This window comes from Triticum urartu, chromosome 1A (assembly GCF_056163025.1).
Source record: "Triticum urartu cultivar PI428250 chromosome 1A, HENAU_Tu73, whole genome shotgun sequence".
Taxonomy (NCBI): Eukaryota; Viridiplantae; Streptophyta; class Magnoliopsida; order Poales; family Poaceae; genus Triticum; species Triticum urartu.
Window position 1 is genome coordinate 520,078,176 of NC_141873.1, and position 72,089 is coordinate 520,150,264.

Below are 72,089 nucleotides of genomic sequence, written 5' to 3' on the forward strand. Positions count from 1 at the left end.
CCGGGGTTGATACGGCAACCTTGCTGCTCGGAACGGTCATCACCTGGAGCGAAACACAAGAACAACGCGAAACAACCAGAAAGAACGAGCATAAGCCAACAAACTCAACAAAAGGATCAAGGTAAGGCAGGAAAATGATGGAAATTGGCATTCAGCGGTAGTACCGTGACCTGCCCGCGGTAGTACCCCCCCCCCCCCCCCGAGCGGTAGTACCGCTCTAGGTCAAGTGGTAGGACCGCTCCAAGAGGAGTGGTAGTACTGCTTGAGGCGGAGAAACAGCAGTTTCATATAGCATGAGGCGGTGAAACATCGGGTTCTTACTACCGCAGTCAGATCCGGCACTACCGGCCTACCAAATTCAAAAATAATCCTACCAAACCCTAATCTAGATAGTCTAGTTGCCTTCTCCAACCAACTCAAGCCTAGATTTCGCCAAAAATCTAGAGATGCAACCACCATTGCCCCTAAGAAACAAGAACTAAAAGGAGACAAAACGAAAGAAAGAACGGGGTCAAACCGGCATCCATGGCAAGAGGACGAGGTGGGGATCGACTCCACCAAAGGAAATGGAGAGGGACGCCCCGAAGACAGAGATCCGCCAGAGCCCTCCCGTGGCGAGAGGAGGCTGGAGAGAGGAAGGGACAAGAGGGGCGAAGTGAATGGGTATGGGGGAGAAGAAACCTCCCCCTGCCCCGACTTAACCCCCTGGTCCCGTCCCTCAGCGGTAGTACCGCGCTAGGGGGCGGTAGTACCGCTTATAAGCGGTAGTACCGCGCACCACCAGCGGTAGTACCGCCCAGCACGCCATGGCAACTAAACAGACACGGCTTTAGCTCGACGAAACGACAAGAACGGCAAGAGAAGAAGAAACACACCAGCGAGAGACCAAGACACACCTCTTCAAAAGAGGGCGGTGGCCGAGGCCACCTATGTTTGAGTCAAAAGGTATGGCACCACGAAGATTTTAACCTTGGGCCCATGACCAAAACTCGTCTTTTAAGCACAAGTGCCATCAACAATGGCTAAAGTGAAAGACTTGATCAATTTATGCATAATGGGGGGAGGGAGAGTTCATTGAGAGAACAACACTCCCCCTATGTCCATGCCTACACTTAAACTAGACAACAAGTTGAGCGTGATAGGGTGTGCACGGTTCAAGCAACATTTCTCGAATCAATGATATTTAGTTCATGCCTTAACTCGGGAAATCTTGCTTCATCGAAGGGCTTCGTGAAAATATCTGTAAGGTTGTCATGAGTGTTGACATAGTTGAGCTCGATCTCTCCTCGCCTAATGTGATCCCGGATGAAGTGATACCGAATCTCAATATGCTTCGTCTTGAAGTGTTGCACTGGGTTGAGAGAAATCTTGATGGCACTTTCATTGTCACACCAAAGAGGCACTTTGTCACAAGTGACACCGTAATCCTTTAAAGTTTGCCTCATCCATAGAAGTTGTGCACAACAACTACCGGCGGCAACATACTCCGCCTCAGTGGACGAGAGAGACACACAACTTTGCTTTTTGGAAGACCAACTTACCAAAGAGCAACCAAGGAATTGGCACCCTCCGGAAGTGGACTTCCTATCCACTGTGTCTCCCGCCCAATCGGAATCCGAGTACCCTACAAGGTTGAAGTTTGATCCTCTTGGGTACCATAAGCCAAAGTTTGGGGTATGAGCCAAATATCGAAAGATTCGTTTGACCACCACAAAGTGACTTTCCTTAGGTGCGGCTTGAAACCGTGCACAAATTCCCACACTCAACATGATGTCCGGTCTAGATGCACAAAGGTAAAGCAAGGAACCAATCATGGAACGATATACCTTTTGATCCACCACTTTACCATTGGGATCTAAGTCAAGTTGGCACTTGGTGGGCATTGGAGTGGAGGCCGGCTTGACGTCACTTAGGTTGAATATCTTGAGCATGTCTTGGGTGTATTTGGATTGATTGATGAAGGTTCCTTCTCTTCTTTGCTTCACTTCGAACCCTAGAAAGAACTTCAACTCTCCCATGGAGGACATCTCGAACTTTGAGGTCATGAGAGCGGCAAATTCCTCATTGAAAGCTTTGTTAGGAGAACCAAAGATAATATCATAAACATACAATTGGCACACAAACAACTCCCCTTTGACGTTCTTAGTAAAAAGAGTGGGGTCGATTAGCCCAACTTCAAAACCACGGTCTTGTAACAACTCGGTAAGGTGGTCATACCACGCACATGGGGCTTGTTTAAGGCCATAGAGTGCCTTATCGAGTTGATACACATGATTGGGAAAGTAGGGATCCTCGAACCCGGGGGGTTGCTTGACGTAAACCAATCCATTAATGGGACCATTAATAAAAGCACTCGTCACATCCATTTGTTGTAACTTAAAGTTATGATGAGAAGCATATGCAATCAACATGCGAATGGATTCAAGACGAGCACCGGGAGCAAAGGTTTCACCGTAGTTGATACCCTCGACTTGGGAGTAGCCTTGTGCTACCAAACGAGCCTTGTTGCGAATGATAATCCCATGGGCATCTTGCTTGTTCTTGAATATCCACTTGGTTCCAATGACATTGTGGTTCCCCGTTGGCCTTGGCACCAATCTCCACACTTTGTTGCGCTCGAAGTTGTTGAGTTCTTCGTGCATGGCATTGAGCCAATCCGGATCTTCTAGCGCCTCATAGACCTTGTGGGGTTCCACACAAGAGACAAACGCGTGATGCTCACAATAATTTGCTAACTGTCTACGAGTGCTTACCCCCTTTCTTAAGCTTCCAAGCACATTCGTCATGAGATGATCCTTGGTGGAGATCTTGGAAGCAACCTTGGCGGCACGACGTTCTAATTCCTCCTTGGTGGTGAGTTGAGGAGCGGTTACTTGATCATCTTGAGCGCTGTCATGAGCTTGTTCTTGATCTTGAACTTGCTCGGGGGAGAGAACTTGACCTTGGGCATCACTTGGTGTGTCAACACCGTCTTGAGTATGATCTTGCCCTTGGTCTTGTTCATGAGGTTGAGGGCCTTCACTTTGTTCTTTGGAAGCGTGTGGGCCTTGGGTTGGTGGTGGCTCCACTAGAGTGGAGCATTGTCCTTCTCCTTCGGCCACAAGGGGTTCCTCAATGGGTAGGATGAAACCAACACCCATTCTTCTTATGGCTTGAGGAGGAATTTCATCACCTACATCACAAGTGCCACTTTGCTCCACATGGGAGCCGTTATTCTCATCAAACTCCACGTTACACGTCTCCTCAATAAGCCCCGTGGATTTATTGAGGACACGGTAAGCATGAGATTTTGTAGCATAACCAACAAATATGCCCTCATAAGCTCTAGCCTGAAATTTAGACAACCGAACACCTTTCTTGAGAATGAAACACTTACACCCGAATACCCGAAAGTACTTGAGGTTGGGCTTGTTACCGGTGAGTATCTCATATGGAGTCTTGTTCAAGCCCTTGCGGAGGTAGAGCCGATTGGATGCATGACACGCGGTGTTGATGGCTTCAGCCCAAAAGTTGTACGGAGACTTGAACTCCGCCATCATGGTCCTTGCCGCATCCATCAACGTCCGGTTCTTCCTCTCCGCAACACCGTTTTGTTGAGGGGTGTATGGTGCGGAATATTGATGCTTGATTCCCTCATCACTAAGAAATTCATCCAAGGTGTAGTTCTTGAACTCGGTGCCGTTGTCACTTCTTATTGTCAAGATCTTTGTGTTGTGTTGACGTTGTGCTTCATTTGCAAAGTTGATGACGGTTTGTTGGGTCTCGCTCTTCCTCTTGAAGAAATACACCCACGTGTACCTTGAGTAGTCATCTACAATCACCAAGCAATACTTCCTACCTCCAAGACTATCGAAGGATGGGGGCCCAAAAAGATCCATGTGAAGGAGCTCCAAGGGCCTCTTTGAATAAATGATAGTCGTGGGAGGGTGAGCCTTCTCATGTAGCTTTCCTTCGATACAGGCACTGCAAGCACGATCTTTAACAAAACTAACATTCGTTAGTCCACGGACATGGTCCCCCTTGAGGAGACTTTGCAAAGATCTCATATTGACATGGGCTAAACGGCGATGCCAAAGCCATCCCACATCAACTTTAGCTATTAGGCATGTCACGGTCTTAGTGGGTCGCTCCGAAAAGTTAATCACATATAGACCGTTCTCAACATGCCCAACAAAAGCTACTTTAAGAGTCTTGCTCCACAAGAGGGCCACGGTATCGATATCAAAGAAAGTGGCAAAGCCCATGATTGCAAGTTGACGAACGGAAAGTAAATTGTATGCAAGGGACTCAACAAGCATGACCTTCTCGATCGTGAGATCATGAGAGATGACCACCTTGCCAAGTCCCAATACCTTAGAGGATGAGGCGTCACCCCACTCGACATTGGTGAGCATAGATGGGACTTTGTGCATGTCCACCACCAAGTCCTTGCTTCCGGTCATATGATTTGTAGCTCCGCTATCGAGCAACCATGATCCACCACCGGAAGCAAACACCTACAAGAGATCAATGCTTGGTTTTAGGTACCCATTTTGTAATGGGTCCTTTGATGTTAGTAACAAGGGTCTTAGGAACCCAAATAGACCATTCAATGTACTCATGAAGAGAACCAACAAATTTGGCATAAACATGCCCATCACTAGCACGGCATAACACATAAGAAGGATTAAAATCACCGGCTTTGTTGGGAGGGGTGACATTGCCCTTCTTGACATTGTTCTTCTTCTTCTCCTTGGGGGCACTCTCTCCCTCCCTCACAAAGGTTTGCATGAGGGGAGGAGGTCGTTTGGTCTTGTCATTCTTCTTCTTGTTCTTGGAGTCGGGCACGTACCCAACCCCTTCCTTGGACACACCTCCCTTTTGGTTGATCAAGAGATCGTTGAGGTTCTTCTTACCTTGTATGCAAGTCGCAAGACCTCTCTCAAGTTGCTCCTTCAACTTAGTATTTTCCTCAACAAGATGTATATGCTCACAACACGGGTTAGTAGCATTTGCATTATCAATTAAAACCATATGAGGAAAAGTTGCTTTCTCCTTAGTTATCTTCACTTGGAGTTGATCATGAGACTCCTTGAGACTAGCGTGAATACCCTTCAAGGCCTTGTGGGCCTTGTCAAGTATGTCAAACTCCTCTTTGAGTCTAGCAAGATCAACCCCGAGTTTGGCCTTCTCGGAATTTAGCACACGAGAAACAATGAGGGCATGATCATAATCTTTCTTTAACTTAGCATGATCAACGTTGCGTGACTCCTCAAGAGCCAAACGAAGACCACGCTCTTCCTCAAGAGCATTGGAAAGATCCGAAATCTCATCGGCATAGTCACGACTATGCCCTTCCATCTTAGAGATGGTGTCTTCGTGAGCCTCGATCATGTCATTGGCCTCACCAAGTTGTTCCAAGAGAGCAACAAAGTGCTTCTTGGATTTTCCCTTGAGTTTGCCCATAAAGGCCTCAAACTCGTTAGCCTCCACATTAGCTCCCTCAAGTTCATTAATGCTATCCGTTTGGGAAGGATGATTAATGATGGTAGTTTTGATATTGGAGGTTACCTTGTTGGTGGCTTTAGCCATGAGGCCCTTGGCGATGATGCTCTCGTTGGGTGAGTCGAAGAGAGACACCCGTGACGTTGTTGCAATGGCAACGGAGGCCATGGCAACCGACTCATCATCGTCATCATCCTCATTGTACTCTTCTTGCACAACCAAAGCCTTGGGAGGAGTCTTCTTGGTGAAGTTGTTCTTGTTGGGGAACGACTTGGCCTTGTCCTTTCGGATGAGTTTGCCACCATTGTCTTCCCTCTTCTCATACGGGCATTCCGCAACGAAATGACTCACGTTGCCGCAATTGTAGTAAGTCCTTACATGTTGCTTGCCCCTTGTGCCACTCAAATTGTTTTTGCTAAAATTGGGCCTCGAGTTTTTCTTGCTCCAAAATTGCCTTGAAGCAAGTGCCATGTGTTCATGATATGCATACTTCGTATCTTCGGGGTTGCTCTCCTCTTCTTCCTCTTCTTCTTCTTCCATGGTGAGCTTGGCCTTCAATGCAAGGTTAGGCTTCTTTGCCCGTTGAGAACGGAGCACCGCATTGTCGGCAGTCTTGTCCAAAATGTTCATGGCCACAAACTCATCCAACACTTCGCTTGAGGTCAAAGTGTGGAATTCCGGTCTTTGATGAATGACGGAGGACATGGCCTTGTGGTAGGGCATCATTGCCTTGAGGAATTTGCGCTTGATCCAATTGTCATCCGTGTCCTTGCTCCCGTGATCTCATAGTGAGACCGCGAGTTTGGTTACTCTCCGATAAAGCTCACGAGGTTCTTCATCTTCCTTCATTGCAAACTCATCGGCCTCATCTTGTACCACTTCATAGTTGGAGCGTTGAATGCTTGCGCTTCCCCGGTAGAGAGACACGACACAATGCCATGCATCTTTGGCCAAGGCGAAGGGACGAAGATGAGGTAGGTCTTTGGGTGGAATTGCATCTTGAATGATGAAGAGAGCATTCTCATTGAATTGATTGTCCACGGCTTCTCGAGGAGTGAAGTTGCTTGGATCATGTGGATAGAAACCTTCTTCAATGATTCTCCAAAGGTTAGTGTTCACATGATTTAAATGACGTTTAAAGCGGTAAACCCAAGAATCAAAATCCATATTTTTCACAATCTTAGGGGGAGGACCGGCATGATTCAAATGAGTGGTAGGAACCGGTCCACCATAAACAAGTGGTGGTTCCACATGGGCAAAGATGCCGGTGCCATTCTTGCCACTAGAAGAAGGAGCCTTTTCACTACTAGCTTCCCCCTTGTCGGGGATAGCATTCGACACCTTGTTGGCAGGATCACCCACTTTCAACGGTGCGGTGGAAAGTTTAAGCCCCTCAAGAAATTTAGTAAACATGCTTTCAACTTCGGTCGTCATGGAGGTTTTCAATGTCCCCAAGGCCACATTGAACTCCTCACGAGAGACCGAAGTTCCCCCATCTCTCGTAGACGAGATCGGATTCACACCGGAGTGTTCCTCCACACCGTCTACGGTATCAACCATACTCTTTGGACGGTAAAGTCCTGAATAAAGAGACGAGGCTCTGATACCAATTGAAAGGATCGATATGGTTGACTAGAGGGGGGTGAATAGGCAACTACCAATTTTTAGCTTTTCTTTACCAAATTAAACTTTGCATCAAAGTAGGTTGTCTAGATGTGCAACTAGGTGAGCAACCTATATGATGCAATAACAACAAGCATACAAGCAAGCAAGGGTAGAAACACTAAAGATCTTGCACAAGTAAAGGTAAGAGATAACCAAGAGTGGATCTGGTGAAGACGAGGATGTGTTGCCGAAGTTCCTTCCTTTTGAGGGGAAGTACGTCTCTGTTGGAGCGGTGTGGAGGCACAATGCTCCCGAAGAAGCCACTAGGGCCACCGTATTCTCCTCACGCCCTCACACAATGCGAGATGCCGTGATTCCACTATTGGTGACCTTGAAGGCGGCGACCGAACCTTTATAAACAAGGTTGGGGCAATCTCCACAACTTAATCGGAGGCTCCCAACAAGACCACGAAGCTTCACCACAATGGAATATGGCTCCGAGGTGACCTCAACCGTCTAGGGTGCTCAAACACCCAAGAGTAACAAGATCCGCTAGGGATGAGTGGGGGAATCGAAAATCCCTTGGTGGAAGTGTAGATCGGAGCCTTCTCAACCACTCCCGAGCAAATCAACAAATTTGATTGGCTAGAGAGATAGATCGGGCGGAAATGAAGCTTGGAGTATTTAATGGAGCTTGAGCAATAAATGGAGCTTCGGGGAGGAAGAGGTAGGTGAGAAGGAAGAAGGGGACTCCCTTTTATAGTGGGGGCAACAATCCCGTTGCCCCCCCCCCACCAACCAGCCCCGCACAGGGCGGTACTACTGCTGAGAGGGGGCGGTACTACCGCCAGGACAGCGGTACTGCCGCCCCAGCCAGCGGTACTGCCGCGCTGAGGAGACTAGTAGGGAACAGATCCAACTACGGTACTACCGCGGTGGTAGGGCGGTACTACCGCTCCAGGAACGGTACTACCGCCACTACAACCGTGACTAGTGCCGCAAAACCCGACACGAGAAAAAGACCTCTCGAATCGAGGCGGTAGGAGCCAGACTGCCCAACGGTACTACGGCAGTGGGGTCAAGGGTGGTAGTACCGTTGTGGAGCGGTACTGCCGCTTGTGACCCTTCGGCCGTAGTACCGCAGGCAGTGCGGTACTACCGCTGGAGAGAGAGAGAGAGAGGGAGAAGGGATCTCTCAAAGAAGCTAAGGACCAGGCGGAGGTGCCAGGCCCCTAGCGGTACTACTGCTGTGGAGCCACGGCGGTACTACCGCTGTGAAGCGGTACTGCCGCTTGTGGCTTCTCAGCGGTACTACCGCTGGGTGCGCGGTACTGCCGCTTAGACCCAGACAGAACAAGGAAGAGAGGAGAGATCTCTTCAATGGACAGGAAAAGCTCGGAGGGTGAGAAGCTGATGTGTACGTGATGATTCCACCCATGCAAAACCCTAGCGGACCCTCTCTTGATAGTACGGTGCCCTCTACGCAACTAGTCCACCGAGAAAGAAACGAAAGAGCTACACCGTCTTGAAATACACTCCGAGGGGAAGAAAGCATCTCATGCCAGGGGAGAATCTGTGAATAATTCAAAGCACAGGATTAGTCCGCAAACATGTTGTCCTCAATCACCAAAACTACTTTGAGAGAGATATGCCGTAAGAAGACAGTCGGGAAGTTATCGTGCTAAGGCCCATAGGACCAGCGTAGCAGAACAACAACCGCCGCCGATGAAGATTAGCGTAGATAAAAGGATCCAACCTGAAGACGCACCTATTATGTATTTGACGATGCCATCTAAACCAAGGACCAGACCATGGTCATGTCCCATCTTTTCCTCCACGGACATTGGTGTAGAAGTAGTTTTGCAATTCTTCAGACTGGCTCGACGAAGCAAATATGGTGCATAGTTATTATGACTCAACAACAAGCCCCTAAATTGTAAGCTGCTTCGAGGCCGAGAACTACTCGTGTTGGCCAAAATCCGTGACTAGAAAGACGACCGAGAGAGATTGAACAAGACAACTAACAACCCAGTGAACTTTTTTGTAGGAAACATGTGATGCTGACCCAACGATGACAATGTTATCAACATAGACCAACATGAAAGTAATAATACCTCCGCGAGAGAATACAAAAATGAGGTGTCTTCCTTGAAAGATGAGAAACTGAGCCGGTGAAGTTTATCACCGAGGCAAGCATAACAAGATAGAGGAGACTGCTTAAGTCCATAGAGAGTGTGTTGCGACTTGCACACGTAATCATGACGACGAGAATCTTCCGGTATAGTTAGGGTTAAATATTTAGCACATCCTAAGTTGACCCTCACTTATCCAATAGCACAACCTTGGCCCTTTAAACTTTTATATAGAATTTGGTAAAACAATATTGAGACAAAAGAAATATATAGCACATCCTAAGTTTACTCTAACTTATTCTATAGCATTACTCATTGCTTATAAATATATAGAAGGTTTACGTACAACATTAGTACATATTATACATGGGCATCTTGAATGTTATACGGTATGTCCCTTTCATGCATCTCAACTAGAAGACATAATGCTTGATTACTTATTTAGTTCTTATTAATGTCATGTGGATTCATTCTGTCGGACTATGTCATTATTACATAGTCATGACCAATGATGAAAATGACAACTCAACTTGAGCCTTAGATAACTTAAGCCTAGCATGATATGTTTGGTTTCTTCTCATCATATTTTTCCACTTTTTAACCTTATATTTTAGTGACAATGTACAAAACAAATTGATGATACATATGGTAAACATATTATAAGAAAGTGTGGTTCCATTCATCCACCGCAATCATTGAAGTTACCAAGATATCTTTCTAACTCTTCTGGAGAAGCAATGTAAACGACCATCTCAAATTGGGTATAAGCTTGAAATCTAGCTTTTTATTCGAATTGCATTTTTGTATCGTGTGCTTGTTTGTGTCTTAGCAGTTTCTTGTCCACTAGTCCAGGCATCACGGTCACTTTAGAGGTCGATGAAGGCGAGACCACAGAGAATTCGTCGACGTAACTAAGAAAGCAATAAAGAATAGTTACATAAGATTTGTTTTTATATTTCCAATATATATGATGCCTTGCATTGCTATGTTGAATCTCAATGATATTGCCTTTCTCATGTGTGTCAATTCATGGCAGCAAAAACCAATAAATATCGTGAACAGTTAACATGTAAGGGGGTCATCATAATATTATCAACACATCTTTATTACACCGATGAAAAACAATTTGGAGTAACTTGCATACACTCCAAGATACATAAATGACTACATTCATCTCTGACCCAAACATGAAAGCCAGCTAATTTGAGCAAATTAAACCCGCACAAACTTGAAGGACAAGCAGGGCGTACATGCTGTGCACATACATATATAAAGCATAAATTAATATAGGCAATAATTAGCTTACGAAGTTTGAACATTATTTACCAAGGTTGCATAGCAAGTTTGTTGTTTAGTTAAGGATAGACCTCGATGATGGACCTAATTCCTAGCATAGGTATGATACTGTAGCCACTGAATCCGGCTTCCAAGAAGATCTTCTCCCACTCATGCTCTTCTCGTTCACCTCCCTCAAAAACCATGAGGAAGAGATCGTACAATGCTTGTGCCTCCTCCTTTTTAGTACTATTACCCTTCGACTTTTCAGAACCAACCACCATGTTTATGATTATCACCTTCCCTCCAGCTTCTCTGGAAGGGATTGCCTCTTTGCACCTTCGTAGTATCTTGACGCACTCGTCGTCACGCCAATCGTGCATCACTGACTACAATACGAAAATATCGATATGATGTAGGATATTTAATCAAAGTGCATGTAGGCTTGTGCGTTCAATATTTCAACTTAATCAAGCATTTAAGTGTTTGCGTGTACCCTCGATAATATAGTGTATATGTGCATGTCATCCTCATATGCAAAGGGCATGTCTAAGCTCGATCTATGGGTTTGTATGACCATATTTGACGTTTTTGAGTCAATAAAGCTTCTATTAGTGCCTCAAAAAATAAAGCTCCTATTAACATGAAAAAAGTACCTCTACACAAAATGATTATTATGACCTTTTTTTTGCAGGAAAAATGATTATTATGACTAATACCAGTATAGCTCAAGGAAAAAAAAACACGGTACAACAAAATAACACCGGCCTCAAAACTAGGTACTGACTCACAATGCAAGTATGGAACACATGCGGACTAAAAAAAAGTATGGAACACATGTGAAATTACCTTGAGCAGAACAGCGTCGGCCGGGGGAATGTGCTCGAACATATCGCCCTCGATGAATCGCACCTCTCCGCCGGCGGGGGCCTCCGCGACGACGTGTGGGAGATCCAGGACGCTGCACTCAACGTGCGGGAAAGCTGCCGCGATGGCCTTTGCGATGGTGCCGGTGCCGCCGCCGACGTCGACCATCGAGCGCACCCCGGAGAAGACGTCGCGCGCGCGGCCCTCCCTCAGGAGCACCTCCACGACGAAGCGGCTGTCGTCGGTCATGCCGTCGCCTATCGTCCTGCTCAGAGCAGCCTCCCGCGCGGCCATATCCCACATGTCCTCGCCGTGGTGCATCTCGAAGAAGGAGCGCGGCTGCTCGTCGTCCATGAACCACGCGCTCATGCCGGAGAACGGCGCGGTGAGGTTCGGGTCGACCATGAGGGACACTAGACGGGACAGTCCGGACGACGCCTCACCGTCGCCGGCGAGGAGGCGGGAGGCTGAGGTGAGCCCGTAGACGACGATGGCGCAGCCCGCGGAGTCGTCCGGCTGCTGGTGTTGGACGGAGAAGACGCCCGAGACGGTGAGCACGCGCATGAGGCGGCGCAGGCGCGGGAGCCTGGAGGGAGGGAGGGCGATAATGGTGGCCAGCTCGCCGAGCGTGGCGCCGCCGCCGTTGCCGTGGATGGCGCCGGGAATGCCGAGCTCTATGGCGCATTTGAGCGCCATGGACTTGACGAAGCCGTAGGCGTGGATGCAGAGCTCGGCGTGGCCTTGGAGCATGTCCTCGGTGCTGATGAGCTTGTAGTCGCCGGTGAGCGCCATGGAGTACTACGTGCCGCCCTGCAGGGTGGTTGTTCTTAGCTTGTTTTTCGTACTTGTTGGTAGCTAGATCTCCGGTACTGCTCGCTAAATAGTCTCTCGAGTCACTCACCACTCATGCAGCTGAATCCTTCTCCGATTTTAATATTCATCACGAGAAAGTGCAGTTACATTTTAAGATTGACGAAATTTAGCCCTTCGTCATACTCCCTCCGTGTACCGCATTGAAATCTCTAAAATAAGACTTATATTTAAAAATAGGGAAAGTAAAACATAATTGAAGATTGAACGTAGCGTGGTGTGGTAGGAGTGACATGGTGACATCTTTATTGAACATGCTCCAGCTAACTCATTCAAAAGTCCGAACTGATGGAGAAAGACGGGTAATATATTTCAACACCCTTCCTCACATCTAGACTTATTTAGCCCTTAGACTTGAGATTTATTTAGGCCACATAATCATTTTTTAATACTGCGTTGGCAGGGTCTTCACCTCCTGGCTCGGATATCATATTAAATATGCTCCAGCCAACTCATCCAAAAGTCCGAACTGATGGAGAAAAGCGGGCAATATATTTCAACAATCTTCTCTCCTCAAGAATTATCATTTGGCCAGATAGTTCTTTCACTCTGTGTAAGCAGGCTGGTAGAGCGGTGGATGGCAGCATTGACGGTTGACACCAAGGTTACATTCTCTTCGGGTGAAAATCCATAATCTAGCTCTGTGGCTAGAAGATTGTGCATGTTGTTTTCCCGTCAGATGTTGGCTCCAAGTTCGGCTTTGTGGATGATAGCCCCAGGTTTGACTTTGTGAATGTTCTTGTCAGAGGGATGATTCCTTCTTGAAGATGTTGTCTTAGAGTCTTGCGTCCTTTGTTAGGCCACGTGTTGCTCCATGGGTGAATTGCAGTCACAAAGTTTGCGGTAGGATTTGGTGATACTACCGCAAAAAATGTGCAATGTAGATGGCCTTGGGTTTTTCTTTATTTTTATTCTGTATGCCGATTTGTTCAGTTTTGATCCTTGGCTTTACTTATTGTTAATTTTATAATTTATTGTGTTCAAGATGTTCGTTTTCCTTTTTTCCTCGTCGATCATCAATTAATTTTTTTTAATAAAATAGATAAACTGGAGCACACAAGGACAACGAACATCTCCAATTCCATCAACTAAGCCATTGCCTCTAGTTTTATCTTTTGCATATCGACTTCCATTCAAGCTTACAATGAAAAAACTATGAAAGACCACATTTGCATAAATTGCACTAGCCTTCTAAGTTTTGAAAGGGCTCCTGAGCCACCCTTGAAAGATGGGGATCACAAGAAAGTGCAATGGGAGAACCACTGAAGAAACCAAACTGGAGATCATACTTGCCGCCATTGCTGCCATGATGTGTTAGGTTGAAGCACCGGATGACTACCTACTACTCCCTCCGTTTTAAAATAGATAACCCAACTTTATACTAACTTTAGCAAAGTTAGTACAAAGTTGAATCATCTATTTTGGAATGGAGGAAGTAGATCTAGAGCCAGCGTTCGACGTGGCAAAAACACCACATGCACATCAAGGCAGGGATTGAGTCATGAGTCCTTGTTCCATTTCATATGGCCCCATCACTCTGATGCCGCCACCATGGACTGATGAGCAAACTCCAAGGTATTTTTACGAAACAAAACAAAATCGTTCTAACTCAAAATAGTGTGAATTTTGAGCTGATTAAATGGGTAAATCTCAAAATATGCGGTGGGTTAACCAACAACACAGAAGATAAACTAGAGGGAAATTCTCGAAATATGTGAGACCCTGATAAACTAGGAAGAAGGGAGAAATCTCACCAAAAATATGTCTTCAAAAGGTAAATCCGAAATAGATTTGGTTGTTGACTGGCTTTGACCTGCTAAATTTGTCGCCATCACGTTTCCCACATGGTTTCTAAAAGAAATGGAAACATCGGCAAAGTGTGCCAAGACATAAAAATGTTTCCAAACATTAAAGAACAAAATAGACGAGCTCACCGCTGCAACCTGCAAACAATTTAATCACATCAACAAATTAGGCTTCGGCCTCGTGCTCCGCGTGATGGGTCCTATATATGGTTATGTCAACGTAAGCATCGTACCCCCGCAAAAAAAACACGTAAGCATCGTACCTAGAGAGATTAGGAATGACTCTCTTTCGAGATGTTTGGCCAATATAATACACACACATCGACGCCATCTAGGATACCGAGGACCATGACGTAGAGCCAAGAGTATATAACTGAATAAAAAAAGTATCCACATTCTCTTTCTTTTCTGAGGCCTGAGTCATATCCTTTTCACCATGATCTCATTGTCCAACCCCTAATCAGTGTATGACGAACATTGTAAATAGTTTCACTTCTTTCGGTGGCACGTTGTGTGATCGATCTTCCACAACACCAGCTTGCATAGTTTTTTCTTTGTTAGCTCATTGTGAGAAATGGAGTTGCGTTGTCACCGACTCATGTGGTTGATTGCTTGGCGAGCTTCATGTAGATTCTCATGGCCTCTGCGGTGTGGGCTTAGTCGTCAGTCGTTTCTGATGAAGTTGGAGTCGCTTGCTCGAGGGGTATGATGACGGTGACACAAATGTACAACCTCGACGAGATCATCTTCACAGTGGGTGGGTGTGATGTATCTTGTGTGTGCCTGATCCATGGTTTGTGATGATTTTTTTCCATTTTTTCGTTAACTAACATGACAACTCTTTTCTTCTTAATTAAGGGAATGAATCCCAAGGACTCTGGTAAAAAAAACTCTTTCCAATACCTTGACATGCCAATGTTTGCATTTGGCACATAAAATTTGTGGAGCTGTATGAAATATCCAAGTCGCACTAGCTAAATTAATGCAATATGGTTGTTTAATTACACTACACAATGAACCAATGGTTCATTACGAAAGGGCCCAAGGAAAACATGTTTTCCTTTTCTCTTTCTTTTGAAAACACAAACAGATTCATATTTTATTCAATCAAAAAGGCGAAAGTATACCTTTAAAAAAGCACGCGTACCTTTATGTTTTCAGTAATTGCCATGCACGAGTATCTTAAAGGCACGTTCATAATGGATGAAAAAAATAATGAGGAGTATGCGGCCGTGATGGTTGGTCATATGGTACGTTTGTATCCCTCACACACCGCTTGAGGATTGCCATGATGTGACGATGTTACCAGAACAGAGAATTGTCATGTTGCAATAGAGAAAGCTTGACATATTTTTAGGATTTACCATGTTGTGCATGAAGAAAATTGTCATGCTATAAATGTTAGAACATGAAAAATGTTGCATTATAGAAGAATTCCCTGATATAAGGGAGAATTGTCCACATGTTTAGAAATTGTCATGCTACAACATAGAAGTTTGCCACATGATCACGGATTGCCATGCTGGAATTGTTAGGTTGTAGCATAGAGAATTATGATGCTATAGACGATAAACATGTTCAGGAATTAGCATGCTAGCATACGAGGATTGACATGCATAGAAAAAGAATTGACAGTGTGAATTGTCATGCTACAAGCAAGAAAAAAATGGCATGCTATGCAGAGAAGTTGTCACACATGTTTTCAGTAATTGCCACACTACATCAGGGGGAATGTTGCTACACACGCGACTTTCCATGCTCTAGACAAAACTGACACTGGTTTAAAATTACCATCTATATACACATGAAAAAGTTGGCACCCGAATCAGATCGAGAAGAAGTAAGGAAAGAGACTGGACTTCACAGTGCAGTCCCATTCGCTCAAAAAAAAAAAGAGTGAAATGAAGATTGCCATGTTGTCGCGATATTGAGATTTGTGCGCAAGATTGAACGCACAAGAGAGCATTCATGCCCGGAACCGTTTGTGAACGTTCGTTCGTTATCATTTGCAGAAAAAGATATACATGGTTTACGTAAAAGAAGTACATTATAGATAGGTGTCAAATTAGAACATGTCTCTTGTAACGATCTCGTTTGTCCTTAGATAAAATCACCATATCCAGGATTATCACCTGACCCAACATTTCTAGGAGGGATGACATCGAACCTTCCACAGTATTAATACCTCCACAGTCTACATCGCCCCAATCATAGATAGGAAAATGTATCCATCAACCTTTTGTCAAAGTCTGAATTTAAATGCACACACACACACACACATCGACACAAAAGTACGTAATCACCAAACATTTCACGGGTAGACCTCGATGATCGACCGGAACCCTAGAACCGGTATAATCTTGTAGCCGCTAAACCCAGCTTCTAGGAAGATCTTGCTCCACTCTTGCTCATCTCGCTCAACACCATTGATAAACATAATGTACAGATCGAGCAACGCATGCACCTCCCCGTGCTTCTTGTCTGCTCCGACCACTATATCGATGATTATCACCTTCCCTCCCGCCTCTCTTGGAGGAATGGCCTTTCTGCAAGTCTTCAGTATTTTGACGCACTTCTCGTCGTCCCAGTCATGAAGAACCGACTGAAGACAAACATGGAGATACCGCGTATGCAACTTTAATGTTGAACATAGACAAAATGCTAATTAGTGGAGGAAGAGGATGTACGAACCTTGAGGAAGACGGCGTCTGCCGGTGGAACGCTCTCGAACATGTCGCCGGCAACGTACTTGACGCAGGTGCCGGCGGGCGCCTTGCTGACGACGTGCTCGAGCTCCAGCACGCTGCACTGCAGGTGCGGGAACGCCTCCGAGATGACTTGGGCCGCCGCGCCGAGGCCACCGCCCACGTCGACCAGGGAGCTTATCCCCCGGAAAACGTCGCCGCTCTCCCTGACGGCGATGTCCACGATGAAGCGGCTGTCCGAGACCATGGCGCTGTTGATCAGCGCGTCCAGCGCCGCGTCGTGCCCGGACATCTCCCACAGCGCCTCGCCGTGCGCCTGCTCGAAGAGGCAGGGGTCCGGCAGCGCGTGCTGGAACCACGCGCCGATCCCGAGGAAGGGGGCGACGAGGACGGGGCTGAGCACGAAGGCCATGATGGAACCCGAGCTCTGCGAGCCGATGAGGAGGCGGGACACCGGCGTGAGAGCGTACAAGGGCTCGGCAGCGACGGCGCCGTTGCAGGTGCCGTTGTTCACGGGGGCAGCCGGGACGACGACGTCCTCCTGCTGGACGACGCTGAAGACGCCCGAGACCGTGAGCGTGCGCATGAGGCGGCGCAGGCAGAGGACCTTGGACGGGTGCACCGCGACCCTGGCGACTATCTGGGGGAGGGTGGCGGCGCCGCCGTGGTGGTGGATGGCGTCGGCGAGGCGGAGGTCCAGGGCCGACTTGAGCGCCATGGACTTGATGTAGGAGAATGTGGTTGCCCAGAGCTCGTGCTCGGCGTCCAGCACGGCCTGGTCGTCGGTGCTCTGGCCGGTGAGCGCCATGATCGATGCAGTGTGCGTGTGCTGCTTCTGTTTGCGTTGGCAGATATATGTACAGGGAAAACCAGACGTTGCCCCCTCGATATACTATACTCACTGCTTACATATACTATTGCTATCCAGAAACTCGAAATCTAAGAGAAGGAATCTGAGATACTCTTGACTGTCAACTGAATCTGACTTACTAAATTTACTGAAGAAAAAGGTGTGCCCAGATGATCGCCATCACGCTTCTCACGTGGTTTCTAAAAAAGGGCAAGCATGAAAATAACTGATGAGATTTGGTGATACCAACAGAATACTTTTTGGCACTCGTGCTCCACGAGGTTGGTTTTGTATCAATATCCCCAGGTGTTTGCACATCACACACATCAAAATAGCATCTAGGACCATGACAGTGCGCACAGAAGAGTCATATCAAATGATTGGATAATACTACCAAACGGGAGTCATTTCCCTTTCGCCATGACGTGTCATCGCCCAAAGCCAACCAACGTATACTTGAACAAATTTCCCTTTCACCATGATGTCTCATGGCCCAAAGCCAACCAACACCTTAATTATCCTCAAGCATTTGGTTAGGTCGTTGTAGCTCCCTGTTTAATGTTTACCTCTGTGATGCAATAGTTTTTGAGATATACGGTGTCAACAGTTCATATACAACTTTCACTAGTTACATTCTACTCCCTCTGTCCCATAATATAAGAGCGTTTTTGACACTACACTATAAAAGCGTTTTTGACATTAGTGTAGAACGCTCTTAGTGTAGAGCGCTCTTATATTATGAGGCGGAAGATCCGTGTATCATTATATTAAGAAGAAATGAGACAAGAACCCATACAGCACCCACTCACACGTACATGCTACTCACACCACACTATTGCTCTTAGATTCCATCCACGCCTGTTTATCATTAAAAAATTTCTTTCTTTTTAAAAGAGATAGATTTATGTTCAATTCAATCATAATAGCATGTTCGTTCATCATACCTGCTCGCAACTGTTGAATTGTCGCATCAGATTTGACAATAGCGTTTTTATTGTTTCTGATGTTTGTTGTACTACCATGATTGAAGATGAATTGATCAGGTGTTTCTCATAAAAAAAAGTTGGCTTGGGCACCGTGTCATCATGTCAAGCACCTGAATAAGCAAGACCGACACTGCAAGTCCATTGATTCTGAACTTCCTATGTTCTCCAACACAAGATCAGAAACATCTCCAGGAGGAAGAAAACACTGAGATCCAAGATTAGTAGTGCTGCCTTTTGTCTTCAGTACTCCAGGTGATTGGCTCCGCTACCAAACATACTGACACAAAATATATCGCAGTCAAGTCGGTGTCACTACACTTCAGGACATCTTCAAAACTGAACGCTGGTCACACTGCGAATGCCATGATTGCTTCAAGATTGCTGCATGAACAATTTACGTGTAAACTTCCCCAGCAACTTATGTGATGCAGAGAGGAATTAGACAATGGTTGTGTGTTGGCCGAATCTAGAAAGTAGAGTTATTCAGGATAATTAATAGCAAATGTTTAAAACACAGAAGCCTGCAGATGCAATTTAGAAATGAGTCAACACGCATATGACATATTACCTTTTGGACAAAATGTTAAATGACACTGATTAGCTGAATCAACAGAGCACTACTAAATTATTCATGAACTGTAGAATTTCTTTAGTCAGCAATCAGACATGCAATCAGTATCATACACCGAATCACCGAAGTACAGATGCTGAATAATAAGAGTGGACACTGAAACATAGACATAACATCTCAATATCATTCATTATCTCCATTAAGAAAATATACACCCAACTGTCGATGGTAATTTATACATAAAAACACGACCGGAGCAGACTCCATATAACCTGCTACACATATATGTCTTGCAGTGACAGAGGTAACTCACTGGTCACAACTACTCACACCTCGCAAAATGCAATAAGCTGGCTGTAAGCATATCGGTCACACCAAAGCACATGCATACAACAAGACAGCACAAACGCTGTTCATGCCGTTTTTTGAATATATAATATGATTACTCCACATAATTTTGCGTGGAGCGTTCAGGGGTAGAGCTCAATAACAGATCTAACCCCCAGCACCGATATAATTTTGTACTCGCTGAACCCGGCTTGCATGAATACATTTTTCCACTCGAACTCCTCTCGCTCGATCCCCTCGAGAAACATGATAAACAGATCAAAGAAAACCTGTGTCTCTCTTGTAACAATTTCATTTGGCCCAGATCCAACCACCATATCTACGATTATCACCTTCCCACCGGCCTCTCTGGGAGGGATAGCTTCCTTGCATTTTTTTAGTATCTTGACACAATCTTCGTCGCCCCAATCATGAAAAACCCACTAAGATGCACATCAACAAAAAATAGGATTAGACCTTATAATCTTCGGAATTATGAGTTTCTTCAAACAAATAGTTAGCTTACGTTTGTGGTTCAATTGGTACGCATTTGTAGCTAAATGCAAATTGTATGACATCCTACTGCAAAATTAGGATGTGTGCAAAGGGAAGAGAAAAATCTAAAGGGTGTACCTTCAGGAAAAGAGCATCCGCTGGTGGAATGTACTTGAACATATCGCCAGAAATAAATGACACATGGTCATCAGTAGGAGCTTCTTCAACCACGTGAGGGAGATCCAACACTGTGCATTTCATTTGCGGGAATGCCTTCGCAATTGCACTGGCAGCTCCACCATGGCCCCCAGCGACATCAATAAGCGAGTTTATACCAAGAAATACATCACCACACTCCCTCAAGATGATATCCATGAGAAAGTTACTATCAGAAACCATTGCATTGTTGATTGACTGGTTGTAAGAATCATTCTTGTCAGCCATCTCCCAGAAGGTAAGGCCATGAGCCTTTTTGAACAAGGATGTAGAGTGCTCATCTAGGAACCATGAGTTCATGCCAAAAAAGGGGGCAAGGACAGTTGAATCAAGCATCAAAGACAGAATGGGAAATAAATTCGATTTAACTTCATCGCTAACGAGGAGGCAAGTGGTTGGGGTAAGCACATAAACAGCCTCCTTGTCTGCCGTGGTGGATTCATGGACAGCAAAGATGCCTGATACGGTGAGCACCCGCATGAGCCGTCGTAAGCGGGGAAGCTTAGATGGATGGAGCCCGATCTTTGCGGCCAACTCAGAAGGTGTCATAGCCCCACCATGGTGTTGGATGGTGTTAGGGATTTGCAGTTCCATTGCACATTTTAGTGCCATGGACTTGACAAATCCCAATGCATGGTGCCAAAGGTCAACTTGAGCCTGGAGCAAATCCTGAGAGCTATTCTTGCTTTGAATGGGTGACATTTTTGTTGAACTTGCTTTCTTTGGTTATGGGTGGGATTGTACACATGTGTGCTGGTCTATATATGAACAAACTCATCAACATACTAAGGCAAGTTGCTAAGGCACAAGGTAGGGCCATGGGTAATAAGTTATTTAAGAATGATGAGAAATTTATATCCCAGGATTTGGTGAAGGTATTTGAGAAAAACTTACAGCAGCAATATACATATTGCTACATGGCAGGTAAAAATCAATGTGAATAGTAGCTATCAGTTTATTGCCTAGCTATTGGCATAATATTTTGTGAAATGCTTTTTTTTCATATATTAAGTTTCACTCATTTTCTTTCAAACATTTCACTTGAGTTCCACTTCTTTTAAATTAAAATATCAGGCCCTACTCTCGAATTTGTTCTGTTAGAGACCGGAAGTGGAAGACATGTTTTTGCCACACCTAATGAAAAGGTTGTACATATTTTTGCTTTGTAAATATCTATACTTGAACAGAACAAATAACCACCTATCAGTAAATTTTATTCATCGGGGCATACTAGCTACCAATTACACACCTTCAGAAAATATAGCAATTCCGCAAGCATGGTTTCCATTTGTGATATAACCCGCTATCTTATCACATGGTCAAGACACGCTTCTCACACCCCAAATATAGAACATTTTCTAGCTGGGACATCACGCTTTCTACTTTTTTAGAGAAAAGGCTAAATGCTATGCTTTATATAGAAAAGCAGGAGTTTCAGTGGGAAAACCAACGTCACGGTACAAGATCTGAAAAAACTAAACAAAGAGGCAGCAACCAGACTGCCGAAGCAGCCTACACAGCAGGCACTACCCAGCCACCCCACTGATAACCACCCTGATGGCCTCCCTACGGTTTGCAGGACAGAGAAGCATCCACTGCGATGAAAGAGCGAACATTTGGAGATGTTATGCACCGGAGAAGAGGGAACACGCTGTTCAAAGACAACATCGTTTCGCCCAGTCCAAATCAACCAAGCAAGAGCCCCAAGCATTGCTTCAAGTGGAAATGAGATTTCCAAATATCGAGCATCCGCAAGTCGCGCACCCCGGCCCTGAGTACATGATCATCACATAAAGTGATTTCGCACTATACTTGCCACTCGTCGTTAGGAGCCAGTGAGCCTCATCACTGACATCCGAGCCTCCGAGAGCTCAACTTCTTGCAACCACCGGTAGAGCTCCTCCCATTCTTCTATCCCACACTCACTACCAGCAATGTCACGCTGTTCTTGCCTACTGGTCCAGGACGACCTTACAGTTCGTTCTTTGTAAATGAGTGTCATTGACACTTGACAGTGTTGCTTGGACATACGGACAGAGGTGTCCGAATCTGGCTAATATTTGGCTGGCGATTCGGCTAATTTTAACTTCGATCCATGGAATGAGCTAGAGAACAAACGATTTCGCCTGAACCTTTGTGAACTAAAATTGTAACACATTCAGAGAGTAGGGCTAGGGTGACCAAACGCCCACTCAGGAGCGCCGCCCAAACAAATTGAAGTCAAGAGCAGTAGAAGATGGAACAAATCGATCAAACAAGCGCTTACTGGGAAATGCGGGACGGGGTGGCAGCTCCGCCGCCGCGGCGGACGCACGGGCGCGAACGGTGGTGCGTCCGCGAGCAGCCTCGGCCCCTGGGTCGTCACGCTACGCTGCCTGGTGGCGCGCCGCGACCTCGGCAGCTTGCGTCCACCCGTTAGCCTGGTGGTGCGACGAGACCTCGGCGGCCCGACCGCCGGCGCGAGGTAGCCGCCGCCGCCCTTCGTTGCGAGCAGTGGCGAATGGCACAATGGTGGGCTCTATCCCACGTGTGACCGGAGCCGGGGCCATGAAATTTGTTGTGGGGAAGCCCGATAGCGGGTGGCAGTGGGCCAGTGGCATTGAAAGCATGGAACGGCCTATACTTTTTCTTTTCTTTTTGGGAGAAACTTTAAATCTATTCATCATAAATTCTAAAAACATATATATTCATCATATGTCATGGCAGTACAAAGAACAACAGAACTAATAAAAATTACAACCGGTTTAAAAAAACACAACTAGGTCCATGGACTATCTAGCGACGACTACAAAAACTCACGGTTTTGAATTTGTATTCTCAAAATCTCAAGGTACAAGATATAAATATAATGTGTAGATCCTTGATTAATGATAAAAGTTGAATCTATATTCCAGAATATATTTTTTGCGAGAAAGACATTTTATTGGAATATGCTCAACAATCTATGCAATAAATATGTGTGCATGTTTAGTTCAAATATTTATATGTGTCAAATAAAATGTCCATGCAGCTTTAAAAACAATACACGTTGCAAATGTTTCATGTCAATTTTTTTATCTTAGAACATATTTGACTGTCAATATGAAAATTCTCACAAATGTAAATACAAAGTTTAGTTGACTTGCGGAACATATTTGTAAACTCATTCCACGATCCATGAAATGGTTTTTATGCATTTACTAAAATGTTCACGCAACTCGCTGAAGATAGTTTGTATTTTAAAAACTAAGATAATATACTTTATTGTTATTTATTTTATTTTTTACACAAGTATTACAAGCAGAAAATTTGCATATACCCGTGAAAACATACTATTACCAAATAAATTTGTAAATAGCATCAAAAGATCATGAATTAAAGCACATGAACGCTAAAAGGAAGAAATAGGATAAGTTTTTAAAGCAACATCATAAAAGAAGGAGATAAAAAAGTTGTAGGAAAGAAAAATGGAAGAAAATTAAGCAAGAAAGAAAACAAAACTGAAATAGAAAAGTGAAAAAAAGAAGAGAATTTTTAAAAAAATAAGAAAGGTCGTTACAAAATATAATAAATTGTCGCGGCAGCTCTATCCTCAACCAGCAAATCTGGTCTTGCAATAGGAAGAATCAAACAGTTCACCAACTGTTAGAAACATGATTCCAATAAGGTGATGCTGCAGCACAATCTGCGAACAGCGTTATCCTCGACTAGCAAATCTTGTCCAATAACAAGGAAATACACCGAATCACAAGAAAGTTGATGAAATATGAGTATATTATTCCTTGTGCAATAACAGAGAAAAACAATTTACTCATGCCGTTTCTTGTCGAGAATAAAAAACTAGAATGCAAAATTTATCCGGCATTAAGAAAAAATCAGGAAAAAATTATACAAAGAATTCAGTTGGGTACTTGGGTGGCAATAGGAACAATACCCATCTATGATAAGTGGTAGAAAACGAAATGGTTCGTATGAACTAACGGTTTTCCTTCCTGGGTAAAACAATTCAGTTGGGTCTTGGGTGGCAACATTTGGAGAAAGGGAAAAAAAGTGTTTCGGTCCTCTCATCGTCCTCCAGAGGACGACTTGCGGATGAATAGGGTTACCGAGCAGCTGAAGAAGCAACGCTGACACTGCTAGTCCCTTGGTTCTTATGATCTCCAGCACAAGATCAGAATTATGTCCAGGAGCAAGTGTTTTGGGGACACAGATATGCTAGTCTTTATCTCCACTGATCCCGGAGACCGGCGCGAATGCCAAATCTTTTCGACACAAAAATATATCCAGCTTAACAGAAGTATATCCAACTTAGTGCAAGTACTCTTCAGAAGTCAGAACTCAAGGATGGTCACAATGTGGCACTTCACAAAACAGTCTACGTGTATCTACTTCCAAAAGAGTCATGTATGTGTGAGGCAGAGAGCAACGGAAAAAATGGCTGTGCGTTTGGTCCCATTTAAACTGAAATTCAGGAATGAATCACCTGAATAATTGATAACAACAATTTGAACACAACAGCATGGGGGGTGCAGTTTACTAATGCATGTATGGCAGATTCATATTTCAGCTCAATCATAGTCGCATGAGTGATCATCCATGGAAGGAAGTACGTGGGGTCACACGGGACTGTCAAGCGTGCATAATACGCAGTAATCTAAAGCTGTAAACAACTTACGCATGCATACGCTGATTCACGAAGGTACTGGCGCTGAAAAACATGGACATAGCATATTAGCATCTTAATATCAGCATTTGTTATCTCAATCCTCACAGTGGTCTATACATAAACACCACTGGAACAAATTCATTCATCACAGTGGTCTCACATCACAAAAATACGTACACTATTCACCACACTAGGCCAAAGGCATGCAACCAGAAAGCACACGTGCCATGCCAGTTTATTAAAATACAACACCGATTACCACGTAATTTTCATGGGAGTGTTCAAGGGTAGAGCTCAATAACAGATCTAACTCCCAGCACTGATATAATTTTGTAGTCGCTGAACCCAGCTTCCATGAATATCTTTTTCCACTCATGTTCCTCTCGCTCAATCCCCTCAATACACATAATAAAGAGATCAAACAAAACCTGCGTCTCTCTTGTTACATTCTCATATTTGGCCCAGATCCAACCACCATATCTACGATTATCACCTTTCCACCAGCTTCTCTGGGAGGTATAGCTTCCTTGCAATTTTTCAGTATCTTGACACAATCTTCATCACCCCAATCATGGAAAACCCACTAAGATGTACATCAGCAAAAAATGTTATGATTAGCCCCTGTAATATTGAAAATTGTTGAGTTTTTCCATAAAAAGTTAATTAGCTTACTTTATTTGTTTAATTTGTACCTACAAGCGGCTAAATACACACTTTATGGCATCCTTTTGTAAACTGGGTATATGTGGGAAGGGAATAAGAAAAATCTGGAGTGTGTACCTTCAGGAAGAGAGCATCCGCTGGTGGAATGTACTTAAACATATCGCCAGAAATAAATGACACATGGTCACTGGTAGGAGCTTCTTCAACCACATGAGGGAGATCCAACACGGTGCACTTCATTTGTGGAAACGCCTTAGCAATTGCCCTGGCAGATCCGCCGTGTCCTCCGGCGACATCAATAAGTGAGTTTATGCAGAGAAATACACCAGCATACTCCCTCAAGATGATATCCATGAGAAAGTTACTATCAGAAACCATCACGTCGTTGATTAGCTGGTTGTAAGTATCGTCCTGCTCAGCCATCTCCCAAAAGTTAAGGCCGTGAGCCTTCTTGAACATGGACGTGGAATGCTCATCCAGGAACCATGAGTGCATGCCAAAAAAGGGTGCAGTGAAAGTTGAATCAAGTAACAAAGATAGAAAGGGAGATAAGTTTGATCTAACTTCATCGCAGCTGGCAAGTAGGCATGCGGTTGGAGTAAGCCCGTAAGAAACCTCATTGTCTGGTGAGGCTACTTCAGGAACAAGAAAGATGCCTGACACGGTGAGTACACGCATGAGTCGCCGTAAGTGGGGAAGCCTAGACGGATGGAGCCCGATCTTTGAGGCCAACTCTGAAGGGGTCATAGAACCACCATGGTGTTGGATGATGTCAGGGATTCGCAGTTCTGTTGCACATCTGAGTGCCACGGACTTGACAAATCCCAATGCGTGGTGCCAAAGATCAACTTGAGCCTGGAGCAGCCCCTGGGAGCTATGCTTGTCATGGGTGGGAGACATTTTTTTTAGCTTGTTTTTCTGTGGTTTTGTGTTGAATGTAGCTACGTTGGCTGGTCTATTTATATGCAAACAACTAAGCCTGAAGGAACAAGGTAGGGGCATGTAATTACATATTAAGGATTGTAAGATGTTTATGTGCCATGATTGTGTCAAGGCATTTGAGAGAAGGTACTTGGCTGTATATTGATTATTAACAATATACAATTTTTACATGGCAGAGAAATTAATGTTAACTAGCAAGGGAACTCGCACATTTGTGCGGCTAGACTTCATACATATTGTTCTACACGTCGTTTCTGATTTTGCCAGTCTCCCTTGTGCAGCTTTAGCATCATTATTTATGATACTAATATTGAATATGGGATCAATATATTAATGAGAGGTGCTTCTATACACCCCCTTAAAACTTTAAAAAGGGTACTATCCATCCACATCAATGGTTCAAATGTAAGTAATGTACGTTCGTTATTACTTCTGAAGCAAGGAACGGTGTAACAAGTATGTTTCCTTTGTTTTCATTTTTAATAGATTTTGGTGAAGCTGACTGTGATGATTTTGAGGATCCATACACAAATTTTGATGAAGCTCATGATGTGAACAACAATTTGGATAGTAACCGAAGATAGTGAATATGAGTATATGACTTCTGGAAGTGAACTAGAGGCATACATGTTCTACAACAAATATGCGAAGGGCCATGGTTTCAGTGTTAGAAAGGAGAAGGTTAAGCTTTCACGAACAATGCGGTTTAGGCGTTTTGTGTGCTCTAGAGCAGGGAAACAGCAAGAACAATTCCTCACTATGGAGGGCCGCACTCGGAAACTACGACCTGAAAGTCGTTGCAGATGTAAGGCGCAACCTACCGTCAAACTTGACAGAGTTCGTGGAGTTCGGTATTTTGATAACTTTTGTGGATGAACACTGTCATGTTTTAGCTAGCCAGATGAGGTTCCTTCCATGCGGTCTCACAGAAGAATAAAGGAATTTCAGAAAGCCGAAATCTTTGCATTGGGAGCAGTTGGCATGTGGAAGCATCTCGTTATGAAATCTTTCACATGTAGGGCTGGTTGGTATGGCAATGTTGGCTTCATACCCAATGATGTTTATAATTTATGTTCTAGGAACAAGAGGCCACGGATTGCAAAGGGTGATATGATGACAACTTTGGGTATCATGAATAGCAGGAAAGACAAAAACACTGATTTCTTTTATGAATACCAACTGGATGAGGAAGGACGTTAGAAGAGCATGTTCTGGTGTGATTGACAGTCCAGTATGTACTTCCAAGATTTTGGTGATGCTGTGGTGTTTGACAGTACATACATGATGAATAGATACCACATAGCATTCATCCTATTGTTGGCTAAAAATTCTGTCAATTTTTATATTAATTGTAAATTTGTAAAAACACCATTTCACTGACTCCTATTGTCCGTGATTTAGTCCTTTTTAGCATAACTAAAACAACTTATACTGGACATGGTTTGTTTCATCCCATCTTTACTATTGCAGCTACCATACTATTTAATTTCATTAGTACTATTCGCTACTTGCACAATCATCACAATCAAATCGATCTAAATATTTGCATGTTTTGCATAGGTCCCAGCTATTTCGCCCATTCACACTTGTCATCATATACTATTTGATTCTTCAAATCTATTATTTCATTGTCAGATCCAGTTGTAGTACACTCTACCGTGAATTTCCACGAAACAGGTTTTCGCCCCCCTCTATAAATAAAGGCACAAACAACCAAATCGATACAAACTTATGAGAGAACCCTCATACAAGCAGTTCGAAAGAAAAAACAAAACGACATCGAGCGAGTGGAACAAGGGCCACCAACCCAACACCAAGCATAAAAAATAGGAGAGGCCACCCCTAACAAACTACATCCAACACTACAGAAGAGGACCAGAGTCGTGCCGCCATGAGAAACCACCGGACACCGAGGAAACGAACGCACCGAGCCATCTTCGGAAAGGTCCGACTCACCATTGAGACAAACCCCTCGCTCTGGGCCATGGAGCGTCGCTCTTGCCAAGAGACATCAAGGATCGAGAACGGAGACCACAGGGACACGTCTTGAGATAGGAGATCACCGGATCCACCCCTCGCCAGAAATAAAGACGCACTACGCTGGGGAAAAGGCAAACTCGACGCATATACCATCTGCAACCAGGAGGGGTCGGGGATCCGCCACGACACCCTCAAGAGGGGTGATGACACCGGGCTCCACCATCGTCTAGCCCGAAAGATGGACTAGGTTTTCACCCTGGACCCCTGGCACCGTGAGGGGGCCATAGCAACGCCGCCAAGAGGGAAGCAACACCGTAGATATCGTTGTTGCCGACGCCCAGAGCACATAGCATTTTCTCGGACCCACACAAGTGATACCCTAACTCACGAGGGGGGGGGGCGTAGCCATTCGTGCTAGGCCTCTAGATCCATATCAGGGGGTCACCACCGCCGAAGCCACGATGACATCATGATCACCCGCCCCCTCACTAAACTCATAGTCAATATGAGGCACCACCACCGTTGAAACGCTGCTCGCCGGAGAGCCAACCACACAACCTCTCCATCCGGGGCCACCACCCTGGCTTCCAGGAGAGACATGTCACTACTGCCAGACCAACGGACCACCATAAGGCCCACACCTTGGCACGGATCACACAGGAGCGGAACCACCATGCCATAGCACTAGCACGGTCAGTGCGACATCAACGATGCCGACCCATGCGCAAAGGGAGTCCTGCACAAACGGTCCTCGACGCATGACCGGGGCAACAGACCTGCTCGGGCCATATCCAACCTATATCCGGCTGTCGAATTTGATCTATTAGAGTACAGGAGACATTAATTGGCTACACCTACTGGGTAGTTGGTATAAAGTTTCCCGTTGTAAAGACCTATATACCTGAATAAAGGATTTTACATCACTTGTTTAACTACCTGTGGCCTGCTGGACGATAGTACAGTCCGCACTTTGTACTGGGACATCGACACTGCAGGTTTGGGTGTCAGTTTCATACTTTCGTTTCTTTCCGAAGGCACCAAAGACTTTTGCGTCATTTGATTATGAGAAAAAGGGTTATAGTACAAGAGATTGTGACAAGTCCGTTCGAAATGTATACACCAACACAAGAGACTGCGTAGGTTTACCAGAAAAGAAAGGGGCACTACGTACGTGAACCCCCCGTCCCACCAGCAATGCTAGGCTGGCGTCTTGCAAGTTGTCAAACCAGATTGCCCTGCACAGAGAACATTGCACCATTGGTGGCTGATTGTTCTGGCTGTTGGAAGCATAATAGGCTATGTGGCTCATGTTGCAATCCTCCGTGAGCAAGTCTATCCGACGTCCAACGCCTCATTGGCGCAAAAAAAAAACGTTTTGTCGTAGAAAAAACAAGCTGCGTAGGTCGTCCGCGATGAAAACTGACCATTAGTTGTTAGCTTCCAGCTGAATTGATCATCAACCAAGGGTTGAGCTGGACTTGTGAGAATCTGCCCCAAAGCTCACACGGTTGCATGATTGCTGGCACTAATAGCTGGCCCTTGATGTCCCATATCCATCTGCCATTCGTTAACTTAACACTTTTTCTCGCTGATCTTTTAGGGCCTGCTTGCCAACAAAGGACAACAAATCTGGTGCAATGTGCTTTATCGCACAACCATCCAACCAACTGTCAATCCAGAAGGGAATATTTTTCCCATTACGAAGCACATACCTTGTTGCTGCACAAAAGAGATCCTACGGCTGGCACAACACTTCAAGACGAAAGTCACTCCACGGGCGGTCATCGCTCTTGAGAATTAACCTGCCTCCCCTAGTCAGGACTCTGGAGTGAAGCTTTCCGTGTTGGAATGAGGCTGGCCACCTTGTCCACAAGCGACTGCAGGCCGCACTTTTGGAGGAGATGAAGGCTAAGCGGTAGCCCAAGGTATCAGTGAAGGAAACCGGCAATCAAGCATGGAAGGGTATTAGCAAAATCTTTGAGGGACTGCTAAAAGCGGACCGGGATGATTGAGCTCTTACAAAGGCTGGTCCTAAGGCCCGAAGTTTCGCCAAACAGAGAGAGGAGCTCGTAGACAGTAGTGCACTATGTCATTGAAGGTTTGATGAAAAGCATGGCATCATCTGCAAAAAGCAAAGGGGGTTCCTCTCCAAGGTTGTGAATTTTAAATCCACCACCTTGTCTTTTTGAAGTTGTGGTTCCACAATCTTTTGTGAGATTGTCTTTCTCTCCCTCTCCCCCTCTCCCTATTCTTCTCCACTCTTTCTCTCTCCCTCACTCTCTTGCAGCCCTAAGTATCGTCGTTGGTATCCCAGATAGAGAAGAACTTGTTGTACCCCATACTTGAATTCCTAGCTCTTGCAGCCCCATATTTGTTGCTGCTGTCCAATGTAGTGAAACCTTGATGTACGAGCTCATATAACTGCTTAGAGAAGAACTTGGTGTATCCCACATTTGATAATATAAGAAGATTTTAGTGGCTTCGGCTTATGGTTTTTCCAAAATATGGTGTCCAATGTGTTCATGCCACTACTGCAGATTGGGGTGGTTCTCTTGACGTAAGATATTGTTTTGGATGTTGTCCTATGTGAGGCTTGAGGCTTTCTCAAGACGTTCGCACCACACAGATAACTCTAACGTTTTCACATTAGAACTACATATACATATGTTACTGTAACATGAAAGACAAGCTTTTAATTGACCCCCATCATTGATTTCACCAGGAGCGCAGCTCGATATCATCGGTTGAAAGCTTTAAAAGACTGACAGGTAATTCAGTTTTACAAAAACAAAAGTTTATAGCAAAGAGCCTAGTGTTTACCAAAATCAATAAAATGTAACCGATGTTATTTTGAGAAGACATGATTGCGACTAGTGGGTGATTTAGTGCTCCCCCTTCCCTCCCGGTCGCTCCCGCGAGCGACGCGGAGGGGAAACCCTAGCCGCTGGCCGCAGGCCCCCCCTCCTCCTCGACTCCTCCCTCACCGCCGCCGGCTCACGCTGACGGGCGAAACCCGGTCAGCCTCGGCGGCGGCGGGGCCTTCCTTCCCCTGCTCGCTAGGGCCGACGCGGGTCGGGGTCAGCGGGCGGCGGCGTGGCGCTGGCCGAGGGCGTGACGGCGCGGCGGCGGGCGGCGGTGGCGGGGCCGGTGCCTGGCGGCGGCGAGATGGGCTCGGTGGTGTTTTGTTCCGCGCGATTGTGCCTGGCGTGGTGGCGGCGGCCACTGGTGGAGCGCGTCGGCCCCCTTCGGCGGGTGGTTGATGCATATGCGGGGAGCGCCCCTCCTGGCCGCGTGGGCGGCGGATCGGCGGCGAGCGTGGCTGGCTCCTGGGGCTTCCCCGTTTGCCCTTGGTGCAGATCTGGCGATGGTGCTTCCTCTCGGGGGGATGGATTGGGGGAAACCCCTTGGCTGTTCGCTGCAGCCACGATGCCGGCGGCGCTCCGGCGTCGTTCCCCTTCTTGAAGGCGGCTTCGCAATCCCCCCCCCCCTCGCCCTCCCTTCCTCGTCCCGGGTGAAAGCCCCAAATCTTCGGATTGGGTGGTGATGGCGCTCCGGCGTCGTTTTTCTTCTTGAAGACACCACCTTGGAGCGGCGGAGTGGTGGTCGAGGCTTTGGCACGGGAGTGTTGGAAATATGCCCTAGAGGCAATAATAAAATGGTTATTATTATATTTCTTTGTTCATGATAATTGTATATTGTTCATGCTATAATTGTGTTATCCGGAAATCGTAATACATGTGTGAATACATAGACCACAACACGTCCCTAGTGAGCCTCTAGTTGACTAGCTCGTTGATCAAAAGATAGTCATGGTTTCCTGACTATGGACATTGGATGTCATTGATAACGGGATCACATCATTAGGAGAATGATGTGATGGACAAGACCCAATCCTAAGCATAGCTCAAAGATCGTGTAGTGCATTTGTTGTAGCTTTTCTGAATGTCAAGTATCATTTCCTTAGACCATGAGATTGTGCAACTCCCGGATACCGTAGGAGTGCCTTGGGTGTGCCAAACGTCACAACATAACTGGGTGACTATAAAGGTACATTAAGGATCGCATCCCCCCTTGGGCCCATGCGCCTAGGGTTGGGGGGAAACCCTAAAGGGGGCGCCCCCCTTGGCCGCCGCCTCCCCCCCTCTAGATCTCATCTAGAGGGGGCCGGCCCCCTTCCTCCTTCCCCTATAAATAGAGGGGCAAGGGGAGGGCTGCACACAACATCGAAGGCGCAGCCCCTCCCCTCCCCAACACCTCTCCTCCTCCGTAAGAGCTTGGCGAAGCCCTGCCGGAGTACTGCAGCTTCACCACCACCACGCCATCGTGCTGCTGTTGGAGCCCTCTTCCTCAACCTCTCCCTCCTCCTTGCTGGATCAAGGCGCGGGAGACGTCCTCGCTTCGTACGTGTGTTGAGCGCGGAGGTGCCATCCGTTCGGCGCTAGGATCTTCGGTGATTTGGATCACGACGAGTACGACTCCATCAACCCCGTTCTCTTGAACGCTTTCGCTCGTGATCTACAAGGGTATGTAGATGCACTCCTCTCTCCCTCGTTGCTAGATGACTCCATAGATAGATCTTGGTGTTGCGTAGAATTTTTTTTAAAATTCTGCTACGTTCCCCAACAGTGGTATCAGAGCTAGGTCTATGCGTAGTTACTATGCACGAGTAGAACACAAAGCAGTTGTGGGTGTCGATATTGTCAATTATCTTGCCGTTACTAGTCTTATCTTGATTCGGCGGCATTGTGGGATGAAGCGGCCCGGACCAACCTTACACGTACGCTTACGTGAGACCGGTTCCACCGACTGACATGCACTGGTTGCATAAGGTGGCTGGCGGGTGTGTGTCTCTCCCACTTTAGTCGGATCGGATTCGATGAACAAGGTCCTTATGAAGGGTAAATAGAAATTGGCAATTCACGTTGTGGTTTTGGCATAGGTAAGAAACGTTCTTGCTAGAAACCTATAGCAGCCACGTAAAAACTTGCAACAACAATTAGATGACGTCTAACTTGTTTTTGCAGCAAGTGTTTTGTGATGTGATATGGCCAAAGGATGTGATGAATGATATATGTGATGTATGAGATGATCATGTTCTTGTAATAGGAATCTCGACTTGCATGTCGATGAGTATGACAACCGGTAGGAGCCATAGGAGTTGTCTTTATTTATTTATTTATGACCTGCGTGTCAACATAAACGTCATGTAATTACTTTGCTTTATCGCTAAAGCGTTAGCCATAGTAGTAGAAGTAATAGATGACGAGACAACTTCAAGAAGACACAGTGATGGAGATCATGATGATAGAGATCATGGTGTCATGCCGGTGACAACAATGATCATGGAGCCCCGAAGATGGAGATCAAAAGGAGCAAACTATATTGGCCATATCATGTCACTATTTGATTGCATGTGATGTTTATCATGTTTTACATCTTATTTGCTTAGAACGACGGTAGCTTAAATAAGATGATCCCTCGTAATAATTTCAAGAAAGTGTTCCCCCTAACTGTGCACCGTTGCGAAGGTTTGTTGTTTCAAGCACCACGTGATGATCGGGTGTGATAGATTCTAACGTTCGAATACAACGGGTGTAAGCCAGATTTACACACGCAATACACTTAGGTTGACTTGACGAGCCTAGCATGTACAGACATGGCCTCGGAACACGGAAGACCGAAAGGTCGAGCATGAGTCGTATAGAAGATACGATCAACATGAAGATGTTCACCGATGTTGGCTAGTCCGTCTCACGTGATGATCGGACACGGCCTAGTTAACTCGGATCATGTTTCACTTAGATGACTAGAGGGATGTCTATCTGAGTGGGAGTTCATTGAGTAATTTGATTAGATGAACTTAATTATCATGAACTTAGTCTGAAATCTTTACAATATGTCTTGTAGATCAAATGGCCCACGTTGTCCTCAACTTCAACGCGTTCCTAGAGAAAACCAAGCTGAAAGATGATGGCAGCAACTATACGGACTGGGTCCGGAACCTGAGGATCATCCTCATAGCTGCCAAGAAAGATTATGTCCTAGAAGCACCGCTAGGTGACGCATCTGTCCCAGAGAACCAAGACGTTATGAACGCTTGGCAGTCACGTGCCGATGATTACTCCCTCGTTCAGTGCGGCATGCTTTACAGCTTAGAACCGGGGCTCCAAAAGCGTTTTGAGAGACACGGAGCATATGAGATGTTCGAAGAGTTGAAAATGGTTTTTCAAGATCATGCCCGGGTCGAGAGATATGAAGTCTCCGACAAGTTCTTCAGCTGTAAGATGGAGGAAAATAGTTTTGTCAGTGAGCACATACTCAAAATGTCTGGGTTGCATAACCGCTTGACTCAGCCGGGAGTTAATCTCCCGGATGACGCGGTCATTGACAGAATCCTTCAGTCACTTCCACCGAGCTACAAGAGCTTTGTGATGAACTTCAATATGCAGGGGATGGAAAAGACCATTCCTGAGGTATATTCAATGCTGAAATCAGCAGAGGTAGAAGTCAAAAAGGAAGATCAAGTGTTGATGGTGAATAAAACCACTAAGTTCAAGAAAGGCAAGGGTAAGAAGAACTTCAAGAAGGACGGCAAGGGAGTTGCCGCGCCCGGTAAGCAAGCTGCCGGGAAGAAGCCAAAGAATGGACCCAAGCCCGAGACTGAGTGTTTTTATTGCAAGGGAAGTGGTCACTGGAAGCGGAACTGCCCCAAATACTTAGCGGACAAGAAGGCCGGCAACACAAAATGTATATGTGATATACATGTAATTGATGTGTACCTTACCAGTACTCGTAGTAGCTCCTGGGTATTTGATACCGGTGCGGTTGCTCACATTTGTAACTCAAAGAAGGAGCTGCGGAATAAGCGGAGACTGGCGAAGGACGAGGTTACGATGCGCGTCGGGAATGGTTCCAAGGTCGATGTGATCGCCGTCGGCACGTTACCTCTACATTTACCTACGGGATTAGTTTTAAACCTCAATAATTGTTATTTAGTGCCAGCTTTGAGCATGAACATTGTATCAGGATCTCGTTTAATTCGAGATGGCTACTCATTTAAATCCGAGAATAATGGTTGTTCTATTTATATGAGAGATATGTTTTATGGTCATGCTCCGATGGTGAATGGTTTATTCTTAATGAATCTCGAGCGTAATGCTACACATATTCATAGTGTGAATACCAAAAGATGTAAGGTTGATAATGATAGTCCCACATACTTGTGGCACTGCCGCCTTGGTTACATAGGTGTCAAACGCATGAAGAAGCTCCATGCAGATGGACTTTTAGAGTCTCTTGATTACGAATCATTTGACACGTGCGAACCATGCCTCATGGGTAAAATGACCAAGACTCCGTTCTCAGGAACAATGGAGCGAGCAACCAACTTATTGGAAATCATACATACTGATGTGTGTGGTCCAATGAGTGTTGAGGCTCGCGGTGGCTATCGTTATGTTCTCACCCTCACTGATGACTTGAGTAGATATGGGTATGTCTACTTAATGAAACACAAGTCTGAGACCTTTGAAAAGTTCAAGGAATTTCAGAGTGAGGTTGAGAATCAACGTGACAGGAAAATCAACTTCTTACGATCAGATCGTGGGGGAGAATACTTGAGTCACGAATTTGGCACGCACTTAAGAAAATGTGGAATAGTTTCACAACTCACGCCGCCTGGAACACCTCAGCGTAATGGTGTGTCCGAACGTCGTAATCACACTCTATTGGATATGGTGCGATCTATGATGTCTCTTACCGATTTACTGCTGTCATTTTGGTGCTATGCTTTAGAGACTGCCGCATTCACTTTAAATAGGGCTCCGTCAAAATCTGTTGAGACGACACTGTATGAATTATGATTTGGGAAGAAACCTAAGCTGTCATTTCTAAAGGTTTGGGGATGCGATGCTTATGTCAAGAAACTTCAACCTAAAAAGCTCGAACCCAAGTCGGAAAAATGCGTCTTCATAGGATACCCTAAAGAAACTGTTGGGTATACCTTCTACCTCAGATCCGAAGGCAAGATCTTTGTTGCCAAGAATGGGTCCTTTCTAGAGAAAGAGTTTCTCTCGAATGAAATAAGTGGGAGGAAGGTAGAACTTGATGAAGTATTACCTCTTGAACCGATAAGTGGCGCAGCTCAAGAAAATGTTCCTGAGGTGCCTGCACCGACTAGAGAGGAAGTTGATGATGATGATCATGAAACTTCAGATCAAGTTGCTACTGAACTTCGTAGGTCCACAAGGACACGTTCCGCACCAGAGTGGTACGGCAACCCTGTCTTGGAAATCATGTTGTTAGACAACGGTGAACCTTCGAACTATGAAGAAGCGATGGCGGGCCCGGATTCCGACAAATGGCTGGAAGCCATGAAATCCGAGATAGGATCCATGTATGGAAACGAAGTATGGACTTTGACTGACTTGCCCGTTGATCGACGAGCCATAGAAAATAAATGGATCTTTAAGAAGAAGACATACGCGGATGGTAATGTGACCATCTATAAAGCTCGGCTTGTCGCTAAGGGTTATCGACAAGTTCAAGGGGTTGACTACGATGAGACTTTCTCACCCGTAGCGAAGCTAAAGTCCGTCCGAATCATGTTAGCAATTGCCGCATTCTATGATTATGAGATATGGCAAATGGACGTCAAAACGGCATTCCTTAATGGTTTCCTTAAGGAAGAATTGTATATGATGCATCCGGAAGGTTTTGTCGATCCTAAGAATGCTGACAAGGTGTGCAAGCTCCAACGCTTGATTTATGGGCTGGTGCAAGCATCTCGGAGTTGGAACATTCGTTTTGATGAGATGATCAAAGCGTTTGGGTTTATGCAGACTTATGGAGAAGCCTGCATTTACAAGAAAGTGAGTGGGAGCTCTGTAGCATTTTTCATATTGTATGTGCATGCCATACTGTTGATGGGAAATGATATAGAATTCTTGGAAAGCATAAAGGCCTACTTGAACAAGTGTTTTTCAATGAAGGACCTTGGAGAAGCTGCTTATATATTAGGCATCAAGATCTATAGAGATAGATCGATACGCCTCATTGGTCTTTCACAGAGTACGTACCTTGACAAGATATTGAAGAAGTTCAAAATGGATCAGTCAAAGAAGGGGTTCTTGCCTATATTGCAAGGTACGAGATTGAGCACGGCTCAATGCCCGACCACGGCAGAAGATAGAGAAAAGATGAGTGTCGTCCCCTATGCCTCGGCCATAGGGTCTATCATGTATGCTATGCCGTGTACCAGACCTGATGTAAACCTTGCCGTAAGTCTGGTAGGAAGGTACCAAAGTAATCCCGGCATGGAACACTGGACAGCGGTCAAGAATATCCTGAAGTACCTGAAAAGGACTAAGAAAATGTTTCTCGTTTATGGAGGTGACGAAGAGCTCGTCGTAAAGGGTTACGTCGATGCTAGCTTCGACACACATCTGGATGACTCTAAGTCACAAACCGGATACGTGTATATTTTGAATGGTGGGGCAGTAAGCTGGTGCAGTTGCAAGCAAAGCGTTGTGGCGGGATCTACATGTGAAGCGGAGTACATGGCAGCCTCGGAGGAAGCACAAGAAGCAGTCTGGGTGAAGGAGTTCATTACCGACCTAGGAGTCATACCCAATGCGTCGGGCCCGATGACTCTCTTCTGTGACAACATTGGAGCTATTGCCCTTGCCAAGGAGCCCAGGTTTCACAGGAACACCAGGCATATCAAGCGTTGCATCAACTCCATTCGTGAAAGTGTTCAAAATGGAGACATAGAGATTTTTAAAGTACATATGGACCTGAATGTGGCAGATTCGTTGACTAAACCTCTCCCTAGAGCAAAATATGATCAACACGAGAACTGCATGGGTGTTCGATTCATCACAATATAACTAGAATATTGACTCTAGTGCAAGTGGGAGACTGTTGGAAATATGCCCTAGAGGCAATAATAAAATGGTTATTATTATATTTCTTTGTTCATGATAATTGTCTATTGTTCATGCTATAATTGTGTTATCTAGAAATCGTAATACATGTGTGAATACATAGACCACAACACGTCCCTAGTGAGCCTCTAGTTGACTAGCTCGTTGATCAAAAGATAGTCATGGTTTCCTGACTATGGACATTGGATGTCATTGATAATGGGATCACATCATTAGGAGAATGATGTGATGGACAAGACCCAATCCTAAGCATAGCTCAAAGATTGTGTAGTTCGTTTGTTGTAGCTTTTCTAAATGTCAAGTATCATTTCCTTAGACCATGAGATTGTGCAACTCCCGGATACCGTAGGAGTGCCTTGGGTGTGCCAAACGTCACAACGTAACTGGGTGACTATAAAGGTACATTACAGGTATCTCCGAAAGTGTCTGTTGGGTTGGCACGAATCGAGACTGGGATTTGTCACTCCGCATGACGAAGAGGTATCTCTGGGCCCACTCGGTAATGCATCATCATAATGAGCTCAATGTGATCAAGTGGTTGATCAGGGGATCATGCATTACGGTACGAGTAAAGTGACTTCCCGGTAACGAGACTGAACAAGGTATTGGGATACCGACGATCGAGTCTCGGGCAAGTAACGTACCGATTGACATAGGGAATTGTATATGGATTGATTGAATCCTCGACATCGTGGTTCATCCGATGAGATCATCGAGGAGCATGTGGGAGCCAACATGGGTATCCAGATCCCGCTGTTGGTTATTGACTGGAGAGTCATCTCGGTCATGTCTGCATGTCTCCCGAACCCGTAGGGTCTACACACTTAAGGTTCGGTGACGCTAGGGTTGTTAGGAAGACTTGTATGTGATTACCGAATGTTGTTCGGAGTCCCGGATGAGATCCCGGACGTCACGAGGAGTTCCGGAATGGTCCGAAGGTGAAGATTTATATGTAGGAAGTTGTCATACGGTCACCGGAAAGGTTCGGGGGCATATCGGTATTGTACCGGGGCCACCGGAGGGGTTCCGGGGGTCCACCGGGAGGGGCCACCTCTCTCGGAGGGCCTAATGGGCTGTAGAGGAAAGGGAACCAGCCCTGCATGGGCTGGCCGCATCCCCCCCCTTGGGCCCATGCGCCTCGGGTTGGGGGGGAAACCCTAAAGGGGGCGCCTCCCTTGCTTGGGAGGCAAGCCCCCTCCCCTTGGCCGCCGCCCCCCCCTCTAGATCTCATCTAGAGGGGGCCGGCCCCCTTCCTCCTTCCCCTATAAATAGAGGGGCAAGGGGAGGGATGCACACAACATCGAAGGCGCAGCCCCTCCCCTTCCCAACACCTCTCCTCCTCCGTAAGAGCTTGGCGAAGCCCTGCCGGAGTACTGCAGCTTCACCACCACCACGCCGTCGTGCTGCTGTTGGAGCCCTCTTCCTCAACCTCTCCCTCCTCCTTGCTGGATCAAGGCGCGGGAGACGTCCTCGCTCCGTACGTGTGTTGAACGCGGAGGTGCCGTCCGTTCGGCGCTAGGATCTTCGGTGATTTTGATCACGACGAGTACGACTCCATCAACCCCGTTCTCTTGAACGCTTCCGCTCGTGATCTACAAGGGTATGTAGATGCACTCCTCTCTCCCTCGTTGCTAGATGACTCCATAGATAGATCTTGGTGTTGCATAGAATTTTTTAAAAAAATTCTGCTACGTTCCCCAACAGGGAGGTGGCTGCCGGATATCGCCAGTGGTGTCCATGCTCGGCCACTTGCGGTTGAAGTTGGCGCCGGCGCGCGGCGTTAGCGATGCTTGGTGGTGCAACTGCCTGGTGCGGTAGTCTTGCTTGTCGCCCCCTCCCGGCAACCTATTGGTCCTGATCATGCGAGCTCAGGGGTGAGCGACTCTGCCTGTCGACGGCGTAGTGTCCTCCAATCCAGGACTAGAGGGCAGGGGGCTCTCTTCGGAGGTAGAGACGAATGGTGGACCGGATGGCTTGGCTCAAGGGGGATGACGGAGCGTGACAATCGTCCTGCAGCGGGATCTACCTCGGCTTAGTCGCGACGTGTGTTGGCTCCTGTTCGCCGAGGGCTTCGATGTTCAAGCTTGTGCTTGGTGCATTCGAGTCTTGTTAGTTGCTCTGGTATCTTGTATCTTTGCCGCTTATGGTTTTTTCTTCCTTTCTTTTGTATCTTGAACTTGTGACTCGGTGGGTGCTTTATCTATACTACTATTAAACAAGCAAACATGTTCCCCTGGTGAACGAAAACTCTGCCATCCTAATCCCACGTTCGCACAGCTACAAGAAAAAAAAGTAACGACAAACCGGAAAGGTCCGCAATCACGCCTGTGCCCTTCGTCCAACCTTCCCCAAACCTCGCGTTCTTCCTCTCCCCATCGAGCGCCGCCGCCGCCGCGTCTATGATCTCTCCCACAGGCACGACTCGCTGCCCTCCCCTGGTCGCTGCAACTCACACCTCACCTCAATCGCCACCAGCCTCCCCCTCCACTGCATTGCCTCGACCTCCAACGCCCGATGCTCGCCCTCTGCTAGATCGGCGCTGCCCGATGTGTGGGATGCGAGAGTCCGGCTGCAGCTGCGTGGCCACGACACGGCTCGCACGGCGCGTATGCAGCAGCTCACAAACAGCAGCGGCTCGACAGGAGCGGCGATGGGCTGCAGGGCTGCGGCGATGGCGGTCGTCCGGCATATGGAGCGGCTCTAACAGGCAGGCTGCTGAGCGCGAGTAGGGCTCGGCAGAGCGCATAAGTCCAGCGCATCATGGTCGGGCCAGCGGGGCAACGATGTACGATGTACGCGGAGGTGGTGGTTCATCGATGTGCGTACGTATCCTTACAAGATCAACGGGATAGGATGCTGTGGTAACTTCATTGATGCAAATCTAAATTTTCAAAACACGTCAACAAAAATTGTGTGATACAGCATGATGTTCTTCCTGTTATATAAGTTCATTCTAATGATTCTTGTTTGCGTTCGGTAACAGGATTGTTCTCTCCAGCTGTTCGATTTGCACATGCGACAATCGAAGTGTGCCTATGTTTGGCCGGCCATGGCTGCCCGGTTTGATCCGTGGCCTAGGGGGCAGGGGCGGCGGCGTAGGGAATCCAGGGGGTTGCCGCGGCAGGACGGCCATGGTCGGGATGTGGAGACCCGTGGTCGTCGCGAAGATCATGGCGGCTCGTGGCGGGACAGGTTTTTCCGAAGCCGTTCGCGTCCTATAGACCGGCGTGATGATGCGCGTAGCCGCGGCCGTGAAGATAGAAGAGATGGAGGACGCAGACACGGGTACGAGCAGGAGGCTTACTATCGCCGTGTCAATCGCTCCAAGGTGCAGGTTCTTCCTGGAGGTGCCGTCATCCCCGCTGCTGGCCGTCGTCGGAGGGATGTGTCCCCGGTGTCTCGCCGCCGCTCCGGCACTACCTTTGCTGCCCGCGCTTCGTCCATGCCCAGAAGACGCACCCGCTCCCCTGTGGCTGCTCTAGCCTGGCGCATCAGGAAGTTGGGGACAAGCCTTGGCGCCTACTTCTCCCCAGCTTTGACCACGTTGTCCTCAGCTGCGTGCGAGCGTGTGCATGACGCCTCGCCTGCTTCGACCGTGGTGGTTGCAGAGCCGGATGGCGCCTCCCATCCTGCCATGTTGGAGTCGCACCTCCTGCCTGCTCCCGCGAGGGGCTTCGCACCACTTCTCAGCGCCGGGGGGCTACCTCGAGTCCGCTCCGCCTCCTTTCCCGAGGCCATGGACGGGGTCCGGCGCCTGCGGCACCAACTGAAGATGAAGGTCGTGGCCGCTCCCCACCACCAACTCCAAGGTCAACCTCCTGTGAGATCATGGCTTCTCCGTCAGGTGGTGACTGGCTACGCAGGGTTCAAGTTTACCCGGTCTCTGCGGCAATCTCCCCAGCCCAGTCCTCGCCTGTCACTCCCGTCTTCCAGGCAGGGATTGCTGCCCCGGCCCCTGCTCACGCTCCCTCAAGCTCGTCGCCGCTCTTTGTACCGCTGCAGCCCGCCATCCTTGCTGATCCAATTGCAGTGGCTCCCAGAGCTCTAAAGAACCGGCATAAGACGCTCGCCGGCGTCACTGGCTTCAACCTCGGAAGGTGCAGCCCCAGACTTAGAGAGAAGCAGCGAACCGTCCCCATCGCGCAACTGGCTGAGCAGCTCCTCTGCCGCAGGTTGGGGATTGTTGCTGATGGTGAGCCTGTCACGGAGGCGGCCATTGGCAGGTACGTGGAGCTGTTCAAGGGCCAACTCCCTGACATCGCCGTGGCGGCTTTGCGAGCCCTTTTCCAGCTCGATTGCGACCTTGCTACTGCCGTTGAAGATGCTCTGATTGAGCACGGAGGTGTGGCGGCTCTTGAGCTACAGGATGGACTTGGCGGCACCTCGACCTCATGCTGATCCTGGGAAGATTGCCTGCTGCTGGAGTTAATTTGTTGCTAATGTTAGACAACTACCTAATTAGTGTAGCCATTATAGTTCAGCGGATGGTCCCAGTTTGTACACCTGTTTGTCCCAGACCATTGTTGTGTCTGCTGGAGGTTGCCTTGGCGAGGCGTTGGCCATGTGTGAGGCCTTTATCTGTAACTGGGAAGTGCCCTTTGATATTGAACCTTGTCTATTTCCTATTCTGCTCACAACGATGTTTGTCTAGTGCTCAATGACAGATCAAAGCCACAACCTTGCTGTTCTGAACTGGAACGTTCGTGGCCTAAACTGTCCTGCTCGCCGTGCGACCGTTCGCGAAACCATTGCTGCTACTCCTTGTCACCTTATATGCCTCCAAGAAACTAAACTCGAGCACGTCGACTCCTTCATCGCAAGCTCCATTGGTGGGCAGAGGCTGGGTAAATTCGCCCAACGCCCTGCTGTCGGCACCCGTGGTGGAATCCTGATGCTCTGGGATGAGCTGTCATTGAAGGTTGAGGATGTTCATTTCGGCATGTACTCATTGTCAGCCAAGAGTACTCTAGTGAGCTCCGGTATCCCTTTCAAGATCACGTCGGTTTACAGCCCAACTCGCTCAAACCTCAAGGATGCCTTTTTCCAAGAGCTCACTCTGGAAAAACCACCCCCTGGGGATAGATGGCTTGTTAATGGAGACTTTAACCAAATACACCGAGCCCAGGACAAAAATTGTTGGGGAACGTAGTAATTTCAAAAAAATTCCTACGCACACGTAAGATCATGGTGATGCATAGCAACGAGAGAGGAGAGTGTGATCTACGTACCCTTGTAGATCGACAACGGAAGCGTTTGGTTGATGTAGTCGTACGTCTCCACGGCTCGACCGATCAAGCACCGAAACTACGGCACCTCTGAGTTCTAGCACACGTTCAGCTCGATGACGATCCCTGGACTCCGATCCAGCAAAGTGTCGGGGAAGAGTTCCGTCAGCACGACGGCGTGGTGACGATCTTGATGCACTACCGTCGCAGGGCTTCGCCTAAGCACCACTACAATATTATCGAGGACTATGGTGGAAGGGGGCACCGCACACGGCTAAGAATATGATCACGTGGATCAACTTGTGTGTCTAGGGGTGCCCCCTGCCCCCGTATATAAAGGAGCAAGGGGAAGAGGCCGGCCGGCCCGATAGGCGCGCCAAGGAGGAGTCCTCCTCCTAGTAGGAGTAGGACTCCTACTAGGAGGGGGAAGGAAGTGGGGAGGGAGAGGGAAAGGGGGGCGCCGCCCCCCCCCCCCCTCTCCTAGTCCAATTCGGACCAGGGGGGAGGAGGCGCGCGGCCCACCTTTGGCTGCCCCTCTCTCTTTCCACTAAGGCCCATATGGCCCATTACTTCTCCCGGGGGGGTTCTAGTAACCCTCCGGCTCTCCAGTTTTCTCCGAAATCACCCGGAACACTTCCGGTGTCCGAATATAGCCGTCCAATATATCAATCTTTATGTCTCGACCATTTCGAGACTCCTCGTCATGTCCGTGATCACATCCGGGACTCCGAACTAACTTCGGTACATCAAAACTCATAAAATCATAATATAACTGTCATCGAAACCTTAAGCGTGCGGACCCTACGGGTTCAAGAACAATGTAGACATGACCGAGACACGTCTTCGGTCAATAACCAATAGCGGAACCTGGATGCTCATATTGGCTCCTACATATTCTACGAAGATCTTTATCGGTCAGACCGCATAACAACATACGTTGTTCCCTTTGTCATCGGTATGTTACTTGCCCGAGATTCGATCGTCGGTATCTCAATACCTAGTTCAGTCTCATTACCGGCAAGTCTCTTTACTCATTCCGTAATACATCATCTCACAACTAACTCATTAGTTGCAATGCTTGCAAGGCTTATGTGATGTGCATTACCGAGAGGGCCCAGAGATACCTCTCCGACAATCGGAGTGACAAATCCTAATCTCGAAATACGCCAACCCAACATGTACCTTTGGAGACACCTGTAGAGCACCTTTATAATCACCCATTTACGTTGTGACGTTTGGTAGCACACAAAGTGTTCCTCCGGCAAACGGGAGTTGCATAATCTCATAGTCATAGGAACATGTATAAGTCATGAAGAAAGCAATAGCAACATACTAAACGATCGGGTGCTAAGCTAATGGAATGGGTCATGTCAATCAGATCATTCACCTAATGATGTGATCCCGTTAATCAAATAACAACTCTTTGTTCATGGTTAGGAAACATAACCATCTTTGATTAACGAGCTAGTCAAGTAGAGGCATACTAGTGACACTCTGTTTGTCTATGTATTCACACATGTATTATGTTTCCGGTTAATACAATTCTAGCATGAATAATAAACATTTATCATGATATAAGGAAATAAATAATAACTTTATTATTGCCTCTAGGGCATATTTCCTTCAGTCTCCCACTTGCACTAGAGTCAATAATCTAGATTACACAATAATGATTCTAACACCCATGGAGCTTTGGTGTTGATCATGTTTTGCTCGTGGAAGAGGCTTAGTCAACGGGTCTGCAACATTCAGATCCGTATGTATCTTGCAAATCTCTATGTCTCCCACCTGGACTAGATCCCGGATGGAATTGAAGCGTCTCTTGATGTGCTTGGTTCTCTTGTGAAATCTGGATTCCTTTGCCAAGGCAATTGCACTAGTATTGTCACAAAAGATTTTCATTGGACCCGATGCACTAGGTATGACACCTAGATCGGATATGAACTCCTTCATCCAGACTCCTTCATTTGCTGCTTCCGAAGCAGCTATGTACTCCGCTTCACATGTAGATCCCGCTACAAAGCTTTGTTTAGAACTGCACCAACTGACAGCTCCACCGCTTAATGTAAACACGTATCCGGTTTGCGATTTAGAATCGTCCGAATCAGTGTCAAAGCTTGCATCAACTTAACCTTTTACGATGAGCTCGTTGTCACCTCCATATATGAGAAACATATCCTTAGTCCTTTTCAGGTATTTCGGGATGTTCTTGACCGCTGTCCAGTGATCCACTCCTGGATCAGTTTGGTACCTCCCTGCTAGACTTATAGCAAGGCACACATCAGGTCTGGTACACAGCATTGCATACATGATACAGCCTATGGCTGAAGCATAGGGAACATCTTTCATTTTCTCTCTATCTTCTGCAGTGGTCGGGCATTGAGTCTTACTCAACTTCACACCTTGTAACACAGGCAAGAACCCTTTCTTTGCTTGATCCATTCTAAACTTCTTCAAAATTTTGTCAAGGTATGTGCTTTGTGAAAGTCCAATTAAGCGTCTTGATCTATCTCTATAGATCTTAATGCCTAATATGTAAGCAGCTTCACCGAGGTCTTTCATTGAAAAACTCTTATTCAAGTATCCCTTTATGCTATCCAGAAATTCTATATCATTTCCAATTAGTAATATGTCATCCACATATAATATCAGAAATGCTACAGAGCTCCCACTCACTTTCTTGTAAATACAGGCTTCTCCAAAAGTCTGTATAAAACCAAATGCTTTGATCACACTATGAAAGCGTTTATTCCAACTCCGAGAGGCTTGCACCAGTCCATAAATGGATCGCTGGAGCTTGCACACTTTGTTAGCTCCCTTTGGATCGACAAAACCTTCTGGTTGCATCATATACAACTCTTCTTCCAGAAATCCATTCAGGAATGCAGTTTTGACATCCATCTGCCAAATTTCATAATCATAAAATGCGGCAATTGCTAACATGATTCGGACAGACTTAAGCATCGCTACGGGTGAGAAGGTCTCATCGTAGTCAATCCCTTGAACTTGCCAAAAACCTTTTGCGACAAGTCGAGATTTGTAGACAGTAATATTACCGTCAGCGTCAGTCTTCTTCTTGAAGATCCATTTATTCTCAATTGCTTGCCGATCATCGGGCAAGTCAACCAAAGTCCATACTTTGTTCTCATACATGGATCCCATCTCAGATTTCATGGCTTCAAGCCATTTTGCGGAATCTGGGCTCACCATCGCTTCTTCATAGTTCGTAGGTTCATCATGATCTAGTAGCATGACTTCCAGAATAGGATTACCGTACCACTCTGGCGCGGATCTCACTCTGGTTGATCTACGAGGTTCAGTAGTATCTTGTTCTGAAGTTTCATGATCATCATCATTAGCTTCCTCACTAACTGGTGTAGGTGTCACTGAAACAGTTTTCTGTGATGCACTACTTTCCAATAAGGGAGCAGGTACAGTTACCTTGTCAAGTTCTACTTTCCTCCCACTCACTTCTTTCGAGAGAAACTCCTTCTCCAGAAAGTTTCCGAATTTAGCAACAAAAGTCTTGCCTTCGGATCTGTGATAGAAGGTGTATCCAATAGTTTCCTTTGGATATCCTATGAAGACACATTTCTCCGATTTGGGTTCGAGCTTATCAGGTTGAAGTTTTTTCACATAAGCATCGCAGCCCCAAACTTTCAGAAACGACAACTTCGGTTTCTTGCCAAACCACAGTTCATAAGGCGTCATCTCAACGGATTTTGATGGTGCCCTATTTAACGTGAATGCGGCCGTCTCTAGAGCGTATCCCCAAAACGATAGCGGTAAATCAGTAAGAGACATCATAGATCGCACCATATCTAGTAAAGTACGATTACGACGTTCGGACACACCATTACGCTGTGGTGTTCCGGGTGGCGTGAGTTGCGAAACTATTCCGCATTGTTTCAAATGTACACCAAACTCGTAACTCAAATATTCTCCTCCACGATCAGATCGTAGAAACTTTATTTTCTTGTTACGATGATTTTCAACTTCACTCTGAAATTCTTTGAACTTTTCAAACGTTTCAGACTTATGTTTCATTAAGTAGATATACCCATATCTGCTTAAGTCATCTGTGAAGGTGAGAAAATAACGATATCCGCCACGAGCCTCAATATTCATCGGACCACATACATCTATATGTATGATTTCTAACAAATCTGTTGCTCTCTCCATAGTACCGGAGAACGGTGTTTTAGTCATCTTGCCCATGAGGCACGGTTCGCAAGTACCAAGTGATTCATAATCAAGTGGTTCCAAAAGTCCATCAGTATGGAGTTTCTTCATGCGCTTTACACCGATATGACCTAAACGGCAGTGCCACAAATAAGTTGCACTATCATTATCAACTCTGCATCTTTTGGCTTCAACACTATGAATATGTGTGTCACTACTATCGAGATTCAACAAAAATAGACCACTCTTTAAGGGTGCATGACCATAAAAGATATTACTCATATAAATAGAACAACCATTATTCTCAGATTTAAATGAATAACCGTCTCGCATCAAACAAGATCCAGATATAATGTTCATGCTTAACGCTGGCACCAAATAACAATTATTTAGGTCTAATATTAATCCCGAAGGTAGATGTAGAGGTAGCGTGCCGACTGCGATCACATCGACTTTGCTACCGTTTCCCACGCGCATCGTCACCTCGTCCTTAGCCAATCTTTGCTTAATCCGTAGTCCCTGTTTCGAGTTGCAAATATTAGCAACAGAACCAGTATCAAATACCCAGGTGTTACTGCGAGCATTAGTAAGGTACACATCAATAACATGTATATCACATATACCTTTGTTCACCTTGCCATCCTTCTTATCCGCCAAATACTTGGGGCAGTTCCGCTTCCAGTGACCAGTCTGCTTGTAGTAGAAGCACTCAGTTTCAGCCTTAGGTCCAGGTTTGGGTTTCTTCTCTTGAGTAGCAACTTGCTTGCCGTTCTTTTTGAAATTCCCCTTCTTCTTCCCTTTGCCCTTTTTCTTGAAACTAGTGGTCTTGTTGACCATCAACACTTGATGCTCCTTCTTGATTTCTACCTCCGCAGCTTTCAGCATTGCGAAGAGCTCGGGAATAGTCTTATTCATCCCTTGCATATTATAGTTCATCATGAAGCTTTTGTAGCTTGGTGGCAGTGATTGGAGAATTCTGTCAATGACGCAATCATCCAGAAGATTAACTCCCAATTGAATCAAGTGATTATTATACCCAGACATTTTGAGTATATGCTCACTGACAGAACTGTTCTCCTCCATCTTGCAGCTATAGAACTTATTGGAGACTTCATATCTCTCAATCCGGGCATTTGCTTGAAATATTAACTTCAACTCCTGGAACATCTCATATGCTCCATGATGTTCAAAACGTCGTTGAAGTCCTGATTCTAAGCCGTAAAGCATGGCACACTGAACTATCGAGTAGTCATCAGCTTTGCTCTTCCAGACGTTCATAACATCTGGTGTTGCTCCAGCAGCAGGCCTGGCACCCAGCGGTGCTTCCAGGACGTAATTCTTCTGTGCAGCAATGAGGATAATCCTCAAGTTACAGACCCAGTCCATGTAATTGCTACCATCATCTTTCAACTTTGCTTTCTCAAGGAACGCATTAAAATTCAACGGAACAACAGCACGAGCCATCTATCTACAATCAAGCATAAACAAGCAAGATACTATCAGGTACTAAGTTTCATGATAAATTTAGGTTCAATTAATTTACTTAAAGAACTCCCACTTAGATAGACATCCCTCTAATCCTCTAAGTGATTACGTGATCCAAATCAACTAAACCATGTCCGATCATCACGTGAGATGGAGTAGTTTCATTGGTGAACATCACTATGTTGATCATATCTACTATATGATTCACGCTCGACCTTTCGGTCTCCGTGTTCCGAGGCCATATCTGTATATGCTTGGCTCGTCAAGTATAACCTGAGTATTCCGCGTGTGCAACTGTTTTGCACCCGTTGTATTTGAACGTAGAGCCTATCACACCCGATCATCACGTGGTGTCTCAGCACGAAGAACTTTCGCAACGGTGCATACTCAGGGAGAACACTTCTTGATAATTAGTGAGAGATCATCTTATAATGCTACCGTCAATCAAAGCAAGATAAGATGCATAAAAGATAAACATCACATGCAATCAATATAAGTGATATGATATGGCCATCATCATCTTGTCCTTGTGATCTCCATCTTCGAAGCACCGTCGTGATCACCATCGTCACCGACGCGACACCTTGATCTCCATCGTAGCATCATTGTCGTCTCGCCAATCTTATGCTTCCACGACTATCGCTACCGCTTAGTGATAAAGTAAAGCATTACAGCGCGATTGCATTGCATACAATAAAGCGACAACCATATGGCTCCTGCCAGTTGCCGATAACTCAGTTACAAAACATGATCATCTCATACAATAAAATTTAGCATCATGTCTTGACCATATCACATCACAACATGCCCTGCAAAAACAAGTTAGACGTCCTCTACTTTGTTGTTGCAAGTTTTACGTGGCTGCCACGGGCTTAAGTAAGAACCAATCTTACCTACGCATCAAAACCACAACAATAGTTTGTCAAGTTGGTGCTGTTTTAACCTTCGCAAAGACCGGGCGTAGCCACACTCGGTTCAACTAAAGTTGGAGAAACTGTCACCCGCAAGCCACCTGTGTGCAAAGCACGTCGGGAGAACCAGTCTCGCGTAAGCGTACGCGTAATGTCGGTCCGGGCCGCTTCGTCCAACAATATTGCCGAACCAAAGTATGACATGCTGGTAAGCAGTATGACTTATATCGCCCACAACTCACTTGTGTTCTACTTGTGCATATAACATCAACATATAAAACCTAGGCTCTGATACCACTGTTGGGGAACGTAGTAATTTCAAAAAAATTCCTACGCACACGCAAGATCATGGTGATGCATAGCAACGAGAGGGGAGAGTGTGATCTACGTACCCTTGTAGATCGACAACGAAAGCGTTTGGTTGATGTAGTCGTACGTCTCCACGGCCCGACCGATCAAGCACCGAAACTACGGCACCTCCGAGTTCTAGCACACGTTCAGCTCGATGACGATCCCCGGACTCCGATCCAGCAAAGTGTCGGGGAAGAGTTCCGCCAACACGACAGCGTGGTGACGATCTTGATGCACTACCGTCGCAGGGCTTCGCCTAAGCACCGCTACAATATTATCGAGGACTATGGTGGAAGGGGGCACCGCACACAGCTAAGAATATGATCACGTGGATCAACTTGTGTGTCTAGGGGTTCCCCCTGCCCCCGTATATAAAGGAGCAAGGGGAGGAGGCCGGCCGGCCCTATAGGCGTGCCAAGGAGGAGTCCTCCTCCTAGTAGGAGTAGGACTCCTACTAGGAGGGGGAAGGAAGTGGGGAGGGAGAGGGAAAGGGGGGCGCCCCCCCTCTCCTAGTCCAATTCGGACCACGGGGGAGGAGGCGCGCGGCCCACCTTTGGCTGCCCCTCTCTCTTTCCACTAAGGCCCATATGGCCCATTACTTCTCCCGGCGGGGTTCCGGTAACCCTCCGGCTCTCCGGTTTTCTCCGAAATCACCCGGAACACTTCCGGTGTCCGAATATAGCCGTCCAATATATCAATCTTTATGTCTCGACCATTTCGAGACTCCTCGTCATGTCCGTGATCACATCCGGGACTCCGAACTAACTTCGGTACATCAAAACTCATAAACTCATAATATAACTGTCATCGAAACCTTAAGCGTGCGGACCCTACGGGTTCGAGAACAATGTAGACATGACCGAGACACGTCTCCGGTCAATAACCAATAGCGGAACCTGGATGCTCATATTGGCTCCTACATATTCTACGAAGATCTTTATCGGTCAGACCGCATAACAACATACATTGTTCCCTTTGTCATCGGTATGTTACTTGCCCGAGATTCGATCGTCGGTATCTCAATACCTAGTTCAATCTCGTTACCTGCAAGTCTCTTTACTCGTTCCGTAATACATCATCTCGCAACTAACTCATTAGTTGCAATGCTTGCAAGGCTTATGTGATGTGCATTACCGAGAGGGCCCAGAGATACCTCTCCGACAATCGGAGTGACAAATCCTAATCTCGAAATACGCCAACCCAACATGTACCTTTGGAGACACCTGTAGAGCACCTTTATAATCACCCATTTACGTTGTGACGTTTGGTAGCACACAAAGTGTTCCTCCGGCAAACGGGAGTTGCATAATCTCATAGTCATAGGAACATGTATAAGTCATGAAGAAAGCAATAGCAACATACTAAACGATCGGGTGCTAAGCTAATGGAATGGGTCATGTCAATCAGATCATTCACCTAATGATGTGATCCTGTTAATCAAATAACAACTCTTTGTTCATGGTTAGGAAACATAACCATCTTTGATTAACGAGCTAGTCAAGTAGAGGCATACTAGTGACACTCTGTTTGTCTATGTATTCACACATGTATTATGTTTCCGGTTAATACAATTCTAGCATGAATAATAAACATTTATCATGATATAAGGAAATAAATAATAACTTTATTATTGCCTCTAGGGCATATTTCCTTCAAAAACTGCCCAAACGCATGTCATAGGCGTATTCTTAAATTCAGAGATGCTCTCAATGCTTGTGAGCTTAAGGAGATCCATCTTCAAAACCGCAAATTTACTTGGAGAAATGAACGAATCAACCCTACCATGAGCAAACTGGACACTTTCTTCTGTAACAAGGACTGAGACATCACCTTTGCTAATCACATCCTACACGCGATGTCTTCCTCCCTCTCCGATCACTGCCCTTTGCTCCTTGCCAATGCTGATGGCCCGGTCCGTCCTAAGACTTTCCGCTTCGAGAACTTTTGGATCAATATGCCGGGCTTCAAGCCGGCCGTCCAAAAGGCTTGGAACGAGCCTTGCCCCCACAACGATCCTTGTCAGGCTCTCTTCCATAAACTCAAGACGACTAGTCGGAGGCTCCGTTCTTGGAGTAAAACCATTTTCTCCAGAACCAAGGTTCAGCTACATACGGCTCTGGATGTCATTCTTCGTCTCGATTTCGCCCAAGAGTGCAGACAGTTGACGCCGGAAGAGTGTGATCTTAGGAGAAGACTAAAAAGAAGAGTCATTGGGCTGGCCGCTCTTGAGAGGGCTCGCAAATGGCAAAGGTCCAGAATTACAAGCTTGAAAGAGGGGGAAGCCAACACCAAATTCTTCCACCTTTGAATCAACCACCGGAGGAGGAAAAATTTTATTCATAGGCTCAAACAGGGGCCGGGCTGGGTCACCTCCCATGAGCATAAAACAGTGATTGTCCAGCGGCACTTCTCGGCCATCATGAAGAAGGGGCTGCCGAGGAAAAAGGACTTCAACTGGGACTACATCCCCGTGCCGAATGCGGACCTTTCTGAACTGGGGGCTGCTTTTACCGAGGAAGAGGTCAAGGCAGCGGTTTTCGACCTGCCAGGTGATAAGGCGCCAGGACCAAATGGTTTCATTGGAGTGTTCTTTAAGGACTGTTGGGAGATTGTCAAGCCGGAGATCCTCAAGGTGATCAACCTTTTCTCAAACTTGCGCGTCAGCTCACTACACTGGCTCAACTCCGCAAACATTGCGCTCATTCCAAAGAAAGACGGAGCAGAGGACATCATAGATTTTAGACCCATTAGTCTCATTCACGCCATCGCAAAAATTATTGCAAAGATGATGGCCTCTCGCCTTGTGCCTCACATGAACAACCTTGTCTCCCCTGCTCAGAGTGCATTCATCAAAAAAAGAAGTATCCATGACAACTTTTTGTATGTTAGGAACCTTGCCAGGCGACTGCATCGCAACAAAACCCCATCTTTGCTCTTCAAGTTGGACATTAAAAAGGCGTTCGACTCGGTCAGATGGGATTACCTCATGGATCTGATGCGCCATCGCGGATTCCCTATTAGATTTCGGGGTTGGGTTTCGGCCCTCCTCTCCACGGCTTCCTCTAGGGTGCTACTCAATGGGGTTGTGGGGGAGCCGATTAAGCATGGCCAAGGGCTAAGACAGGGAGACCCGTTTTCTCTGTTGCTTTTTGTTCTGACCATCGATCCGCTTCATCATATCTTGGCAAAAGCGACCCTTCAAGGAAAGCTACACCCAATTGGCAGGCGATCTCCAGCTATCCGAGCCTCTTTGTATGCCGACGATGCTGCTATATTTGTGGCCCCGTTCAAGGAGGATATCCAGTTCCTAGCAGACACTCTGAACTCCTTCGGTGAAGTCACCGGGTTAGTCACAAACTGTTTGAAGAGCAGTGTCGTCCCTATCCGTTGTGCAGCCGTGGACTTGGACGAGGTGCTGCATTCCTTCCCGGCTACCAGGGCTACTTTCCCATTGAAATACCTCGGTTTGCCTCTTTCGGTGTCCCGTTTGAAAGCTGTCCATTTCCAATACCTCAAAGACAAGGCGACTGCTAAACTCGTCCCGTGGCTAGGGAAGCACGTGGCTTTGCCTGGCCGTGCTGTCTTGGTCAAGGCGGTCCTCACTGCTATTGCCATCTACTCTATAATGCCGCTAGAGCTCCCGGCTGAGGTCCGGGAATATATTGACAAGCTCCGTCGGGCTTACTTGTGGGCTGGCTGCGACAAGGTGTCAGGCGACAAGTGTAAAGTGAATTGGGAGCTGGTGTGCAAGCCCAAATCACTCGGAGGCCTTGGGATTCTAAACCTGGAGAAATTCGCTTCGGCCCTTAGGATTAGATGGCTTTGGCTCCTCTGGACCGATCCATCGAAGCCCTGGATTGGTCTGGGAAACCCATGTACCGAGGCGGACAAGGTCCTCTTCGCCACAGCCATGACCGTCACCATTGGAGATGGAGCTACTGCTCTTTTTGGAAGTCCTCCTGGCTTGACGGTTGGAGGCCGAAAGATGTTGCTCCCAAAAATTTTTGAGTGTTCCAAAAAGAAGAAGTCAACGGTCCAGGAAGCCTTGCAAAACAACTTCTGGGTGAGTCAAATTAATCTGCATCAAGGTCTCTCCCTGGAACACATTCAGCAGTTCGCCTCCCTTTGGGAGAAGATCGGTGCCATTCATCTTGTGGTTGATGCCCCTGATAGGATTACTTGGAAATTCACTATGGACGGCACCTACTCAGCAAAGTCAGCCTACAATGCGCAATTTGAAGGACACACGCGCTCGCCCATGCATGTGACTGTTTGGAAATCTTGGGCGCCGCCGAAATGCAAATTTTTCGCCTGGCTCGTGATGCAAAATAGAGTCTGGACTGTTGGTAGACTCGCGCGCCGTGGATGGCCAAACTGTGGTCTCTGCCCCCTCTGTATGCAAACCGGAGAATCCTCCACGCATCTTCTTTGCCACTGTCGTTTTTCTGTCAGGGTGTGGTGCGACATTGTCCAATGGCTTGGGCTCCAAGACGTCATCCCTACGGAGTGGAGCACTGCTACTTCGGTGAAAGACTGGTGGCTTCAGATCGCCCAATCGAGCACTAGTGTGCAGAACCGGGCAATAGCACCGGTTCGTAAGGCCCTTTAGTGCCGGTTCCATAACCGGCACTAAAGTGTGGGCACTAAAGCCCCCCCCCTTTAGTACCGGTTCAGCACGAACCGGTGCTAAAGGGCAACCACGTGGCACGAGCCAGCTCCGGGGGCCGGGAGCCCTTTAGTACCGGTTGGTAACACCAACCGGTACTAAAATGTTTGGGGGGTTTTTGGTTTTATGGTTTCTTTTTCATTTAATTTTGTGTTTTCCATTTTAATTCTTTTTCGTTTGCTGGTATTTTACGATACTACACATTGTACACGTTATGCATATATATATAGAATTTCTAATAGAACCAATCATATATATATCATCAATGTCTCACAAACCACCATATTAATTCACACATACGCACATGTATAGCTATATACAATTTCTCCTACATATGCATGTTGCCTTCGGAGCCATTGGCATTAGCCTAATTGGTGCCTTCGGAGCACGATGACAATTGGAAGTGGTTCATGACCTGGTCGATGGGGGCGGTAGCGGGTAATAGTATTCTCCCTTCGGATTTATGACCTGGTCGAGCAAAAATCCCGCTATTTCCTCTTGAAGTGCTTCTACGCGCTCCATTTCTAGGAGCTTGTCCCGCACCTCTGTGAACTGTTAAGAAGGAGATCAATATGCATGTGTATTAGTTGTGTGACTAGATATCGACAATGGTGTAAAAATTGTGAATAGTGTTCTGACAAGCGTACCCATTCCTGTCTTTGAGATCTGCTCCTTTCGGACGCCATCATGCGAATGTTCTCGCAAACGCAGAATGCACACAGATCAGTCTCCTGCGCCTGCTTCAGGGCCTTAATTACGAGAATGGCATCGTCGAGAACAAATACTAGCTATATGCCCGCAAAAAGTAACATTTTTTTAATGATTGGGTTTTGATAACTAAAATTTCTAACATTTCTATATAACACTAATTATGCTATCATTGCATATGTCAAAATTCTATATGCTATTTCATACTAATTAAGCATCTAACACTAAAAACAGAAAACACAACTTTTATACATCCATTAAAAAACTGAAAAACAACATTATATAAAAAAATTCCATACTAATTATATCCATCTAACATGCATTCATACATATATACTAGTGAAAAAATAATAATCTAAAAAATCTAAACTAATTAAACATACAAAATACGTATATACTAATATATACATGCATTAATTCATACATATGTGTGTGTGTGTGTGTTCATCATGCTTGTGTGTGTGTATGGGCTCGAGGAGGGGCGGCGCCCATGGTGGCCGCCGGGGGCGAGGGAGAGGGGTTAGAGGGGGAGAGCTCACAGCGGGGCGACGGCGACGGCGAGGCGACGGCCGGGGGCGGCGATGGGCCGGGGCGTGACGCGGGGGCGGGGACGTGGGGACGGCGCGACGGGGACGGGCCCGGGGCGGCGACGGAGATGAGGGCGGCGACGGGGACGGGGGCGGCGACGGGGACGGGGGTGGCGACGGGGACGGGGGCCGCGACGGCGACGGCGTCGATCGATCGAGGCGCGCGGGCGGTGCTTCAATGGGGAAACAGAGAAAGAAACAGAGGGAGAATGAAATTTTCGGAACTGTTGTATATATAGAAGGCACCTTTAGTACCGGTTGGAGCCACCAACCGGTACTAAAGGCCTGTTTTGGCCAGGCCAAGCGGCGAGAACCGCACCCCCTTTAGTACCGGTTGATGGCTCCAACCGGTACTAAAGGACCCCCTTTAGTACCGGTTGGTGCCACGAACCGGTACTAAAGGGGGTGCGCTGGCGCAGGTGCGGTGCGCAAGTTTAGTCCCACCTCGCTAGCCGAGGGGCGACCGCACTGGTTTATAAACCCCCGTGCGGTAGCTCTCTCGAGCTCCTCTCCAAAGCAGGCCTACTGGGCCTACATGTTCTGTGCTGCCCTGTTGGCCTACTGGGCCTTTGCGGGCCTGCATCCTGGCCCAACAACAGGTTGGGTTTCTAGTCGTATGCAGGCCGCTCTGGCCTAGTAGGCGGGCTTTTTTTATTTTTTTGCTTTATTTATTTTTGAGTTGTTTTTTGTGTATTTAGAGTTTTTTTGTGAATATTTTTGCTTTAGGTACAAAAAATTACAAACTTTCTGTTAGTGCCCGTAGTTTTCAAATTTGAATAGTTTAAATTTTGAATTATTTGAAATTAGTGTGAATCACTAGTTTGTGAATAACTTAACTTTAAAAATCCCTTGTCAGATACACCATTCTCTGCCTTCCATTGCAGCAATTCCAGTGTGGTGCCCAGCTTTTTCTTGTCACCCACGCAATTCGGGTACAACAATTTTTTCTTCTTCAAATCACTTGCGCAGTTTCTCTTTGCATCGGCAATGGCCCGACCTAGATCATCAACGGGCTCATCTGATGCCTCTTCTTCAGCTTCTTCCCGCATTGCCGGCTCAGCTTCTTCCCTCATTGTTGTATCATCGTATTCAGGGAACCCATGGCCAGGATAGCTGTCGTCGTCCTCTTCTTCTTCATTGTCTTCCATCATAACCCCTCTTTCTCCGTGCTTGGTCCAAACATTATAGTGGGGCATGAAACCGGACTTAAACAGGTGGACGTGAATGGTTCTTGACGTAGAGTAATTGTGACCATTCTTACAGCCAGCACATGGACAAGGCATAAAACCATCCGCCCGCTTGTTTGCCTCAGCCGCAAGCAGAAAAGTATGCACGCCCTCAACAATTTCATGGTCATTTAGCTCTCTAAACAATTAGGTAAATGACCGAAAAACAACAAATGATGTCAGAACATGTTGGAAATTGATGACGTTGCTTTGAATGCTGCATACTGAACACAAAAGAAGTACGGAGTTCAAATAAGTTATTAAAAATAAAAAAGAGGTGCAATGCTGGTTAATTTGCTTCAAGCCATTCGGAATAGTGTAGACTGCACTGCACATAGCTCAGTGCAATCTATACTATTCCGCAAGGCTTGAAGCTAATCAACATGCAGGTGAGCATTGCAACTCTTCGTCATTGTCTGTGCACTCACGGCTTATAAACCGCTCATACTGCCTCTCTCTTGGCGAGGTGGGACTAAAAATCAGCTTACTAAGAAACTCTAGTACCGGTTCAGGGCATGAACCGGTACTAAAGGTCTTCATGGGGGCCCCAGCCTGACCATAGCCTCACACAGCCTCATTAGTACCGGTTCGTGGCATGAACCGGTACTAAAGGTTGTCCACGAACCGGTACTAATGATGTCTGCCCGCCTAGTCGTTGGAACCGGCACTAATGGTCACATTAGTGCCGCTCAAATTCAAACCGGCACTAATGTGCTTCACATTTGACCCTTTTTCTACTAGTGGAGGGCCCCTTCGCGGTCAGCGATGACCTCCCTTTTGATGCTCGTCTCTTGGGAGATTTGGAAGGAGCGCAATGCGAGAGTCTTCCGCAACTCGGCGACCCCCACCGCGGTGCTAGTGCGAAACATTAAGGAGGAAGTTAAATTATGGGTGATGGCGGGAGCGAAAAACTTGGGCGTTGTAATGCCGCGAGAGTGATAGACTTTTTTTACCCTCTCTAGGGAGCCTTGTCTTAAACCCTCTTCTTTATTAATGAAAATGGCAAGCCTTTTGCCTTGTTTCAAAAAAAAATTTGTTGGGGTTTCTCATAAACTGCAGTGCATGTGTTATGCAGATGAACAAAAACCATTCAGGTTCTGCATCCACCCATCAGGTTCTCTATTATACTGCAGGAGAAAATCCTTTCTTAATTCTTATTGACCCTTCAAGCGGGAGGCTTTTAGAGGCAGCTTTCGTGCTTTTCCCTTCCGCTGGAACTGCATGCAGAGTCTGAGTTCATGGAGTGCCTTTGGCCTTTAGAAAGAAGAAGAATAAATGTTTCGCCGTTGATCTTTCTTATGTTCCTATGTGCATTGTTTTAGGTTATGCCCTCATATGCAGAGATGGAAAATCACACATTTTGCATCCAGCTTTCAATGGGAATAAATTGAATTTTGTTTCGAAGCTTGCCGATGAATCAAGAATATATCTTCGAAAGCTGCTTGTTTGTTGCAAGAAAAAAGAGATCTGATTTAAGCATCATTGTACTTCAAAACCTACACAGTATTTATTTCTGCATTCATTTGAAGATGAGAATATACTGAGTTCAATTTCGAGTGTTGATCCATTGTTTTTCTGCAGGTAAGTATTATTTTTTATTTCCTAAAAAGGATTTGAATATCATTTGATCTGTTATTGATTGAGGATCAGCATCTTGTACAGTATGATTTTATTGTTTCTCCTTTTTTTAGCTCAGTCCTAAAATGTACACTATGATTTTATGGAGTGCATTATGCCAATGGATTACCGCATTTTTATGTTAGTTTTTAGACTATTTGAATGTAAGGACTATACAGAATCTCTTTGACAATCTACTGCAAATCATTTCCTGCACAGAAAATTCAGTACATGCTTCTATGAATATCTGCAATACAAGATTTGTTCTTATATGTTGGCCTGCCGATGGGTATTGGCAGCCTTGCATGCATGTTTTTAAAATACTTAATCCAAGCGCCACTTCTGTAGTAAATAAGCTGAACTTTTATTTAAATAACTAAATGTTGGTTTGCCAAAGTTTTCTTGTGACTGAATTATGGAACTTCCATTGTGCAGTTTTTACATATGGTCATGCAGTCATTTTGGCTATTTATGTAACAATACATCGTCCAGTTTGCAAGACGTTCTGTCTATAGGTTCTTCTGTACTTATCTTGTGTTTAACAGGTTTGACTGTTGTTCCTCTACTATACAACTTCATCTTTTAGTATCGACCAATACTTCATAGTCAGTACATAGTTCTTCAATACTGTGGTAACAATTGAGGGGATCAGGGGAATATTATGATTCTCTAGGCTTTATGTTATCTTACCATACTATCCAATAAAAATGATTCTCTTCTTCAATACCTGTCTAACCACCTCTGATATGTTATTTGTTGGCTTAGTCTGTACTCTTTTCACAGAGAGGTGTCGAGTTGTGATGCAAGGTTTTGCCATGTTGATTAAAAGATATCGACATCGAAGACTATATACTCGGATCGCATGGCATGTTTGGGAACCATGGCTCTACTACTACTACACATCCACTTGCCATTGTAGTCATCAACTGAAATTTAGTCAAAATCGATATTTCTAAGTTGAAAATTTCTTTTTGGCGGGCTAAAAGGACAGAAGTTTTGAGTGGGAAGATATTGTTGTTATTTAAGGCCAATTATTGTTGTTGAGTCACTTCCTCTTTCTCTTGCTGGTATGCGGTTATCCATATGATAGCTGGTATTGAAAATGCAACTACCTAACCCAAGCTCAGCAAGCATTAACTAACTTTTGTCTTCATAATTCACTTTTAATCTTCATATTGCAGTATTTATTCAATTATTTAATTTAATGGTCACATTGCAGTATTCCTTGAAACTCTAGCCTGACTTGTAGGTGAGTTAGGAATCTATTTCTAATTTCTGGGATGTCCGCTAAGCAACCAAACTTATGCTCGGAGTGACATTCTTGTTGGCCTTCTATTTGAAGAAGCTCGCCATGTACACCACAGGTCAGAGTGGTTGTTCCCGTACTCCATAGAGATGTGATACTCAATGGCGTTGGTTGAGACGATGACGACGGCAAAATAGAAAGATGATTATGAGAAGTTCGACTTGTAAGAGAATAATCATATTACTAACAATAGATGTAGATCTTGAGTAGATTGAAACATTAAATAGTGATTGTAACTGAGTACTTGAACATGTTATTCAAGATTCATAGAATAAAAAGGGTACTAATGGTTTGAAACATGAATGCAATACCTTTTCTTTGGTGAAAAATCAACCTTTTGTATACAACAATTCATTTTAAATATTTCTTGCTGCTATTAGATTATCCCTTTACATACGAATTTTAACAAATAATTGTCATATTAGTCTAGACGTGCGTTGCACGTGCACACTTACCAGTATAATATAAAGCGGGGAACCCTTTTTCGGTATAAAATGTAACCAACGACTAATGGGCTTATGGGCATACATTGAATTGCCCTATCTGTTGAGAGTAGACCCCCGGGCAAGTAAATAGAAAAAACAAGGTATAATTAATTTTCTGCACGCCAAGCTGTAATTTCTAGTGGGGTTTCTTCGAAGGATGGTGCAAGAATACCAACCTTCCGTGGGTTCAGAGGTGTAGAAATTAGCAAGGTTCCAAGGCGCAGACAGCAGTCCCTTTCCTCACTGTACACATGATGTCCTGTCCACCACACCACGCAGAATCATTATGACCGGGCAGCTGCTGGAAATCATGCGAGCAAGATTTACAGCAGATGCAGATGGTCAGACAGTAGGATTAGGAGGACCAAGTGCCCACCCAGGACCCACCATGCACGCCGTCGAAATCAAACCTAGAGCAATCGAAGATTGGATCAAACAAGCGCTTACTGGGCAATGTGGGCGGTGGCGCGTCCGCGAGCAGCAGCCACGGCCCTGGGTCCTCACGCTCACGCTGCGCTGCCTGGCGGCGCACCGCGACCTCGGCCGCCCGCTCTGACGGCGGGAGGTGACAGCCCAGACCAGTCGCGATAGCCTGGTGGTGCTACGCGACTTCGGCGGCCCGACCGCCGGCACGAGGTTGCAGCCGCCGCGCTTCGTCGCAGCCTCGCGGGCATCCGTCGACGGTAGTGGTGGCCCTGGTGGGCTGTGTCCCGTGCATGACCAGGGCCAGGAAGTAGGCCGGACCAGTAGGAGCTTCCAGGGTTCCAGTGTTTTCCCTTTTTCCCAGCTTGAGGCGTGCGTTTTTCGTATTTTTTCCTCTTCTTACTTACTTTTCTTATATATTCCGAAAATTTTCTGAACATATGTATATGGATAAATTACTTTACATATTTATGGTTATTAACAATGCTCATCATGCATTACCATTTTTTTGGTGAAATGTAAAGTTTTATTCTTGCAGTTTTACAAAAATATTCTTATAATATAACAAATATTCTTGTCATTGAAAATATGTTCAAAAGTTTAAAAAGAAATTCATGATTTTTTTAATCCATTAAAATGTCAAAATTGGTTCGCTTAATTTGTAATAAACAGTCGTACCATTCAAAAAATTGTTCATGGCATTTAATAATTGTTCCTGCATTTTAAAAATCTTAATGAAATGTCAATATTTGTTCACGTAAATAGTTTAAAACTGTTAATAACATAGAAAAAAATATTTGTGTCTTTAAAAAATGTTTAGATGTTTTAAGAACATGTACATGACATTTTTGAAAAATTCACAACAAGTATTTAAAAATGTTCACCGTGTATTTAAAAAATGTTTGACATGTATCCGGATAAGTGTTCAGCGTGTATTTGGAAAATGTTCAAATGTGTATTAAAAAAGTCAACATGTATTTGAAAAAAATAATAGAGAAAAAAACTGATAAAAAGGTAAAGGAAAACACACAAAAATGAGACTAACGTTGCTTCTGCCTCGCAATAAGCTAGACATAGCATTTGTGAGGGGAATTGGGGCGGCCCAATAGCGGATGGCGGCAGCAGTGGGGAAGCATGGAATTGTCTACACTTATGTTTAATAGAATCCCTCAGAAAAAAGCTTATGTTTTATAGAATTTTTATTTGCAATATTTATTAAAAGTAAAAAAATGTAATGTGTATATCATGCATAATGAAAAAGTTGACTCTGCACAATAGAATTTACAGAAAAAATTGCACGAGCAAGATTTTATTAGGATATGCTCAACAGTCTATTTAAATATGCATGTGTGATAAAAATATTTATGTATGTCAAAAAGTGTCCTTGCAAATTTAAAAAATGATGGATGAAAATGTTCCATATAGAAAAATGTTTATCCTGGGACATATTCCACCCAATATAAAAGTGGTCATGAATGTAATGGAACTTTTAGGTGACTTTTGGAACTTCTTTGGACAAATGCTTTCTAAATGCATTCCATAGTTCATTAAATAGTATATTTTATGCATTTAAACAAGAAGATCACGTCATTCATATAAAAAAATTATGTCACAAAACAAGGATAGTAAACATTATTATATCATTTATTTTATTTTTAACAAAAAGATTACAAGCAAAAAAAATCCATAAATCCGGTGAAAGAGAACTATTACCTGAATTTTTTTGGTAAGTAACATCAAAAGATTTATGAAGTGAAACACCTGAAAGCTACCAGAGCTATCTAAAGACTTGCAGTGCTGACACTGCAAGTCCCTTGGTTATATGATGACATCCAGCACAAGATCAGAATTATCTCCAGGGACAAATGTTGGGGACAATATATGCTTCTCTTTATCTCCATTGATCCGGTTTACAGGCGCCACTGCCAAACATATAGACACACACAAAAAAACAGCCAGTACTCAAGTTATGTCACAATATGGATGCCATTATCGCTTCACAATTGCTGCATGAACAGTCTTAGGTAACTTCCAAAAGAGGTACTTACCTGAGGCAGAGAGGACCTGAAAAATGGGTCCATTCCTCACATGTTTACTGAAATTCAGAATTGCATCACTGAATCACCAAGAGCAATCTGAACACAGCAGCATGCAGATGCAGTCTTACTAAAATGGATCCAAGCATATAACTTTTGGAAGAAAAAAACCCTGTAAAGTTGCAAGTCAATGACGCCAAATAGACAGAGGAAAATATGACACTGCTAAAATACACATGAAATGATTATATGCAAGCAAGGAGCTGTACATTTTTTTTAGCCCGCAATAGGTCATGCATTACAGTATCACATCGAATGAACAGTTTCTAACGACCTCATGAGCACAAAGCTATCTAAACACATGATTCACAAAGGTACGGACGCTGAAAAACAACAGAGTAACCACTGAAACATGGACATATAGCATCTTAATATCAGTATATGTTATCTCAATTCTCACAACAGAAACAAAGTATAGACCCAGCTGCAGATGGTAGTCCATACATAAACACTACCAGGACAAATTCATTGATCACAGCGGTTACATATCACAAAAATATAATAAGGTAGTACATTTTTCACCATACTAGGCCAACGCGTGCAACAAGAGAGCACACATGCTGTTGATGCCCGTTTATGAACATACAACACTGATTACCATGTAATTTTTAATTGAGTGTTCAAGGGTAGAACTCAATAACAGATCTAACTCCCAGCACTGATATAATCTTGTAGTCGCCGAATCCAGCTTCCATGAATATCCTTTTCCACTCAAATTCCTCTGCTCAATCCCCTCAACGCACATGATAAATAGATCATATAAAACATGTGTCTCTCTTGTTACAATCTCATTTAGCCCAGATCCAACCACCATATCTACGATTAATCACCTTTCCACCAGCATCTCTGGGAGGAATAGCTTCCTTGCAATTTTTCAATAACTTGACACAGTCTTCATCACCCCAATCATGAAAAACCCACTAAGATGCACAGCAGCAGCCCAAAAAAAGGTTACCATTAGTCCCTATAATATATTGAATTATAGAAATTTATTGTAAGAAATTTAGTTAACTTAATTTAATTCAGACAAGCGGCTAAATACACACTTTAAGAGTTATGACAGCATATTGTCAAATGATGATGTGTTGTATTGCAAGGGAAGAAGAAACTTCTAGAGAGTTTACCTTTAGGAAAAGAGCATTTTCTGGCGGAATGTACTTAAACATATCGCCAGAAATAAACGACACATGGACATCACTAGGAGCTTCTGCAATAACATGAGGGAGATCCAACACGGTGCATTTCATTTGCGGGAATGCATTCACAATTGCCCTGGCAGCTCCACCGTGGCCTCCACCAACATCAATAAGAGAGTTTATGCCAAGAAATACATCACCACACTCCCTTAAGATGATGTCCGTGAGAAAGTTACTATCAGAAACCATTGCATTATTGAGTATCTGGTTGTAAGTATCATCCTGCTCAGCCATCTCCCAAAAGTTAAGGCTGTGGGCCTTTTTGAACAGGGACGTGGAATACTCATCTAGGAACCATGAGTGCATGCCCAAAAAGGGGGCAATGACAGTTGAATCAAGCATCAAAGATAGAATAGGAAATAAGTTTGATTTAACTTCATCACCGACGAGTAGGCGTGTGGTTGGGGTAAGCCCGTAAACAACCTCCTTGCCTGGCGAGGCTGCCTCATGAACAGCAAAGATGCCTGATATGGTGAGCACACGCATGAGTCGCCGTAAGCGGGGAAGCTTAGACGGATGGAGGCCGATCTTTGTGGCCAACTCTGACGGGGTCATAAGCCCACCATGGTGTTGGATGGTGTTAGGGATTTGCAGTTCCATTGCACATTTGAGTGCCATGGACTTGACGAATCCCAGTGCATGGTGCCAAAGGTTAACTTGAGCCTGGAGCAGCTCCTGAGAGCTATGCTTGTCTTGGATGGGCGGCATTTTTGTTGAGCTTGTTTTTCTTTGGTTATGGGTGGATTGTAGTCATACCGGTTATATATACACAAGTACAACATGTTTAAGGCACATGATAGGGCCTTGAGTAATCAATTATTCAAGGATGGTATTGGGATTGTGTCAAGCCATTTGAGAGAAGACCTTCGCTATGCAACAATTGCAGACAGTACAAATACACTACGAATTATTCATGGAAGCCTATTTACTCAGGTACAACTCGTTCAAATCAAATGTTCACAAAAGATAGTTTCAAGTTTAGCTCAACTCCATTTCAGACGTTTCACTTGAGTCGCACTTCTCTTCATAATTAAACACAGTCCGACACTTAAATCTATTATGTAGACAACAGAAGATATTTTAATGAATGGTTGAACATTCTTCTGTGAAGATCTATACTTGAATAGAACATTTTAAGCACTTGGTACTCTCTGGGGAACAATGAGTTAGATTTATATAGAACACTGTGTATTGCAGTTGTGGCTACTAGTGGGACAGATCACAGAGCACAGGTGGCTAGCAAAAATCCTCTCTCCTATCTTAACTAGATTTGTATTGTACTACGAGAGCTAACTTGTTGATCACAAGGACTCACACCTCGCAAATAACTCCAAATTGTTTCGATGTCAGGATTTTACATGTCTGATACTCAGATCCAACATAAAAGACAAGCTTTCATTGATTCCCAAGGTTGATATCATCAAGAGAGAAACTCGAAGTCATCGCTCAAATGCTCTACAAGACCGACAGGCTAGTTTTATATTTTTCTTTTTTCAAAAAGGAATTTTACATTTTTTTTCTATAGCAAGGAGCTTAGTATATACTGAAAACGAATAAAAAATATATTAAATGGGCATACTTTATAAAAACGTAACAGACATACACTGAATCGAGACGTAACAGCTTAACTAGATTTTGTTTGCAAGTATGAAAACATGGGTGCCATCAAAAGACAAGTGGGCATAATTAATTTTCTGAATGCGCCAAGCCATAATTGTAGTGGGGTTTAGGAGAGGTCGAGAGGATGGTGAAAGAACACCAACCTTTCATGCATTCAACGAGCGTAGAATACCCCCATAAAAATCAAAAGAAAATGAGTGTAGGGTACAGCTGAGGAATAGCAAGGTTCCAAGGCGCAGACAACAACAGTCCCATTCCTCATTGAACACATAATGACCCACCACACCGATACTACACAGAATCATAATGACCAGACAACTGCTGGAAATCATGTGACCCAAGGCAACTGAAGGGACTTTGTTCATAAAGCATTAAAGCCACATACCAAGGATCAGGAATCCATACGGTCTGAGTCTGACCACTGACTGTGCAGGAGTGTAGGTTCGTGGCAGCATTCTCGCCGTGGATTAGAGACCAGCAGCCCTTCGAAAACCTGAAGAAAAGACCAGATGGAGAAAGTGATCTTCATAAGAAATGAACATATGCGCTGTTGAGGGAGAAATAAAAGTGACATCGTTGTAATATCTACAGATGCAGGGTAAGCTCTGTTCAAAGCAAAATGAAGTCCGAATGCCGAAGCAAAGAATCAGGCAGATTGACCTCTCGGACCATGTGATCTCAGAGAATTCTCCTCACATTGGTTCCATCTCCATGACCAAAATAATAATCCAGGTCCTCAGTCCTGTGCCTCCTCCAACTAATTTGCTGAAAAAAAAAAGTTAACGGGAGAACTGCTGCCATGGCAGCGAAAACGGGCCGAAAAAGCCTGCCATGGCACGAAAACTAGGCGCGTGCACGTGCTTATTAACAGAAAACAGCTAGATTATGCTACCATACATGTCACCTCACGATGGATCAGTCAAAACAGTTCTTCCGTGGTAATGTCTACCTGTTTGTGTTAAATCTCAGCTATATTGTTCATACTAGCATGCTAATAGATGGAGCATAACATGTTTAAATGGAAAGATTAGAGCGACAAGATATATCAAGAAAAAGCTGATGTTTGATGTAAATATTTTAAAACATAACCCTACCCAAGGTTTGAAAAGTTTGAGTAGCCCAAATATTTTACCTACAGGTCCTACTCTCAGATTTTTTTTTAACCACGCCTCAGATGAATGGCTGTGCATTTTTTCCCCATTGTAAAGATCTATACATAGCTGAATAAAACATTTTAAGAGCTTGGCAGAAAACTATATTCTCAGGGGGGACAATGAGTTGGATTGATGTAGTACACTTTGCATTGTCGCTGTGGCACCGCCCTGTCTATTAGTGGTCAAGTGGACAGCCAGCCATTTGTAAATTAGTGCGGGTAACAGCAGGCGCTACTCTCGGACATGGACAGGAGTGTTGGAATCTGGCTCAGATTCGGTGTCGGTTTCGCAATTTCATACATGCCAAATAGAGGACAGTGACTCGGGTGTCTGATTCGGCAAAAATATGTAGACTGATGTATCCAGTTTAGGTAAGTTATTATATCTAGGACGAAATGCCCCAAATTCTGATGGAGAAATCGTGAAAACGGACGCAGATGGCGCACTCATTTTTCATGTTGAGTATATGGGAAGCGAACCAAAGAGATGGCCAAACGATTTCGCCTAAAACACGGTGAAATGTTTACGGGCTGAACTCAGAAACCACATTCAGTGGCACAGTATGACTAAGGGTGACCAAGATGTCCACTATGGCTCGTGCACCGCCGCCGAAATCAAATAGAGAGTAAGTAGATAATAGGACTGAGTTGGGGCTTACGCGAGCTCCCGGCCTCCCGCTAGCCCTAGGTGCAGGACTGAGCCGACGGGGACGGGGCTGCCGCTCCTCCGCCGCGTCAGCCCGGTGGGTGCGACGATGAGCAGCCTCGGGGCCCCTCGGGTCGTGTCACGTTACGCCGCCTTGTGGCACGTTGCGACCTGACCTCGGCAGCTCGGCGGACGGCGCCCAGCCGATCTGATGGCGTGAGGTGGCCGCCGCGCCGGCGAGTTCGTGGCAGCCACCGAATCTGACGCCTGAGGGGCCAGTGGTGGTGTCACCAGGGTGTGGTGCGGTGTGGCCAGGCCGCGTGCGTGTCGTGTGAGTGAGCCCGGTCCAATTATACGACGCGGGCCGAACACGGGGCCTCGCTTGGGCAGGTGAAACAAACAGAGCTCCAACGTTACAATGGCTCAAACTCTAGCATTAAAATGTATAAGGCCTCGTTTGGAACACAAGAATTCAATCAAACATACAAATAGGAAAAACACAGAACCATAGATTAACTAATGTGTTTTTTTATTTTCTTAAAGCACAAAACCTAGTGCATTGTGCTAAAAAAGAAGGAAAAACACATAAATTAACATTTCACACATCGACTAAAACCACGGGAAATCTGCAGAACTGTCATTTGGATGTCACACACAAAAACACAAGAATTGTAGACACAAATAGATGAAAACACCTCATGTGTGGTTTCCTCTGAAATCCTGTGAAATAGCTCATTCCATAGGAATTTCAAAAGAACGTGCGGTAACAATTCATTTGTTCCAAACGGCATCAAAGGAAAAAATTACAATAGAAATCCTACCATCCAAAATTCTTATGCTTTTCTTTTGTTCCAAACAGGGCCTAAAACTATTGTCTAACAAGAAACTTGCACCGGCCTCTATGCATGGATATGAAAATCATGCTCTCATCAACAGTGTAACTTTTTCTTCTATCTTTTGCTTAATGACATACTTAAGACAAAACTTCTAGGTAGAGACTGCTGCATCTGCTCCTTGCGCTGAAAATTTTAGGGAGTCCGTGGTTTACCTATTATTTGATCTGATTTCATGGATATGCTCATTGATGGAATGAACAGAAGGAAAGTCACTTGCTTCAAGGAGATGCACTTGGCTGTTGGAGCCAGTGTACAATTTAGTGATAAATCACCCTTTTCTCTTTTTTGCGGGAGAAATAAAACCATATTACCTTATAAGTTATAACTTTCAAAGACCTCTTCTCTACCGCTATGGTCGGAGCTAAACTAATCTTAAGGAGAGGGCATGCAAAAGTGGCTGGACACTTTGTAATTCTCTATTCCACAACCATTGTACATGTCAATTTTTTTAATGAAAAGTGTAATAGCATGCGGGGCCTTCTCTACTATTTTTTCACTCAAAAAAATGTTTAGTATAAATAAACTTCTATTCTAAACATATTCCAATGCCTATTTAAAAGAGTTCATTTATTTCAAAAAAATATTCATATATGTAAAAAAAAGTTCCAAGCAATTTCTAGAAACTGTTTCAATGGACAGATAAATTCTCCTTTCATATGTCCCACCATTCATGAGATATAGTTTATGTATTGAAAAATGTTTACATAATAGTTTGAAAATGTTAAGTATATCAACAAATATAATTAAATTTATTTTTTTATTTTCCTCTTCCAAACAAATTACAATATAAAATGAATAAATAAATAATAGTTAAGGCAAAGAAAAAAAGAATAACATAAGCATGAAACAAAAACTAGATGAACATTATTGGTTCAGCCATGAATGAAGGCTCTTCTACCACCTAGGAAAATGAGGAATCTCACAGTTGCACTTGGATGTAGTTTTGAATCCAAGCATTGGTTTTGGGTTAAAGAACATGTGTAGTTGCACATAAATGAGGTGAAAATCGGCACAGAAAACATGACATTACTAAAATACACATGAAAGGATTATATGCCAATAAGGAATTGTGCTATTTCCTTTATCGTCAAATAGACATGCATTACATTATCACACACCGATAATTCATAGTAATTTATGTACTGATTGAAGAAATTGTATATTTGCATATAAATGATGCCAAAATGATAGGAAAATATAACATTAGTAAAACATGAAGGAAATATGCCCTAGAGGCAATAATAAAGTTATTATATATTTCCTTATATCATGATAAATGTTTATTATTCATGCTAGAATTGTATTAACCAGAAACATAATACATGTGTGAATACATAGACAAACAGAGTGTCACTAGTATGCCTCTACTTGACTAGCTCGTTGATTAAAGATGGTTATGTTTCCTAACCATAGACATGAGTTGTCATTTGATTAACGGGATCAAATCATTAGGAGAATGATGTGATTGACTTGACCCATTCCGTTAGCATAGCACTTGATCATTTAGTTTGTTGCTATTGCTTTCTTCATGACTTATACATGTTCCTATGACTATGAGATTATGCAACTCCTGTTTACCAGAGGAACACTTTGTGTGCTACCAAACATCACAACATAACTGGGTGATTATAAAGGTGCTCTACAGGTGTCTCCAAAGGTACTTGTTGGGTTGGCATATTTCGAGATTAGGATTTGTCACTCCGATTGCCGGAGAGGTATCTCTGGGCCCTCTCGGTAATGCACATCACTTAAGCCTTGCAAGCATTGCAGCTAATGAGTTAGTTGCGGGATGATGTATTACAGAACGAGTAAAGAGACTTGTCGGTAACGAGATTGAACTAGGTATTGAGATACCGACGATCGAGTCTCGGGCAAGTAACATACCGATGACAAAGGGAACAACGTATGTTGTTATGCGGTCTGACCGATAAAGATCTTCGTAGAATATGTAGGAGCCAATATGAGCATCCAGGTTCCGCTATTGGTTATTGACCGGAGACGTGTCTCGGTCATGTCTACATTGTTCTCGAACCCGTAGGGTCCGCACGCTTAACGTTATGATGACAGTTTCATTATGAGTTTATATGTTTTGATGTACCGAAGGTTGTTCGGAGTCCCGGATGTGATCACAGACATGACAAGGAGTCTTGAAATGGCCGAGACATAAAGATTGATATATTGGAAGCCTATGTTTGGACATCGGAAGTGTTCCGGGTGAAATCGGCATTTTACCGGAGTACCGGGAGGTTACCAGAACCCCCGGTAACCTAATGGGCCTTAATGGGCCTAGTGGAGGAAGTAGAGAGGAGGCCAAGGGGCAGCCGCGCCCCCCCCCCAAGTCCGAATTGGACAAGGAGGGGGGCGCCCCCCCTTTCCTTTCCCCTCTTTCTCTCCTTCCCCCCCAAGTCCTAGTCCAACATGGAAAGGGGGGGAGTCCTACTCCCGGTGGGAGTAGGACTCCTCCTGGCGCGCCCCTTGCCTGCCCGCACCTCCTCCCCCTTGCTCCTTTATATACGGGGGCAGGGGGCACCCCATAGACACAACAATTGATCATTGATCTCTTAGCCGTGTGCGGTGCCCCCCTCCACCATAATCCTCAATAATATTGTAGCGGTGCTTAGGCGAAGCCCTGCGACGGTAGAACATCAAGATCGTCACCACGCCGTCATGCTGACGGAACTCTTCCCCGACATTCTGCTGGATCAGAGTGCGGGGATCGTCATCGAGCTGAATGTGTGCTAGAACTCGGAGGTGTCGTAGTTTCGGTGCTTGATCGGTCGGGCCGTGAAGACGTACGACTACATCAACCGCGTTGTGCTAACGCTTCCGTTTTCGGTCTACGAGGGTACGTAGACAACACTCTCCTCTCTCGTTGCTATGCATCACCATGATCTTGCGTGTGCGTAAGAATTTTTTTAAAATTACTACGCTCCCCAACAGTGGCATCC

General features: G+C 45.3%; 3 protein-coding genes, 1 long non-coding RNA gene and 3 pseudogenes across 6 annotated transcripts; 1 reads left to right on the forward strand and 6 right to left on the reverse strand.

Annotated features, from left to right (window-relative positions):
• Window positions 1-10,283: 10,283 nt before the first annotated feature.
• LOC125537356 (acetylserotonin O-methyltransferase 1) lies at window positions 10,284-12,244 on the reverse strand. Its single transcript, XM_048700664.2, has 2 exons — window positions 11,346-12,244; window positions 10,284-10,885 (listed from the first exon to the last, which is right to left on the reverse strand). The coding sequence occupies exons 1-2, from the start codon at window positions 12,153-12,155 to the stop codon at window positions 10,577-10,579; spliced, it is 1,119 nt and encodes a 372-aa protein (XP_048556621.2). The 5' UTR covers window positions 12,156-12,244; the 3' UTR covers window positions 10,284-10,576.
• Window positions 12,245-16,113: 3,869 nt separating this feature from the next.
• On the reverse strand, window positions 16,114-17,702 carry LOC125537364 (O-methyltransferase ZRP4-like). Its single transcript, XM_048700671.2, has 2 exons — window positions 16,730-17,702; window positions 16,114-16,640 (listed from the first exon to the last, which is right to left on the reverse strand). The coding sequence occupies exons 1-2, from the start codon at window positions 17,549-17,551 to the stop codon at window positions 16,350-16,352; spliced, it is 1,113 nt and encodes a 370-aa protein (XP_048556628.1). The 5' UTR covers window positions 17,552-17,702; the 3' UTR covers window positions 16,114-16,349.
• Window positions 17,703-19,314: 1,612 nt separating this feature from the next.
• On the reverse strand, window positions 19,315-20,987 carry LOC125521873 (acetylserotonin O-methyltransferase 1-like). Its single transcript, XM_048686936.2, has 2 exons — window positions 20,111-20,987; window positions 19,315-19,920 (listed from the first exon to the last, which is right to left on the reverse strand). Exons 1-2 carry the CDS (start codon window positions 20,888-20,890, stop codon window positions 19,621-19,623), a joined length of 1,080 nt encoding a protein of 359 aa, XP_048542893.1. The 5' UTR covers window positions 20,891-20,987; the 3' UTR covers window positions 19,315-19,620.
• Window positions 20,988-25,114: 4,127 nt separating this feature from the next.
• Window positions 25,115-26,406, reverse strand: LOC125524839 (acetylserotonin O-methyltransferase 1-like; annotated as a pseudogene).
• Window positions 26,407-26,536: 130 nt separating this feature from the next.
• On the forward strand, window positions 26,537-27,547 carry LOC147992157 (protein FAR1-RELATED SEQUENCE 5-like; annotated as a pseudogene).
• A 35,676-nt stretch (window positions 27,548-63,223) lies between these two features.
• LOC125525088 (uncharacterized) lies at window positions 63,224-68,590 on the reverse strand. 2 transcript variants are annotated; one of them, XR_015608448.1, is made up of 5 exons: window positions 68,259-68,590; window positions 67,107-67,211; window positions 66,832-66,939; window positions 63,583-63,742; window positions 63,224-63,456 (listed from the first exon to the last, which is right to left on the reverse strand). It is a non-coding gene; the product is annotated as an uncharacterized LOC125525088 (long non-coding RNA). The 2 variants fall into 2 exon arrangements; XR_007291147.2 differs by lacking the exon at window positions 67,107-67,211 and having other exon boundaries at window positions 68,259-68,583.
• LOC125525080 (acetylserotonin O-methyltransferase 1-like) lies at window positions 63,977-66,825 on the reverse strand (annotated as a pseudogene). The gene is made up of 2 exons (XR_015608447.1): window positions 64,755-66,825; window positions 63,977-64,550 (listed from the first exon to the last, which is right to left on the reverse strand). The product of XR_015608447.1 is annotated as an acetylserotonin O-methyltransferase 1-like (transcript).
• Window positions 68,591-72,089: the final 3,499 nt, after the last annotated feature.

Bases quoted from the DNA above. Each gene is read 5' to 3' on its own strand.
- LOC125537364 (XM_048700671.2), bottom strand. From the start codon at position 17,551: ATGGCGCTCACCGGCCAGAGCACCGACGACCAGGCCGTGCTGGACGCC. The intron at 16,641-16,729 runs GTTCGTACATCC...GTTTGTCTTCAG, and splicing joins CAGACGCCGTCTTCCTCAAG to TCGGTTCTTCATGACTGGGA.
- LOC125521873 (XM_048686936.2), bottom strand. From the start codon at position 20,890: ATGTCACCCATTCAAAGCAAGAATAGCTCTCAGGATTTGCTCCAGGCT. The intron at 19,921-20,110 runs GTACACCCTTTA...TGTGCATCTTAG, and splicing joins CGGATGCTCTTTTCCTGAAG to TGGGTTTTTCATGATTGGGG.
- LOC125537356 (XM_048700664.2), bottom strand. From the start codon at position 12,155: ATGGCGCTCACCGGCGACTACAAGCTCATCAGCACCGAGGACATGCTC. The intron at 10,886-11,345 runs GTAATTTCACAT...TTCGTATTGTAG, and splicing joins CCGACGCTGTTCTGCTCAAG to TCAGTGATGCACGATTGGCG.